Source organism: Megalobrama amblycephala, linkage group LG13, assembly GCF_018812025.1.
Source record: "Megalobrama amblycephala isolate DHTTF-2021 linkage group LG13, ASM1881202v1, whole genome shotgun sequence".
Classification (NCBI taxonomy): Eukaryota; Metazoa; Chordata; class Actinopteri; order Cypriniformes; family Xenocyprididae; genus Megalobrama; species Megalobrama amblycephala.
The window spans coordinates 5,163,177-5,235,265 of NC_063056.1; the positions used below are offsets into that span (position 1 = coordinate 5,163,177).

A 72,089-nucleotide genomic window follows, 5' to 3' on the forward strand; every position below is an offset into this window, starting at 1 on the left:
TTTAAGAAAAGAGGAAGTAGTATACTTAATGTATTTGTCTCTAAATACCCAGTGAGCAAAGGCGACTGTGGCATGAAATGAGGTCTCATAAGGTATGTATACCTGGCAGATGGCCGTGATGTGGGCACTTGACCCATCTTAGCAACCCGATAATTAAGTATTCACACCCTTGACTTCTGGGCATGGGAATGTGCTCCTAACCTCTAGTGGCAAAGGTCAATCATGTCGAGAGCTCTCTGGAGGAGCTGGATGAGTATAGAGCTCTCATGTGAAGAGTACTAAAACATACCTTCCTGTAGTAAAATTAGGATCCCAGTGGATTTTAGCAAATTTATGGGGCTAAACACTGCAACAGTTTACATAGAGATTTTGTATAGAGTAGCAGCTGCTCTTCATTAAATTACAGAGAGGCACATGGGGGTGATAAGGTCCATGGTGCCCCACACTCATGCTGGGATCCCCTTCTCACCCTCTGTGTTATATATCACTGAGAGCTTTACTGCGAGATGAAGTCACTCCACTGTGGCACAGCACTTTTATTGCTTGTGCTATACTAGACATTTTTCTAAGAGTCTCAGGGTCATGCTGGGTAAGAGATGAAGTGGCCGGGAGGTTCATAACTCTCAGGTCTCCAACTCAGCATGGAAACCACTTTCAACTTCACAGAGAGAAAGATGGAGATGAGGTAGACATGAAGAAAAGATAAAGATCCTGGATAGAAACTTGTGAACGGTGTATGTTTCTCATGTGGCGTTGTGTATTTGTTTAACTTTTCGGTGAAAAGGACATTTGGCAGGACAATTCTGATGTAGAGAACAGGGTTGGGCTCCATTGAGAGAACTGAGAATGTGACAGTTCATACCTGCTGTATGATATTTATGCATGAATATGTTATCGTGAACAAAAAAACATATTGCATTGTACAAAATTTGGTATTAGATAATGTCATGATATTAATTATCTTTAAATTTAAGCAAAGTAAGAAATTTGAATTTTTGTAAAATTTATATACGAGTCATTCCATTAAACCGGTACGATTTGAGTCCATCTGACCTTTTTCAGTGTATTTTATCTATTGGGTCACCAAAATATATTTTTAAAAGCTTTTGTATTAATTGAAATGTCTCCTTTAAATAATGTTTAAAAACATGACATATATTTTATCTTTATATTAGAAATTTAGTTTGTTTTTTTTGTTTTTTCAGTTGACGCCACCTATTTTGTCATGTCCCTCAAGGCCTTCTATGAAAGTGTACCTGGGATATGAATAATAAAATGAGAAAAAGTCCATACATTTTGCCATTCCCATAAATATCCATCTGTGCTTTTTTGCATTAATGTTTTTTTTTTTTTTTTTTTAATTCAAGATTATTCATTAAAATCACATTATTTAGTTCCGTACCTCAGTAACCCCTCAACCCCGTTATACAAACCATTCTCCCCCTATAAAAATAATGAACCGATACTTATATGACACCATTAATAGGAAGTGACATAATAGAAGTCTTCTGAACAACATTGTGAGCAGACACAGGCAAGTTACCACCTTCTTTAATAATTATAACGAAATTAAGTTGTGAAATTGTATTTGTCAAGCTTTACGACTGTTACTTCAGTTAAAGATAGAAAACTATTACTTGTGAAAATTATTTTTCTTATTTCAACATTATTCATGATTTCTTAATATCATGCATGCCATGTGCTCTCCATTTATTCACTAGATTTAGAGCAGTGGCCAATTTGGGCAACCCTGTCACACCTACATTTTTATTATTATTATTATTTTTAAAACAGTAATGACATCATCCAGCTCAGTTCAGTTTGCATACAAGGGTGTCGATGCAGGCAGATCGAAACGTTGAATATCAAATGTCAAGTGTCCCCAACTAAGCAAGCCAAAGGCAACGGCGGCAAGGAACCCAAACTCCAACAGGTGACATCAGGTGAAAAACAGGTGTTAAAATGGAGAGAAAAAAAAAAAAACCTGGCTCAGTCGGGGGGCCAGTTCTCCTCTGGCCAACAGTGAACAGTGCATGATTATGATTCAGGCAGCTTTCATAAGTCCGATTGGGATTGCAGCAGTCAAAGTATTTATTCCAGTTCCATCTAGTTGAGGATCATATTCATCACGCTGGTATGGGGCGGTTTGTTGAGGATGTGCGCCACTGGCTGTCGTGTCGATGAGGCCTTCACAGGGGATGATCTCATTTAAAGTAATGTAATCGTCTGGTTTTAGCCAGGTTTCTGTCAAACACAGCACATCTAGATTATTGTCTGTGATAATATCATTTACAATAAGTGCTTTTGAAGAAAGGCATCTACTATTCAACAACCCAAGCTTTATAATTTGTTCATCGGTTTTATATCTGTTTTTTATTTGTTGAACATCAATTACATTTTTACCCTTAAAGGTGCCAAAGAAATTGAAAATTGAATTTACCTTAGCATAGTTGAATAACAAGAGTTCAGTACATGGAAATGACATTCAGTGAGTCTCAAACACCATTGTTTCCTCCTTCTTATGTAAATCTCATTTGTTTATAAGACCTCAGAAGAACAGGCGAATCTCAACATAACACAGACTGTGACGCAACAGTCGAGATCATTAATATGTACGCCCCCAATATTTGCATATGCCAGCTCACCGATTCCCTAAAAAAAATTTAAAGCAACTCAAATATTTTAAGTAAAGAATGATTATAAATAACAATTAAGACAAACTGAATTTTTTAAATTTTAGTTTTATTTAATGTTTAAGTCCATTGTACTTAAAACTACTGTTTACCATACATAATGTTTCTTATTTTTCAATTATTTTGATGCAGTGGTTGTGAAACCCAATAAGTTCAGAATACTCAAAACATTTAAGTAAACAACTCAAAGATTATTTTAGTAGAACTTAAAAAAAAAAAAAATTATATATATATATATATATATATATATATATAAAAATATATACAAGATATACAAGACTATATATACAAGACTATATATATATATATATATATATATATATATATATATATATATATATATATATATATATATATAGTCTTGTATATATAGTCTTGTATATCTTGTATATATATATATATATATATATATATAGTCTTGAAATTTCGCAGCTCATTCTCAACATAACAACAGGCACTACTCTTCACCATGATGGTAAGCCTAAAAACTTCAGCATCACAGAAACACCTTTAAATACCAAAATAACAGAACATTAAACAATAACACATCTTTGCCTGTATTAATCTTGTGAAAAAACACACAAAATAACACTCAATTTCGACATTTACTCTCCCTTACAGAGTGTGACGCAAAGCATGCTGGGAACTTGAAATCTGCTGCAACACAGTTTAATGTTGAAAGGATTCTTCTGATAACGTCAGTTACGTCGCTAACATCGACAACAACGTGACATGAATGACGTCACTTTATATCGCTCAGTAAGCTTAAAAATAATAATTTAAGTATAAGGGTTTACTCAAAAATTTTGAGCTATGCAAAAATAAAACTAATTGTTTTAAGTTGCATCAATGACTTAACAGATTTTAATTGCAGCGTACTCATCCTTTTAAGTTAGTAGTTCTATCCAGGTTTACAGTGCAGGAGGGATGATCTCTTTTCAACAGGTCAGGTCTGCCCCATAAACTATATTATTCTGCGGACACCACTTAGACGGCCAGCCATTGAGTGATGATAGTCTGCTAAGTATCTCATCACTCCGACGATCAGGAAGAGGGCCAGAGCAAATTACAGTGTCTGACATTGTACTTGTGAGTTCACACACCTCTTTAATGTTCATTTTTGTGATCTCCGTCTGGTGGAGTCGAACATCATTAGTGCCGACATGAATGATAATCTTAGAGTATTTTTGATTAGCATTAGCCAGCACTTTTAAATTTGCTTTGATGTCAGGTGCTCTGGCTCCCGGCAAACATGTGACTAAGGTGGCTGGTGTTTCTATATCCACGTTCCGTGTAATAGAATCGCCAATAACTAGGGCACTTTCAACAGGATTCTCAGTGGGTGCAATCTGATTGATGTTCTAAACAGAACGGAAGAGCAGTGTCTTTCCCCACGACTAAGCCATCTCAGTCCCTGAGCAGCGAGGCAGACAGGAGCAGAAATATAGCCTATATGAATCATGAATTAACTTGTGAAATTATGGATTGGATTATGGAATTTTCTGATGTTTATTAACAGTCCTTATTTTATGATAATTAGAGTAAAATTTTGTCTGTTCTTATGAATTTATGTAAATATACATGTAATTGCCCAATCCTGCAAATATGATGGACAGGTTGAAAAAGAGCAAATCATAGAAAGAGAAAGAGGGGGTTGTCTTGAAAAGTGTTCCATACATCTGTCTTATCAGCAGAGAAACAGACAGGATCCTATTAACCACACTGCTCAACCCCCACATTAGTTCATTCATGTTGATTCCCTTGTCCTTAAAACCAGCATTTTTGGACACTACCATGACAATTCCACGGTATATAAATGGGTCTTTTCTTTCATTAAAGGGCCAGTGAATAAATGAGCTTTACTTTAAAAATATATTTACTAAACTCTAACCTCCTGAGGATGATCAATATTTTCTTAAACTATATTTTAAAATTCCATGATTTTATTTATTTTTTATTATAGTAAATATATAAATAAATATATACATTCATAAATAATAATAATAATAATAATAATAATTATTATTATTATTATTATAATAAAGATGTGGAGATTATAACACTTGCCAGATATGTAGAGGGAAGAGTTAAGTCACTGTTAAGCTTCAGTGTATTGTCAGCCGCTGATATATGATCTGGATTCAGTCCATCACCTCCAGTCAGTACTGGTCTGAACTGCCCTCCAGACAGGAAAATGTGACACCAGCATTGTTTGCTTAACCACTGACTATACGCTCCAATAATTACTCAAGCATTTACAGTATCACAAGTTACAGTTACTCAATCCATTCCAAAGTCTGGCAAAAGGTGAAGGAGGGAATAATACTTTGTATTATTATTACCACTCTGTGTTAGTTCTTTATTCACTGAATTAGCCGGTGAATATTTTTTTTTTCTTTCTTTTTTAATACTTTTTTTTTTTCACATGTATGTTTTACCTTACCTTTCTTAATCAAGGAAATTTAAACTCCTCCTAAACTTTGCCAGACTATGGAGTGTCCAGAGGAGACCTGGCCCCCAACTGAGTCTGGTTTTTCTCAAGGTTTTTTTCTCCATTCTGTCACCTGATGGAGTTTGGGATCCTTGCCACCGTCGGCTCTTGCTTGCTTAGTCTGGGACACTTAATATTCAACTACAGTATATTACTGATCTGCCTGCATTGACACCTTTTGTATGAGAACTGATCTGACCTGGACGACGACATCACTGTTTTCTCTAGAGCTGCTGTATTGATAAATGAATTAAAATAATAATTAATGATTCTAAAGAATTAATGAATTAACACTGGACTTACTTAAGCTGGACAATGACACTATCGCATCACAGGAATAAATTTCATTTTAAAATATATTACAATAGAAAACAGTTATTTTAAATTTTAACAATATTTTACATTATTACAGTTTTTACTGTATTTTGACCAAATTAATGTAGCCTTGGTGAGCATAAGAGATTTCTTTTAGAAATCTTTTTTTTTTTTTTTTTTTTTTTTTTTAAATCTTACTAAACGCATTTTTGGGACCAACTTTTTGTACACTTTCATAAATGTAACAGGGTTGACTGTTAAGTTAACGGGAAGCACGGGACACAGCGAGTAACATATCGTAACAAACTTTACTTCCTGTCTGTTCACTGTCCGGGTAACACCAGACCTTAAAGGTGCCATCGAACGTTTTATTACAAGATGTAATACAAGTCTAAGGTGTCCCCTGAATGTGTCTGTGAAGTTTCAGCTCAAAATACCTCATAGATGGTTTTTTTTAAATTCATTTTTTTTTTAATTCATTTTGGGGCATAATTAGAAATGCGCTGATTCATGTTGTGGCCCCTTTAAATGCTCTCGCTCCCCACCCACGGAGCTCGCGCTTGCCTTAAACAGTGCATAAACAAAGTTTACACTGCTAATATAACCCTCAAAATGGATCTTTACAAAGTGTTCGTCATGCATGCTGCATGAATGCATCGGATTATGTGAGTATTGTATTTATTTGGATGTTTACATTTGATTCTGAATGAATTTGAGACTGTGATCCGTGGCTAACGGCTAATGCTACACTGTTGGAGAGATTTATAAAGAATGAAGTTATGTTTATGAATTATACAGACTGCAAGTGTTTAATAATGAAAATAGCGACGGCTCTCTTGTCTACGTGAATACAGTAAGTAGCAATGGTAACTTTAACCACATTTAACAGTCCATTAGCAACATGCTAACAAAACATTTAGAAAGACAGTTTACAAATATCACTAAAAATATCATGTTATCATGGATCATGTCAGTTATTATCGCTCCATCTGCCATTTTTCGCTATTGTTCTTGCTTGCTTACCTAGTCTGATGATTCAGCTGTGCACATCCAGACGTCCTACCCTAATGCTTTGAACATGAGCTGGCATATGCAAATATTGGGGGCGTTTAAACAATTATTCCCTTTATAGAACACCTCCCCTGTTAAATAAAGAATCCCCCCTTTTCAACTCTATGCAAAAACAATATACTCCATTAACTCAACACCTTATCTTTCCCCTTATTTCAGAACTTTTTCTTTAACTTTTTTTCTTTAACTCTTTTTCCATTTCTCTCTTTTCTACAAGTCCATCCTCTTAGGTGGGTGTAATACTCTTCCTGAGCGGGTCACATACGAATGTCCTTCAGTTTGTTCTGCAACAGGCATGGGCTGCCTGTTACTCTCAGACTCATTATCCGATGACAGCATTTGTTCCGACTGATCGATTGGGTGGAGATGAGCCCAGTTTCTCTGAATCACTCCAACCTATGTACCAATCAGATAAGATCTTGGGGCTGACGACTGAGACACCACAGATCCCTGCATTTTCTCCAACGGCAACCACACATTTTGCCCTGGCTGCAAAACTTGGAGGGGCCGGGCCCTGTGACGTCTATTGTAATATTGCTGCTGTTTTCTCTTTCCTTTTGTTTCATTGCACCGGAACTCTTGCATTCCAGGCCAGCATGGAGACAACTTTTTCGGGAGCTGAGGTAAGGTAGTGCGAAGTTGCCTTCCCATAAGCAGCTGTGCTGGTGAATATCCATTCCCTATAGTGGTGTGGAACGATATGTGAGGAGTACTCTTTCCTTATCTCCTTCTCCTTTCCACAGGCCTTTAACCGTACCCACTGCACGCTCTGCTTCACCATTTGATTGTGGAAACAATGGGCTACTTGTCACATGATCGAATCCATAGTCAGCTGCAAAGTCCTTAAAGAGAACTGAACTGTACTGGGGCCCATTGTCCGACACCACTGTTTCTGGGATGCTGTGTCGACAGAACACCTATTTCAGAGCAGATATAACTGTGCTTGAGGTAGATACTTTAAGTCTTGCCACCTCGATGTACCGAGAAAAATAGTTAACGACAAGCAGATAGTTCTCTTTCTCCCAGAAGAACAGATCATTACCAATACATTGCCATGGTCTTTCTGGAATGGCCATTGGCAACAATGGCTCACTCCACGCATTCCTGTGTTGAGCACAGACACAACATCATTCCACCAGTTGGATAATGTGTACTAATGTGAAATCTTAGGACATGAGGAGGGAGTTGGTCCAATGCTCTGGTACTCAGCAAAGAGACTAGAGGCTTGTGATCAGTTTCAAGGGTGAACTTTAACCCAAGCAGATAGGAGGAAAGGTGTTCGCAAGTCCACGTCGCTGCTAAAGCTTCCTTTTCTATCTGCACGTAGTGCTTTTCTGCTTCTGACAACCCTTGGGAAATGTAGACCACCGGCTTCCATAGTCCATTTTCGGGTTGTTTTTGGGTCAGCACTCCTCCTAACCCAATCGACGAAGCATCCGCTGACAGTCTAGTCTCAAATGTTGGGGAGTACTGGGCCAACACTGGGGTTGAGCTGAGCTCTTTCTTTAATTTCTGAAAGGCCTCTTGCTGGGGTGTATTCCAACACCATTCATTCTTTTCCGAGAGCAAATCTTTAAATGGACATGTGAATGAAGCCAGGTGTGGCACAAATTTGCCCAGATAGTTTGCCATGCCCATGACCCTCCTAACATCAGCTACACAGCTGGGCTCAGGCATATCCATTATCGCTCTCACCTTGCTAGGATCGGGTGCAATTCCATCTGAAATAACACTGTGTCCAACAAACATGATCTTGTCCTTGGCAAAGGCACATTTTTCATTCAGTGTTAGTCCAGTGTTAGTCCTTAGTCTGCTCAGAACCTGATGCAATCTTTCGTTATGTTGCTGTAGGTTTTCCCCATACACCACAATATCATCAGCGTGACAAACTACTCCTGCGCAGCCCTCCAGCATCTGTGTCATGCGGCGCTGGAAGTGTTCCGGGGCCGAAGAAATCCCAAACGGTAACCGATTCAAAAATTACCGGCCAAATGGAGTGATGAAAGTGGTCAGGAGCAAACTTTCCTTTGTCAGGGGAATTTGCCAAAACCCTGACGTGGCATCAAGCTTCGTAAACACTTTAGCCCCGGCTAACATGGCTAATGTATGATCGACTGCTGGTAAGATGTGCCGCTCACGACACACCCACTAGTTCAGGTGAGTTAGATCTATGCACAATCTAATTTTCCCCTGAGCTTTAGGCACAACTACCAACCCTGCACACCATGAAGTCGGCTTGGTGACCTTGGATATCACTCCTATGGCTTCCATGCATTCCAGTTCAACCTTCACTTTGTCTCTCAGAGGGAGTGGAACTCTACGTGGGGATGACAGTGCATAAGGTATGGCTGCCTGCTCTAGTTCAATCTTGTACGGCTCTTTCAACTTTCCCAGCCCTTTGAAGACAGCTGGATAGTTAGCGACAAAATCTTCTGTTTTAGTCTGCACAGTGTGTAGGCGTGTAATCAAATGCAAAGCCTCTATAGCTGGGAGTCCCAACAGTGCTTTGGACAGTCCTTTCACTACGTAAATGTCCTGTTTAGTTCGTTTATTTTTGATGTTTAACACTCCATGAAAAAGACCCTGAACATCGAGGGCCTGACTCCCGGGCCCATACAGGACTTTGCAGGGTGGCTGGAGTTTGCGGTGAATGTCTGTCAAAAAACTGCTTTCTGGGATTGCAGTAACTGCTGTGCCAGTGTCCAGCTTGAACTCTGTGTTTTGACAATTCAACCTGACCAGTTCAATCCACTCACTTGTCTCTATTGAACTCACTTCTCCCAGGAAAGCAAAGTCTTTCATGCTCTGCTCTTCTCGCTCCTGCGTGATGTCATTAACCGTTCCAGCTGACCAACAATGCTTTGCAAAATGTCCCTTTTTATGGCATTTACAGCATTACGCTTCGCGTGCAGGGCACTCTCTCCAATTGTGTCTCTTTACATTTCCACATTTTCCACATCCAGTTGATTTACTATCTTTTTCCACTTTACTGGGTCCCCTTTGTTTTGGCCATTTCACTTTCTTTTGTGACTGTTTTGGTCTTGAACTTAAAGCATGAACGTGCCCTGCTATCTGCACCTCACATGAACTTTCACGCAGGATGGGCTGCTGTATCTTCACAGCCTCACTTTGCTTCACTTTAATCGTGGCTTTTTCCAATGTGAGTTCAGGATCAAGTTGCAAACTTTCAGACAGTCTTGCATCCTGTATGCCATCGACAATTCTGTCTCATATCAGTTCATCTCTTAACGCTCCAAACTCACAATGTTCTGCCAGTGCATGTACAGCAGTGATGAAAGCTTCTATACTCTCTCCAGCCTCTTGATTACGTCTGTTAAAACGTGCACGTTCAAAAATCACATTACGTTTGCTTACACAGTGCCGTGTGAACGCCATTTTCACTGTCTGATATGACTTTTTCTCCTCCTCAGATAGGGGAAGAACATTAAGGATATCTTCAGCTTCGTCACCGATGGTATACATGAATGTATTAACCTGATATTCTTGTGACTGCTTATAGGCCTGACGCAATTCTATAACGCTCAAAGCGTTGCATCCATTTGGACCATTCACTCATATCGCTGAAATCAAACTTGCCTGGAGGCATCAGTGACGGCATCAAATGTGGCACAATTGCTGCTTCCTCATCTATTGTCACCTCTTTTTATTTATTTATTTATTTTTTTCTGCTGTTTCTCACCAGCTCGTCTTTTCTCCATCTCGCTCATCCACGGCTTCTCTGATCTCCGCTTTTTTTTTTGCGGCTTCACCGATCGCTTTAATCTTTGCATCTGTCCGCTTAACAGAGACGTGATCGCACTCTCCTGAGTATTTAAAGTGACATCGTAACTAACTGGTTTTCTTAAACTTCTGACACCATGTTAAGTTAACGGGAAGCACGAGACAGGACACAGTGAGTAACGTATCGTAACAAACTTTACTTCCTGTCTGTTCAATATACTTATGTCCGGGTAACACCAGACCTTAAACAATTATTCCCTTTATAGAACATTGACAATTTTAGTTTTATTTTGACATTACAAGTTTTGTCATGAAAAATTCTCTATCTGAGAAGCAACTTTAGTAGTTGTACTACTGTATCCAAAATTAAGTTAACAGGGTTGATGTTTTAAAATCATCCCTATAGTGACAAAAATAAAACATTAAAGCAAAAAAAAAGGTGAAAGGTGACGCCAATGCCATTATGTACATTACGTTTTTTTTATGAAAGCAATATTTCATTTTACTGTAAAAACAAATATCAGGGCAACAGAGACATGACAGCAGTTTTGTAGAATGACTAATGTGAAGGATTATGGATGAATTATGAAGTACATTTTTCTCTCTAATGAAGAAAAAAAAACAGTGTGAATGAGAGTGATATACAGGGAGATACACCTCTCTCTTTCTGTGCCCGTGTTCTGCTCTAGATCAGATGACTTGTTATATTTCCTAGGCAGCTAAATATAGGTCAGTCCTTGTCTAACAGCATGAGAGAACAGTCTCTCTCTCTGTCTCTCTCTCTCTCTCTCTCTCTCTCTCTCTCACACACACACACACCCCCAAACCCACACACCCACACATACACACTCACAGTGACTCTAGAGGATTGCTGAGCTACACAGCAGTCAGTGGCAGAGCAGGTGACTGGATGACGTACACTGGATCCTTGTGAGGGCAGTTTCCACAGCAGAATACCTGATCGCAGGCACGTTGCTCTGGTGACAACATGCAGGCTGGGAAGTGCTCAGAGGGACTCTTAAAGCTACACCTTTTAACTCACTCGGTACACATTCAATGTCTAGTTGAAAAATAATTGGTTACAAAACCGATTTAATATTGCTGGCTTCTGTTTTAGACATTGCATTGGGTGTAAGGTTCATGATTACAACAGACGGTTTACACAAGGGCCGTTTAGGGAGCATTTAATCTCTTACCCGTCAGGAGCTCTCTTTCTCCAGAGACCTGACTGTTACAACTAAACATTGCAACTATGCAGTGCTTACTAAAGAGCAAACCTTTGTCTGTATGTACAAAGTACAGTGCGGTTCCACTGGGTTTCAGTGTGTTATTTGCTGAGTCAGTGGCAACACTTAATTAACCTGGGCAGAGATGTTTAAAGAAAGAAGCAACAGCAGAGATTCCTCTGGATCACAGGTCAACAGGCAAAGAAAATATTTCTAATTCATGTTGAATCGCAAAACCACAGTGGATTTTTTTTTCCAGTGGAATATAATGAGATGTTAACCAGAATTTCCAAACTTCTCTTATCATATATAATACAATAAAACATGACTATTATGATTATTAATATGATTATTATTTATAATGCCAAGCTACAAAAAGCACATAAAAAAGACCATAAGGCCCAGATATACTCAAAGAAGTAAATCAAAGAAATCAGATAAATCAAAGAATGAACTGGTGTGATGTTATTTTGAACAAAATCAGGAGCTTGTTTCAGGAGTTTGAAATAGCTTGCCAAAGTGGAAAAGTTTGCTTCGGCTGGTAAACACCTTTGAACTACCATTGGTCCGTGGCGATTACGTAAAAGGTAGGTGTGGCTTTGAGGCTTTGAGAAATAATCTCCGGTTCATTTCTTCTTTTCAGTTCATGAACACACTGGAGAGCTGCATTATAGTAGAAATTGAAGTTGTAATTAACCCTTCATAAAGATCCGCCCTATGTAGTTACTGTTGCTATGTCTGACTAGCCATGGCGCCCTCAAGCCACACATCATGTTCTCACACAGTGAAAAATACATTGCGGAGCAAAGAGGACACTGACAACGTGCCAACAGTCAAGCCAGAGTAGGTTACCTTTGATATGAAACAAAGTCTCAGCTTTCAAATTTTGTAATTTCTTTTTAATAAATTCAAATAAACACCATTTTATGGCTCTTTAATGTGACTTGACAGATCGCTGTAGCGCCTCAGTTCAAGCGGCATGCGAACCGATCATCTCTTCCTACTAGTTATAGCAAGAAAAGAAAACATGAATGATGGTATGTTGAAGATATGTTGTTTCAGCCACGGAAAGGCGTCAATAGACTCCATTTTTCAAGTTCAAGTCCACCTACATTATGCTACTAATTCTATGGTCTGGTTTGTTTTTCAAAAAAAAAAAAAAAAAAAATAGCAGGCGTTACGATTGGTCCGATTGTCTCTCAATCAAAATCCCAGTGAAGGGTGAATTCTAACTGAATATTTTTTAAAAAATTTTTTTTTCCATGTTTAACACTGTAAAGCCGCTGCTTTAAAGCAGTCTATTGTACAAAGTGGTATATAAATAAACGTTACATAACTTGAATAGAGTGGCGAATTGCAGAGCTGGTGCAAACATAGCCACACATTGCTAAGATCAGATGCTTTTTTTGAGATGAAAGAGTGCAGCACATATTTACATATTCATCTAAACACCACTGTGACGTCGGGATGTTCACTAACAGTATACCACTGAAAAGGTATTTCAAACTTATTTTTACCTCTAAGAGAAGAACTAAAAATAACTTCTCTGTGAGTATATCAGGGCCTTAAAAAGTCCATACAACTTTAACACTAGATTGATTTTATATAACTTCAGAGGACTTGCCACTGTAAAACATTTGCACCCATCTCAACTTAAAAACTTAAGTTCAGTTGCTGCCTGATCAAATTGGCTGGACAAGTCAACTCAACTGAAATTATTTTAAACTGACTTAAAAAGTTAAAGCTGCAATATGTAAAATTTTTGCAGTAAAATACCACCAAAAACCACTAGGCCAGTGTTATATATTTTGTTCAGTCGAGTACTTAAAATATCCCAAATGTTTCAAACTATTTGTAAATCGTGAGAAAATTGCAATTTTAACCAAGGCTCCGGGACATGTGAGGAGTCGCCTGTCAGTTGCATCATACCCGCGTTACCCTCAGTATCCATTTTATTTTGTAGAAACCATGGAAACAACAAAGACGCTTTAATATTTACATGTTTTAATAGACAAGGGAACAACTGTTTTGATATATTTATAGACAGAAAACTATTGTTATATAGCTCAACACCGTTTAGTCGTATTGTTTATATCTACTTTTTTTGCAAGTACCATGCTTTACCATGCCTCAGAGAGAAACACTATTTTGTCAAGTAGCTAACATAGTATAATCAGATGCAGCTTTATTTTTAGTAACAGTAATACAGCATTTTCTCTATCATTAATTGCATGCCATTTATCAACACAAGCCATCCAGCATTTAATATGATATTCTAAAATCGATCTATCTTACTGCAGTGTGTAACAGTGTCTCACAGCAGCCACCGAGTGAACACACAGAGTAACATTATAACATTTTCAACACACTCAAATGATCTAATATAATAAACAGAGCCGCATTACCTCATACTCATGACTGGAAAAGCGGAAGCGGCACCGGCAACAGTGGCATAATAAATGTTTAGCTGCTTGCGAGATGTGTTGCGTTCATCTCTCATCAACAATCGCTCCAGCGGCCTCATTCAGCTCCCACAACACTCGGTCCTGCTCTGCTTCACACTATAGTAACGTTAACAATTGCATCCATGAATATGATTTCTGCCCGAATCCTATCCCTATTTATTTCCACCAGCTGTGAGGTGAAGACCACATTTCCCAAGATTCCGCGCTCAAACTTGGCGTCATCAAACTACGCCTTTGTTTTGAATAGGCGCCCCCTAGCGGATGGAAAAACTACATAGTGCACCTTTAAATCTTGTATAACTACTGTAATAACAAAGTTGAAATTGCTTAAATTATTTGGATGAATCACTATAAATCACTGCATATACACTTTCCTTGTGTGGTAAACAGAAGATTTGACATTATTCCAAACATTTTATTTCAGTCAAATAAGTTCCCTTTCGAGGGAACTCAACACTGTGTCAGTTGCTGACACAATGGGGACGCATCCCCAGGGAACCCGGTATCTGATGCACGTTTAACTTCACGCCACTACCGTCGACCGACACAATGCGATATTGTCACATGGAGCGCCTGAGCGAATAAAAAAGGGTGCCTGCAAACACATCACGGCCTGTAAACCTGCAATGTGGCTTCTTCCATGTTAGACGAAAGCAAACTGCTAGCTTTTGGTTCTGATTCTGAGGAGCTAGATGTTGAGTCAGTTGCATCTGACACTAAGTCTGACACTCTCCCCTCCTAAGCCCTGCATACGATGAGCTTTTGGAGCTTATGACTCTTGCTACAGCCCAACTAAGTTTGAATTGGTACAGCCCGAAGTGCGAGATCATCTGTGGCCATTTAGATGAGAGATATCTGCCAGGTCATAAGTCTCCAGCTATGGTGAGCCTTCCTTTTCTTCCGGACCTGCACACCAAGGTGGCAGGTTCATGGAAGCATCCTTGATCTGCTCGCACAGTTCTTTTGAGTTTGAATTACACAAATATCAAGGGGATGTGTGAGCATTGTTATGGATAGAGGCCTTGGGTTGAAGAGAATTTAGCAAGCTATCTTTCCCTGGGGACATCTTCATCACTGAAAACTCCTGTTTTGCCATGCCATGCCAGATAACATCTAAGCTGGTTGGCAAATCGTATTCAGTGGCAGGTCAGACTGGCATGGCAGTGCTGCAGGCTTACCAGGTAGACCTACTCAAAGACCTAGACCATGGTGAGGGTTTATTCACTCAGGCAGTTGACGAATTATGCATAGCCGCAGGCCCTCTACACCACTAAACAGGAGGCCTGCTAAGACCTGAGGGTTGTGATTTCTGCTAGAAAGACGGGCAATTGAGCTAGATAAAATTCGGGCTCTAACCCCTCTCTTTCCCTTTCCTGGTTGTTTTAGTCTCCCTCACCTTTTAGGGTATAAGAGGTTGTTAATAAAACTGTTGGAAAGAAGATGTTTAGGGGATTAAGATCATGCTGCTTGTGAATGGACGGTTGAGTTGACAGATGAAACTAGGATAAAAAGAAAACTAATTTTAATTTGTCACCTTCCCCAGTTTTTCAACTGAAGCTTTTACGTAAGGCTGCACTCCCAAAGTTTGCTGCGGGGTGGAGCTAGGCCGATGGAATTGTTGCCCTTCCTAGCTTTATTAACTCTAGGATTTGAACTATGACTCTGCTCCCTGGTGGCCCAGTTTCTTCCCATTCTATTTGGTTAATACTGATCCTCCCCAAGTTGAGTTTCAGATGGATTCTGTTCATAAACTGGGTGCTGAAGTAAGGTGGAGCTCCCTGGTGGTCCAGTCTCTTATCTCACCTTCTCCATCCTTTCTGATGGGGTATTTAAACATGGCAAGATATACCCCTTCAAGTTGAGCTTGACAGATAAATTCTTTCACCCTCCCCAGTTCATCGACAGGTAGTTGAAGTAGGGTGTAGCTCCTTGGCAGGGACTGGCATGAGTAGAGTAGTAGTAGTTGAGATTGAGTGGTACCCTCACTCTCTCCCTTGCCATCCTACCCATTTGTCAATTTTGGGTAGTGAAAAAGGATTATGCTCCTTGTGTACATATTGGCCCTCATCCTAACAGACTACTTGACAGTTGGAGCAGGGCTTGACAGTTGGAAAGGTTTGTATCACGGTTGACAACCCATTCTCTGTTGCCTCCCCTGAAGAAATCATTAGTCTGTAAGTAGAGAATTCTTCCTTTGCATGCTCCCTTCGGTATGCTGCTCTCCAAGGCTTGTGCTCAGGTCTAGGCTCATATCTGCTGCAAGCAACTCGTATTTCATCTTCACCTGGTTGGCTGATGGATGTGGTGCTACGGACTTAGTTGAGGCTATGTATATAGTCTCCCCTGTAAGCTCTGCTCTTAGCGGCTTTGAGCTGTTCTGTAGCTGTGGCTCAGACTGGTCTAAAGCAGGAGTCCCCATTTCAGAAATGGTTGAGCATGGAGCTTGGGTATTTGTTCTAACACCATTAGTACTGAGCTAGTTGAGAAAATCAGAAAATGACAGCATCAAGTTCCCTCAAAAGGGAATGTATTAGGGTTACGTATGTAAACCTGGCTCCCTGAGAAGGGAACGAGATGCTGGATCACACTACCATGCTTCGGACATGCCTGAACGTCTTCCTTCAGACAATTTGAATCTGATGACGTATTTGCAGGCACCCTATTTATATGCTCAGGTGCTTTGTGTGACATTATCGCACTGCGCAGGACAATGGTTTGAACATGAAGTTACACCTGCCTCAGACACCGGGTTCCAAGAGAACGCATCCCCGTAGCATCCGAAATTGGCGCAGCATCTTGTTCCCTTCTCAGGGAACTGGGGTTACATACATAACCGTAAGATGTTTGGAACAACTCTGAGGAGATCAAATTAGTACCAAAAAAGTATTTTACGATAAACTGTTAATTTACAAGTCAAACAACAGAGGACCTGGAAGCTTTCTGAAGGTGAACTAAAGGCAGATAAAACAAAGCACTGCTTATAATCCCTATCAGGATTTTAGATTAGTCACATGGTCTACTGTAAAAAGTGCTGTAATCTATATCAGTAACCTTAATAAGGGTGTTTCATAAGTAAATTGTTCCTGTAACTCTTATTATATAATAAGGAAGTGTAACCCATGGGGTCAGTTTACTCTCAGTTTCATTTAAGGGCTGTTGTAAAACAATGTTTAAACCAGTAATTTGGTGCTCAATACAGGAAATGCAGACAAAACATGACCCTGTTTCTATAGATTTCATCTAATCAATAATCGCTTTTAAAGTTTATAATCGTGCTCTTGCAAATTCTTTTTATTATTGATTTTTTTTTTTTTTTTTTTTAATAAAGAAGAAAGAGTTGTCGGAAACCTAATGGTGCTGAGGTTGAAGTCATCTGACCGTTGTGTAGTTTAATTATAGCAAACCCTGGAGGACCACACAAGGAATTTTCTCAGTCTCACCGGCCTCAACGTGTGGTCCAAGGCATGCCTGCCCATGGATGGTCCTCACGGGAGCTTTGCAGAGTAACTTGAGTGAGCGGGTACTGTGTGGGTGCTGGTGATATGTGGATCTCCCTACACCATCTGCCCCATGGAGGAAGACATCACCAGCCCCATTCCAGACCCAGAACCCAGCCAGCTGCCTCTCACACCGCTAACGGACGATATGCCAGAGCCCACTGCACAGACAGTGCTCAAGCCTGCCAGTGCCAGAGACCACACCTGAGCCGTTCATCACCTCAGTGCATGAGCCCAACGCAGAGTCTGACCAGGTGCGCGAGCTGGCACCATCATCTGTGCCACTGGGTGTCCTCGTGGAGTACGAGGGGATGAAAGGTAGCCCTGCCTACACTCCTACCACTGAGGGTGAGCTATACCTGGCCTCTGGGAATTATTATTATGAGGAAGTGGAAGAGGATATGTCTCCCATCCCCGCTGGTCCCAACCAGCTTCAAGTCTCCTTCGTCTCTGCTGGTCCCACCCAGCTCAAAGCTTTTCCGTGTCTCCGCTTTTCCCATCCAGCTCCAAGTCTCCTGTGTCTCCGCTTGTCCAGTCCAGCTCCAAGTCTGCTGTGTCTAAGAAGACCCCACCCAGCCTCCCTCTTTCACCTCCTCTACTAAAGACAGACAGTCCTTTGGCCCCTCCTCTGCTGTTTCCGTTCAGTCCGTCGGCTCCCCCACTGTTGACTCCACTCTGCTGCATGGATCTGCCTCTGGTCTTCCAGACTTCAGCTCTACTTTGGCAAGGATATCCCGACTCGTCCCTCCTCCCCTTCAGCTCCGTCAGGCTCCGCCATCCCTCTGGCTTCGCCTTGGTCCTCAATCCTCAGATTTCTCCTGCTTGTCATTATGTTCGCCTGGTATTTATACTCCCTGTTATGTTCAGGTCACTTGTCAGTTCTCGTGTATGATTTAATGTGTGGTTTATTCTCCTGTGTACTCCTAACAATCACCTGCTTTTAAAATTAAAGTCTATGTCAAGTATTCCTCATTCATGCGTTTTTTTTAACACAGAACACGTGACCATTACCAGGTGAGGTAAGTTAATAAAATAATTTCAAAGAAAATCAATATTTCATGTCCAATTATTTATCTATTTAAGTAGATGTGTAATAAGCAGGGTGATCAAATACCCTGCAAAATGGAGCAAACATAATTACTTAAAGGTGCCATCGAATTGAAAATTGAATTTACCTCGGCATAGTTGAATAACAAGAGTTCAGTACATGGAAATGACATACAGTGAGTCTCAAACTCCATTGTTTCCTCCTTCTTATATAAATCTCATTTGTTTAAAACACCTCAGAAGAACAGGCGAATCTCAACATAACACCGACTGTTACGTAACAGTCGGGGTGTACGCCCCCAATATTTGCATATGCCAGCCCATGTTCCCAACATTATGAAAGGCATTAGACAAGGGCAGCCAGTATTAACGTCTGGATCTGTGCACAGCTGAATCATCAGACTAGGTAAGCAAGCAAGGACAACAGCGAAAAATGGCAGATGGAGCAATAATAACTGACATGTTTCATGATAACATGATATTTTTAGTGATATTTGTAAATTATCTTTCTAAATGTTTAGTTAGCATGTTGCTAATGTACTGTTAAATGTGGTTAAAGTTACCATCGTTTCTTACTGTATTCACAGAAACAAGAGCCGTCGCTATTTTCATTTTTAAATACTTGCAGACTGTATAATTCATAAACACAACTTCATTCTTTATAAATCTCTCCAACAGTGTGTAATGTTAGCTTTAGCCATGGAGCACCATCAAACTCATTCAGAATCAAATGTAAAAATCCATACTTAAGTGATTAGACATGTTGCATGACGAACTCTTTGTAAAGTTCCATTTTGAGGGTTATATTAGCTGTGTGAACTTTGTTTATGTTGTTTAAGGCAAGCGCGAGCTCCGGGGGCGGGGAGCGTGAGAAATTAAAAGGGTCGCAGCCTAAATCGGCTCATAGTTAATGATGCCCCAAAATAGGCAGTTAAAAAATTAATTTAAAAAAAATCTATGGGGTATTTTGAGCTGAAACTTCACAGACACATTCAGGGGACACCTTAGACTTATATTACATCTTGTAAAAAGACGTTCTACGGCATCTTTAAATTTTGACCTTTTCCTCACACAAAGATATATCCATATTATTTTTGGTGCTATTTTTGTCTTTTTTGGAGGTTGGCAGCATAAATAACCATCCACTATTGTTGAACGACAAAGAGAAGCTAGTTTTCAAAATAATAATAAATAATACAGGATCAAAATGAGATGAGGGTGTGTAAATGGTGGTAATTTTCCACAGAGCTTTGAGACAATAAATCAATTACGGTGGGAACATATTCATAATCTATATGCAGTTGCCATGTATTTTTCATTTCAATGTCCTAAGTGAAGGTAAAATTTTAGCTGTTGTTTTATAATTTTTTTGGAATATGTGATGTTGTCTTTATTGTTTTACAGTAACTTGTCTTAATGTGTCATTTGTGCATTTTTGTCCTACAGTTAGTGGATAATTCAGGAGGGTTTTTTTTTCCCCCTTTTGAAAAATTTACCAACATTTTGGACATAATGTCAGTGTGGAATTGTGGACTGACAAAAACAGACTCACCAAACCGAAATCCATTTTTGCTTTAATAAAAAACAATATCATTTGAAAATAAATATGTTTAATAGTTATACTAAAAACACAAAAGGATGTTAATATTTAACAGCACCAATAAATATATTACTGTGAAAATATACTGAAAATGTGGCTGTACATGGAAAACAAACAAAGAAAAAAAAAAAAATTCTGGCACTTTCACACAAAGAGAATGTTTTGTTTTCTCCTCCACAGATCTCGTATCTCCATCAAACTGATCACTGATATAAAAATGTTCAAATAAACAACGACAAAAAAGGCGCTTTCAGGAATGTTGAAGTGTTTGTATCTCTTTTCATTTGTATTTCGTTCTATAAAAGCCATCCACAGTTTTTCAGATTGATGACAATGTCGATGGGAAACAAAGCAAAACAATATCAACAATAACACTGCATATAAATAGATCAAATTAAATACACAGAATACTGAACATATTCTAACATTATAAATTAGATGAGGTGAACTACATAAAGGGATATTAGGTATGTATATACAGACACTGTGTGGTAATGAACAGTTCCTAAAGTTGTGTGCAATATTCTCTTTGGAAAATGTTACGAACCATAAATATCTGTTTTATCTTTTACTACTGCTGTGAACTGAATGATTCTATTCCTTGACAAAAGTCAGAATCTTTTTTTTTTGTTTGTTTTTCCAATTTGCATTTTGTCACATTTATCTTTTCTTCTTCTTTAATTCCATATATACATACATGTAATATCCCTTTAGTATTTTCACACCAAGTCCTATAGGATGTTAGTCAGTACAGGTGTCTTTTTGACTAAGACTTCACCCAAGTAAGAGTGACATCACAGAAATAGATAGTTCCGCATTCGTATCCCGTGCCTGGACCCACTGTTCCGAACAGTCCGAAAGAATCTGTCACTTCCTCTCCTTTGATTGACAGTCTGTAACTGTTCATATAAAGGGGTGGAGATTATCGTTTGCACCTCTTGGTGAAGTCTTGGACATTCAATCCGAGTCTTTAAATGTGAATCCACAGCCAGCTGATCCAGTGAAGCATTACCTCACCGTGTTCTGTCCAATCACAGACCCAGGTGCAGTGACACTGCAATATATCCCATTCACACGCCAAGCAGCGTCTTCGTTTAATTGTTTGTAGTAATTCGGATGATAGCAGCGACACACATTGTCATTGTCATTTAATATATATAATATATATTCTATATATTCATATATTAATATCTTAAAAATATACATTGGGATGATATTTGTTCAGGGTAGTGTTTGTAGTTCGTCCAGGGAATGCATCCTCAGGGTTAAAAAGTGCTGTGCTGTAAAAAAATTCCTTCATTCAGTGTTCTGCCCAGCGTTCCGCTCATCATCTTGGTTTTTCACATCTGAAAGAGAACAATGGATTGGTTAGAGATCTGCTTGATCTGCACAGGGGAAGCTATGCTAATATATGTCAAGGAAAGCCTATGCACTTATTGATCTGTGACTTCACCAACCCAACACCCCACAACCGGTCAGAGTTAAGCCTGCTCACCCACTATACTATGTTCACGACAGTGGAAAATACAGTGACTATACTGCATGGGCATGAGAAATGTCCTTATGAAATAATATACTTGTGTGAAATGTAATGTTTTCAGACACTTAATTGCATGTTAATTGAAATTAAATAAAAATGTATTATAGTTTAAATTTATATTAAATGCAATCAGCTGAACATTAGAGTGCTTTCGCGACTCACTTAAGTGGGACATAAGTACATTATATGGAATTTCATAATTCTATTGTCATTGAAATGTTTAAAGTGCACTGACAAATGCACATTTATGATAAACTAAATATGTGTAATTACGTTTGTAATGAGGCTGCTAATTAGTACATTTAAAATACATTTAAAACACATTTTTAACATACATTTTTAACTTTAAAAATGCACATATTTTTAACTTTAAATATATTGAATAACACACTACAGTTAAAATTATAATCAAGTATTTTATGTGTTTTAGCATTTTAGTCAACACATCAAAATAAATGTACTCATTTAAAGCACAACAAAAGAATATAAAAACAATGATCTTTAATACTTTTAATTTGACATTATTACAAAGTGCACTTATAAAAAGTGTAAAGACAATAGTGTACTATCTTTAAGTGGCCTTTAAATGCATTAATATTATATTATCTGCAAGTAAATATACTGTAAGATTCGTAGTCTGTCTTGTTGTTTTATTTAGAGAGTGTCATCTCGGAACTAGATACAGTTATTTTGCATCGCTGGTACTGATCTAAAACATTGCATTGTATTGTGGGACACTGTATTTCGTGCAGTGTTGTATACCGGGATAATGTAGTTATGTAAAAAATGTCCAGAGGTTAGACTTTTGGATGGGGTTAAAATTTGGTTTGGGTGGAACGACCACAGGATCAAAGTATGCTGTGATCTCCACTAAATATAACAATAAAATGTGGACAACATATACAGAATGCCAGCAAAGGCCACATAAGATCACACAGTTTAAATTAGTGGGACAGTTGATGAGAAGCAAACAGCATGGACACGCTTATATTCACATATACTGTATAATTCAACATGATCTCATATTATGCATCTGAAACTTGAAGAGCTAATGGCACGATTTTGCACATGATGGCAAAATCAATAATGCCAAATTAAGTTCTGACTCATTATGAACATAAAATGGCAATAACTGACATTGAAAAAAAAAAAAAAAAAAAAAAATGAATCAATGAGAGCAGATTGTGTGAGTTGCACTTTACAAACACACACACATATATATGCACCATCCCTGCCTGTTTACTCAAAAACACAAAATGATATTGCATGTTGACAGAATGTCTTGTTAATGTCAGTGAATTCAGTTCATTAATCATTTCTATGCTCAACGCCAAAGTGTTGACACCATAAAACATGATGTCGTTATTAGTGCGAGGCAGTAGCGCACTAGACTCTGACATCAAAGGTTGAATCTCACAGCAATAAACCACACACACACACACACACACACACACACACACACACACTACGTCACCCTTAACATGCACATCTGAGAGGGAAAATGCAACAAGCGCTAGAAGCATGCAAAGAGATAGAGCTTGGGATGAGAAGTTGCGTGTTGCACGTCGTGACAGTTCATAGACAAACCTGCAAGTTCTTTCGTTTAACTCAAGTTGTCTGGACTTGCATTGCAATTGTGTGAATTTGCAGGAGCATTTACAGGTGAGGGGGTCCTGCACATACAAGCGCTTTCTTCTCTCTGAGCAAGGCTCACAGTGGCTGCAAGGGAAGCAGAAGGGAGAGACAGAGAGACATCTAAGCACTAGTGATCTGGGCAGAGCTCTGGAGTGACGCACACACACAATCATGTACCTCGCCATCACACAACCTTCACCGGATCAGACTGAATGAACTGTGCTCTTTTTTGCTTAGTTTTGAAGATGGGTAGCATTAGTGGCAGAAGGAAAGCTGGCATTGTGTGATGGGAGTGAATTATGAGCTCATTCATTCATCACACATGAGGCACGGCGATTAGTGGCAACATTGATTCAGCGAGGGACAGTTATTGGACTGACACAGACAGCTGCATTCACATACACACTTTCCACGTATACACATTTGGAGGCAGAATGGCGCAAAAGCAATGTTTGCAAAAACGGCACAGTCAAATACAGAGACTTGCCACAGTATAGCAGCACAATTTTGAATCATTTCTAAAATGGTTTCATACACAAACACTTTATCTGATGTGAAATTTAACTTTCTTAATTGTGTAAGTGCACCTACACAGGAAAAAGAAAAGAAAAAAAAAAAATACTCCAGTTTTTCTCAAATTATATTTATGGTTTGGTCAAACCTTACATTTTGTTGTAATATTAATCAAAAAATTTCCCAAAAACAAAAACAGTAATAAAAAGATTTTTTCATTATAAAGACCATACCATACTTAAGCCAAAATGTTAATAAATGTAGGTCAATATAATATTTTTTAAGGCTTTTCACAACTTAATTTCACCATAAACGAAAGCCAAATTAGCTATATGACTGCAGAATTTTCACTTCAAATGATGAAACGCAACTGTTTATTGCGATGTATTTTCAAAATATGCATAATCTTTTCTGTTATAAAAAAAATAAATAACACCCACAATAATTTCTGCAGTCATTAAAGCTAGCACATCACTTTTTTTCTTTTATGAGGAGTGTTACTTGCTGAAACTGAACAAAACATGTTTTAGTTCACCCAAAAATGAAAATTCTGTCATTATTTACTCACCCTCATGCTGTTCCAAACCTATAAGACTTTCGTTCATCTTCAGAACACAAACGAAGATATTTTTAATGAAATCTGAGAGATTTCTGTCCCTCCATTGAGAGTTCATAAAGAGATCGTAAAACTGATCCATATGAATTGAATGGTTTAGTTCAAATTTTCTGAAAAGGCATGATGAACATATTTCATTTAGCCTTCTATTCTCATGTAAACAGAAGCAAGAAGCAATGAGGTTCATTCTCGTGTGTTTCGCAGCACGTTTGAGCTTCATAAGAAGTTTGTTCTCGTGCGTCAATCAGAATCAGTTGAGCTTCTGTTTATGTTCGCTGATCAATATGTGAATAAAAGTTGAAATTAAATCTGTTCATCATATAAAGCAATTGAGTCTCTTCAGAAAATTTGGACTAAACCGATAAATATGGATGAACTACTTTGAGCATCAAAGTGTCAGTTGTGTAGCTGTCAATGCAGGGATAGAAATCTCTCAGATTTCATGAAAAGTATCTTCACTTGTGTTTCGAAGATGAATGAAAGTCTTACAGGTTTGGAACAACATGAGGGTGAGTAAATGATGATGACAGAATTTACATTTTTGGGTGAACTAACCCTTTAACTTGTTTCAGTGCAGTACAGACAAGAGCCCAAGTGACAAGAGATTGTTGTCAGAAACATCAATGGGCCTGAATACAGGTGAGGGATCGCATGAACGTGGCATCATCCCAGCCGTGGTGGCACATTAGTATGATAATGACAGAGACAGCCATGCAACCACTGTTTATTTACCTTTGGTTGCTTTCGTCTTTGCGGGCTTTGGGCCAACAGTGTGAATATGAGTACAAATAAATGCAGACTGAGTGAGATTACAAAGAGCAAACAAACTGCCCTGAAATAAAGCCAATGACTGAGAGCAAAATACTGCTTGAGCGCAGGTGAGCCGAGGCGTTGAGATCGCCTGTATCTCCCTCTCTTGCTCTTTTTCGGCTTTTAACCCTCCCCACTCTGGGTTTTCTGCAAAAAAGGAAAATAACGCAAGAATAGGACATCTAAAAAAGTTGAAGTTTCTAACAGTCATGCTGAGAAAGATCTATCAGCACTAGTGATGTAAAAAATGTACAGGTACTCCGGTAACAAGGTGATACTAAAAAAAGTCTTGTTTTTGTTTTTTAATTTTTGTTTAATTGATTTTTGTTTACTTACACTACCATTCAAAAAAAAAAAAAAAAAATTAAAGAAATGAATCATTTTATTCAGTAAGGATGCATTCAATTGATCCAAAGTGACAATAAAGAGACATTTATAATGTTACAAAAGATTTCTATTCCAAATAAAAGCTGTTCTTTTAAACTTTCTATTCATCAAAGAATCCTGAAATACAAAATGTATCACGGTTTCCACAAAAATACTCTGATACTCTGATTTCTTGAGCAGCAAATCATCATATTAGAATGATTTCTGAAGGATCATGTGACACTGAAGACTGGAGTAATGATGCTGAAAATTCAGCTTTGATCTAATTACATTTTAAAATATATTACAATAGAAAACAGTTTATTATTATATTTTTTTTTTCTTCTGTACTTGTAATCAAATAAATGCAGCCTTGGTGAGCAGAAGAGACTTCTTTTTTTTTTAAAAAACATCTTTTGAACGGTAGTGTAAAGGATATATGCCACTGTTTTGAACCTAATTTGTATATTTATATTAATATTTAACATTTTAAATAAAGTAGTATACATATGCATTATTCATTTTTGCTGTGGTTTCTGAATTGATACTGATGTTAGTATCGACTACTGAAATTTCACTATTGTGACAACCCTAATCACCACTAATTAAAGCGAGGAGCGGCGCGTCACGGACAGCCCTCGTGAGGAACGAACGACAGACGCTATAGTCCAAATAAGCAGCTGAATGAGCTGTAGCATGTGTGTGTGTGTGTGTGTGTGTGTGTTTGAGGAGCTTAGAGGTAAGGATCGAAGTACAAGGAGCTGAACTTGAGCTTGTGAATCAGAGTCGCTGGACTCCCCGCCCCCCCCGTTTGCCTACGTGCTGAAAGACAGGAGGTAAAGACGACACGCAGAGAGTCGGCGCTTAGCCCCATGACGAACGGATTTCATTTAGCCCTCTCAGCTAACCTGATCCATCTCTGTACGCTCGCATTAACCTAGCAAGGTGCAGAAATGCACACAGCCGCCGCACATCCAATTAAACGGGGTCATTCCATTAGATTAGACACTTTTCTGAGCCATTTTTGTAATGACCTTTGACTGGTGTCATTTAGTGGAAGCATGAAATATGTAATAATATTTCTCACTTAATATCCAATAATATTACTAATTTAACTGCACTGACACTATCGGATGAGAACAAAACTTGCTGATTTGAAAACTTTGAACTGATTTGAAACAATTTCTATTGAATAAAGTGCTTAAAATAAAGGCTTAGTAAAGTGAATATTGGTGAATATTGCTTATGTTCCTCTTTTGTAAGTTGCTTCGGATAAAAGCAAAATGCAAATTTTTCCTTAAAATAACTGCCATTTGATTTAATATTTCTGTTATGCAACACAATGACTGGATTCTGTGTCTTTAGATAGTTTTGGGGTCTAACACAGGTTAAGACACAATGGCCCTAAGTGAGGTTTGTCAAACAGCTCACAATAACCAACAATAACCTCTGTCTCAGGATCACCTACTATTTAAAAGGCTAAAAATAAAAGTGGGTTAACGACAGACACTTGCTACTATGATTAGTATGGGGAAGCAGGCAAGGGTCAGCCTTGAGCAACTGTGGTGTGAGAGGCAGCGGGTGGTCTTCACAGCCACCATCTTACAGCTGCCACAGAGAGCAAAAGCCTCGCCTCAGAAGAAAAACTGAAACCGTCCTATAAAAGAGTCTGTTATCAGAGCTCAGGACAGAGGTCTTAAGAGATTTACAGAGAAATTCAGGCATTTACTGTGGGCTGTAAAACCCTGAGAGCGGACTGACGGACACATGATGAGCTGCACGTTCTACTCATGAAACGAATTGTTCTTGCTCTGAAATTAGATTGCACAAGTCACATTTGATGGCATATTACTGGGGAGATTAACTGTTTATTGTGGTCAGAACCTTTAAAAAAAAAGAAAAGCAATCAGATCACATTTTCAGAATGCCACTAGCGCACCGCAGGTCATGTGACAAGAACCAACCAATCAGCTTCACCAGCTTCAAGCTCAGCCAAGATGGAGGAACAGCTTATCATAGCTGTACTGGGATACCCAGAGCTGTACGATTTGTGAAGCGGCTATTATTTCCAGTGTTGGAAATCCATTTGTCTCGAGCGCTTAATATTCAGCAATATTACTGCACTGCACTTACCACAGGTGGGAAAAAAATGGAATTTTATGCAGTTCCGTTGCTTTCGTTTTGCTGCATTCTGATGAATTCTACTGGATTTAAATATGATAAAATGTGCTAAATTGAACTGAACTCTTATTTGTAACTGAATGCATACTACCAAAAAATATTTCAGAAACAAAGTTTTGTAGAAATTTGTGAATGGCAGGCATTGCAATTCCATGAGGATCTGCGAAGCTTTCTGAGGGCACGGATTCAGTGTGGGACTGCTAATGCATTTTATCCAAAATGACTTGCACAATTACTTTTTGTTTTCAGTTTTTCTTTGTGAGACAGGCTGCCATGTTCAGCAGATGGCAATCATTAAATAATGAATGGTTATCTGCCAGAAATAGAGATGTACTAGCTATAAAAAGACATCTAACGCAAATAAAAGTAAAAGCAGGTTGTGTCATGATTAAGTCCTGTTGAAAGCATCAAGTTTGTGCCTGAGGATTAGGAGGGATTCGGCTGTTGTGACATTTAGTGGAAGTTGATTTCACTGTTTGGGTGTGAGAAAAGTCAAGTGTTTCACTTTATAAGCTTTGTTGTGGGGAAACAGAATTGAGGGTTTGTCAAGGCGTGCTGTGGGAGTCAGGACGAGTTGTGGTCGTAGGGATTTTTACGCACCAGATTTAAGTCGATATATTGAATGCTCACAATATATGAAAATAAGCAAGCGATTAAGCATCATCATGAATAATGCCAAAGTCCCTTTCAAGGAAGGTCTGTTCACTCGGCAACACCACCGGGCAGCTATTTTGGCATCCGAGAACTTGTCTTGTCTATTTGAATGGGGTAATCCTGAAATCTCAAAAACAGTTTGCCGAACTCACAATTGAATAACATATTCTGTATTCATAAATGTTGTTTCTTATACTCAAATAACCCTGCAGTGACTTTTTCTTTTATCATTATTTTTATTTTTTTCAGTTAATGTTTAATTAAAAAAATTAGTTTGATGGTTTTAGGTTTAGTTTTAGTTAACAATAATGACTTTGCTTTAGATGTTTAATTTTAAGGATATTCTGGGTGAGCTGCAGAGGATTGATGGCACTGCAGAAGTGGCCACGTAAGAACTTTTGAATGTTTTGTTGTTAAAAAAACAGTGGCAAGATGACTTAGAAATGTTGTGAGCTGGAATTCCTGGAACTTTATGTTAGGAATTACATATAAGTGAAAATAAAGTAAACTCCGAGTGCTGTGTGTTTACAAAGTGAGCTGCACTGGCGCTGTGGATATCTGAGTTCATTTAGTGTTCACATACAAGGCAAACTTCCTTTGAACCACTCTAAAATATAGATGATAGAACAATAAGCAAATGGGATGCAGCATTTATGACAATGCAAGCAGCATGAATCTGGCAACGATGGAGATATTCACACGCACATCATCTCAGCTGTCCGGGACAGTCTCTCTCCACTCACATACAGACAGCAAAGACTGCTACATAATATAAAGTACACCGACCCACTGACTAGTCAAGTATATTTCTGAACAACTAGCTCCTACTGGAATACATTGCTAAAAGTACCATATGCTTTCAATTTTATTGGTCAAACCAGGCGAACAGCTAAAAAAACTTGAGCTTTACTGCTAATAGCCTGGCTGCTAAGTGTTCAGTGTCCAGCTGGCTGCTTCTCATCGCCGGTCAATCAACCCAGTCATTGCAGTTTATGTCTGTGTATTTAGAAACGCCCTGTGCCATCTACATGTAGAACTGTCCATACTGTCAACAAATGAATCTTAACCAAATCCCATAATCTCCCCAATGAAAAAGGAAGAATCGATGTTGACCGTTTCATCTTGAAATCACCCATAAGCTTGACATAAGAAATAATAATAATAAACAAACTTACTTTTCTTTCTTTGCTTTGACTTCTGCCTTTGGCCTGAAAAAGACAGATGCAAAATCACATTTTATGAATTAAAGGAATCATTTGCTAAAAATGAATATTCCATTACTATTTACTCATCCTTGATGTATGCTGTTATATTTTCTGTGGAACACAAATTTTACATATTTCCAAATAAATACAGAGCCATTATATATGTGTCGCAACAGGTTTGATTCCAATGACAAGACAGAGCAGGTTACTTTTGGTATGAAACAGTCTCAGCTTTCAAATTTGGTCATTTTCTAAGAAATTCAAACAATAAATACCATTTTGGGGCTCTTTAATGCGTCATAACAGATCGCTGTAGTGCCTCAGTTCATGCGACACGTGAACCGTTCATCTCTACCTACTAGCTCCTAAATAAACACGAATGAACATCAGAAGGTATGTTGTTTCAACCGCAAAAAGACATCAATACACACCATTTTTCAAGTTCAAGTCCACAACATTAATCTACTAACTCTCCTGTCTGGTTTGTTTGTTGGACAAAATGGCGGCTTCGGCGCTACGATTGGTCAGATCGCCTGTCAATCAATCTCAAAGTGAAGGGTGAATGACGGCAAATATGCGGCATACGGTTTTTCTCTCCGACAGAGGGAAGATTTTCCATAAATAACGACTTTAACAAAAGCTATCATATGACTTCAGAAGACTTAGAATATAATGCACCAGTCTTACAGACTACTTTTATGGAGCTTTTAGGGTGTTTTTGGTCACTATGAATTGTTGAAGATTTCATGTTTCCACAGAAAAAATAACAGCACGGTGAACAATAAGTTCAAACTTTGAACAAACTTTCATAATAATGGCACAATTTCCATTTTGGAAAGAACTGTTCCTTTTTAAACATACCTGCATTCACACTTGGTGTGTTCTGTGAAACTCATTTGAAAATTATGCTGCGATACATGTTGTTTGACTCGCAGTACCTAGACGAATACACAAAAATAAGCACATTAAGTGTGTGAGCATTCGTGCACTACATGCAATGTGTCTGTAATGTATTATGTTTCAATGAGAAAGCCCAGGGCTCATGATGTAGAATCACAGCTTAAAATATTCAAGTTAACAGCCAATTTTTATTGACTTTTTCTTACACACTGTTGAATAAATGGCAAGGCCAGGCCTCGACTGTGGCCAAGAGCAACATCAACCACATAAACGGGGCGTAAACACAGTGTGCAGCGGTAAACAACATAGCTGACATGCCAGTTAACACAGCCTCACTGTCCCATGTTGGGCAAGCATGATTTCATAGGAAGCAGGGTGAAGGACTGCACACACTGGATTGAACCAGTCTCACCTCCATGGTGACGTTGCGCGTCTCTGTAGGGACACACTCGAGCGCTTCGTCGTTGCAGCAGCCTGCACAGCGCATGAGAACCACACAGGACGGGATGTATGTGTGCTCGATCTCGTCGGGATACTCCTGAATGATGTCTACCAGCAGCTCTCGTGTCTTACACGCACTCTTTTTATACACATCCAAGAAGGGAATCACTAAAGAGCAAGAAAAGTGAGAATGTTCAGTCACTATTATACCATATTCACAAAGACCCACATGTTTTGTTCAGTTCACACATAAAAAGGAATGTTCTCTCATTATTTACTTACCTTTATATCATTCCGAAACCTGTATGCTGTTATGTATATGTACGTCTGTGAAACACAAAAAGAGAATTTTTGAAGAATCTTCATGCGGCTCTTTTCCATTTAATGACGTTATTTTAAGTCCATAATAACCATGACTGAGTCTGTTCCTCACACAAAGCTATTGTGCAACTTCAGAAGTGAGCTTAATTGTACTGAATGTGCATTTGTGGCGTACTCCAAATCTTAAAAGTATAATAATAATAATAATAATAAAATAAAAGGATACTTAAGTGTACTTAAAGAGAGTACACTTTCATGACTGTTTACTTAAGTATACTTTTAAAAGGGATTAATTTATAATTAATTATGTTTCAATAACCTTTTGTTGTGCTTTGAATAAGTACATTTAATTTGATGTGTTGACTAACATACTAAAGCACAAGAAAAGTTTCTGGATAATAATTTTAGAGTTATCCGTTATTACATTTAAAGTTAATATATTTTAAATGTACTAAATTTACAAATGTGCAATTACAAGAGATGACATTAAGTATATTTTAGTTTACCATAAATGCTTGCCAGTACTTTTGGCAGTAGACTTTTACCATATTTCAAAGACAAGAGTTATGATTAGTTATAATTATGAAATTACATATAAAGATGTATCATTTATGTGGGTCAAAAAAGCACTCTAAAGTTCAGCTAATTGCATTTAAAATAAATTTCAACTATAATACATTTATGTAATTGTAAATAACATGCAATTAAGTGTCCAAAAACACTGCATTCAGTTTGCGTAAGTATATTCTTTTATAAGTGTATTATATCCATAATAAGTCCCCTTTTTAAAAGCATGCTAAAGTGTACTTCTTTTCCACAAGGGGAAATACAGCACATAAGTCTTTTTGTGTGTTTTTCTGTCCTTTTTATAGCCAAAAATCATGGTAAATATGAAAAGAGCAGCCTGAAGATTCTTCCCCTTTTGTGTTCCACCCTCAAAATAACAGAATACAGGTTTGGAACGACATATTAAACCACAGCAGTCAGTTTTATTTAAACCATTAAAGTCAGATGCATGGCCTCACACCTTCACACAGGCCTGTTCTGTTCATTGGGGACTTTAAAAAAAAAAAAAACATGTCACACATGTTGAGGCACACACACCAGCACATGTGCCCCACTTGCACGTCCACCCAACTCCACCCTAATCTGTGCACCTCCCTGAGCTGGCTTCCCATCATTCATTCTGACCCCAGTGCCTCATGACCTGCAGACTGCCAGGGAAAACCATGACCTCAGGCAGTGTGGCGCCAGGCTTTACTGCAGACACCTGACCTCTAAAAGAAGCCCACCCTGCGTGAGCGCTCCCTGCCACCCATGAATGCAAGAAACCAAACACAACTGTATTTATGATGCTGATGAAGTCAATAATTGCTAGAAACCTTTTGGTGGTACTGTACCAGCCACATTTCACCCAATGCCCCTATCATGACACGTCTTCATTTATGGCTATGATGTTTGTATCTCATATGTTTATTTAGCAAAGTGCAAAGCCGCACGTGCTGTTTTGATTTAGTATCTCTTAACCAGTTAGCCTGAGGTACTGTCTCTGTTATTACGCAAAATATAAACTGACTACTACTAAGGGTGATTCATTCTTTTAATTTAATGCTAAGCGAAATCTTCTAGTATAGGAGATCTAAGCTGTGGGAAAGTGATTATGAATGGAAGCAGATGGGGAATGATGTAAAAAATAACAATACACGTTCCCTCAGAAACATAATAGGGACTCTATACAAACAACCAGGTTCACAGCTAACAAATAATTGTGACCTTGAGGACAAATCAGGGATAAATCTTGGAGTGTTTTTTGTTAATAAACAAACATGGCCATGGTCAATGACTCCACACAAGGTTGCTTGCGGGTAGAATAATTATTCACTTTGACGAACCTCAGCACAACCTAATGAGGGTGGGAAATATGTCCTAGAGTTGAGTGTCCAAGCAAATATTTACGTAAGGTCGTAACAAAGGAGAATCGCAAACATACAGTATTAGATGGACTGCGTACCTGCATCTCAAGCCTCAGAACTGGGATAAAACCATTTTCAGTTTGAATTTTGCCTTGGAAATGTCATTAAATATGCGTCCTCAAGGTGGCGCTAGACTCTTAGCCCAATCACACATACTTCACATCAACATGTATGTACACTGCACATATAAAGAGACTTACCTTCATTTTTGCTCTTTCCCCCTTCTTTGGGTATGTGGGCAGCCTATCAGGAGAGAGAAGTGACAGTGATAAGTGACAGAACAAGTTATAATCTGAATCGCCACTAAAAATGAATAATGCTTGGGAAACTCTCAAAAAGGATTGTTTTCTTGAGTTATGCACAACCAAAAGCACTTTAATTATGCAATACATGGTCAGACCAATTAGATGCTTAGCCTATTATATTAGTAAGGAGTCTGCAGTGGTTCTCAACCTTTTTGACTCCAAGGCCTCCAATTGGCCAAGAAAATAATCAAAGGCACCGCCATTTAGACTAAGATATTTCCTCAAGAAGTGCTGTAATGATGACAAAGCTGCTTTTTCTAGCTTTTAATTAACATAAACTTGCAGTCTCAGTAAATAATAAACAGCAGTTCATTTCACATTTCCATGTATGTTGTACAATAACATCAACAGTTGCTGAGGGGACACAATAAAAGCAAGACATGTGTTTCCAGTTTATGTGCAATGTCAGGAAAAAATGTGTTAAAATCAAACTTTTAGCTGGTCAGTGGGTATATATACTGATATGTGTGCATTATCTAGTCCTAAAGAGTGCATATTAGTGCCTTGAGTGTAACTCTGACCTAGTGAGTGTACATCCAAATGCAAATGCAAATCACAAACATACCCACAGTGTACCGTTTTCAGAATTTTAATTAAGTTAGACTCATTTAAAATAATTTTAAGTCATTGAGACCCCCTGGAAGTTTTCTGAGCCCCCCTTGTGGGCCCCGGTTTATTGAGAACCACTGAGGCTTTCGGAATCTAGTAAGGAAGTTTGAATGCTTTCAAAAAGTAGTTTTAGAATTTTTAGATTTTTTTATAGAACCTTTTAGAATCTTTTTTAAAGTGAACATCATCTTCTTTCATCTTACTGAGCGAGTCAATTTGTCATTCAGTAAGAGGCTGCGGAGAGCCAATGATTCTCCTACTACAAATCAGACGGTCCTATTTTCCCGCCTACAGATTAGTCTCGCTAGCGAGTGAGAGCGTGTGATCGGTTGCTGGTTGGTCGCGTTACTGCAGGTGGTGGACTGGCGCAACAGCTCTCGGTGTTGCGTGAGAAACTCGCCGGTTTGCCTCACAGACCATCTGCTTCATATCTAAGCAGACATTTTTCATATTCTGCACCCAACATTTGGACAATTACGACTAACCGACAAACAAACAAACGGCGGAAATTAACCTCATACAAATGTTTCACGACATCAAACTACGTGCACTGCCAAATCACTATTCAAGTAGGCTAAATGAATTAATAAGGCGGGAGACAAAGAAACGAAGGAGCTCAGGTAATATCTTGTCATTGTTCTCGACAAGAGAGTAGTTAGTTACATTAATTAAAGTCTTAAGATATCGCAAGCACTAATGAAGTCCATATTGTGACTGAATTCATAGTAGCTATTACCATTTAAAAAATCTGGTTCAGATTGAGAGACGCGTTACAGCAACACATAATATATATATATATATATATATATATATATATATATATATATATATATATATATATATATATATATATATTAGTAATGTCTTACTTAACTGCTTCAACTGCAATTTGCATTTATTAACCAAAATCTTTGCCTAACTGAGATTAAATCGTTGTAGCCTACTTATATATGAACGAGACTTTAGCTATACCACAGTATTGATAAATATTCCTGACATGACAGATATTCGTTTGGAGAAACTATAAGTTTTAAGCTGATAATTCCACGTGAAACTTCGGGTAACCTTGTGTATAAAGGGTGTAATGGCACTGGGCAGATGCATTCCGTCCTCGTGCGTGTAATCTGACCTCCGTATAGGCTACACATTAATAAAAAACGAATGGTTTGATCCCTCTATCTCTCATTTCAAACCCACCAAAAATACATTGCCCTTACCTTTACAGCAGACAGATGAAGGAGAGCCGCAAAAAATAACTGTATCGAATAAACGACAAAGTTCATGATTGTAATTCCAGTGGTGTGTTGCGGTGAGCGTCACTGAACAGTCTTTGGCTCTCAAAACAATTAAAAAGCGAAGCTGAGGAATATGAATGGAACCGTGTGATATCGTGGGTCAAAATAACAATTCCATTCTGCCCTTCAGGACCGAAGCACCTGCGTCGAATCCACTAAAATTAACTTCTTGAACGTCTCCGCTCCTCCAGAAAATATAATAACATAAATAATGATAATACTAATACTAATAATAATAATAGTAAAATAAGACAAAGAAAAGAAATTGGGTGAAATCCACACTATCTTGGTCCTCCGCGTATTTCGCTTATAAAATCCACAGTATAATGGAAGGTCGACTTTTAATAAATCTAAATCCAAAACGTCAGAGGCAAAACAAAACAAAAAAAAAGTTTCGTACACTTCCAAGCGCAACCTCCACTCTGCACGCGCGACTAGGGCCAGAGAACGGCTTCTGCGCGTATGATTATCATCAAGAGCAAGACATTACATGTGCCGGTATAAAGTGATCCAATGGCAATCCCTGGTTTAACTGCAGCTGGCGTTTCCTTCTTTTCCTCGTCTTATTTCCGCAATTGTTTTGGTTTTTCTTGTTTCATATAGGTGTGGATGTTATCGCGCAGTATGAGGAGGTCTTGTCACTTTGCGCTCGCTCTGTCTTTCAGCGCTTCTGCTGCACAGTGCTGCATATCTAGAGAGAATCGGCAACAGCGAGAGCGCTGATTGGTCAGGCGGAGGTTACGTAGATTATGATGCGAGGGCTTGACTCACTTTTCATGAAGGTGGGAAAATTTACGCATTGTGTCCATTGCGTGTGGGCTATCGCCTTCATAGGTAGTATAAAAATAGGTTTTACATTTACGAAAGCAGTTGTGTTAAATCCTCAGTATATCTGTCATACATCTTCCAATTAATTTCGTTTTGTACAGGTTTGACCAGTTCGCACTAAAATGGGGGTGGTAGTTGATGCATGTTAACCATCTAGTCTTTCTTTAGGTAGCAACTTCAGGCATTGTGGAAATCAAGTGGTAACACTTTACAATAAGGTCACATTAGTTAATGCATTAACAATGAACAATTGTTACGTATTAATCTTTGTTAATCTTAGTTCATTGTTCCTGTGAGCTCAGGTCCATTAAATAATATTAACTGACACAACTTTTGATTTTAATAATGTATTAGTAAATGCTGAAATGAACATTAAGAATGATAAATGCTTTGGAAATGTTTTAATTGTTAGTTAATGTTTTCTGGAGTACATTATTTTTGGGTTTTGATAGGCTATTTGTTGCAATTAACTTGTTGCAGTCATATACATTTATGAGGGGTTTTTTTTTTCTCATTAATTTCACAATTAGTTATTTTTGTTGTTTATGGGGAGGCTTTAAATAAGCCCTTTTGGGTTTTCTGCCTCTCCCTGTACAATATATGGATTGTACATTCTGTTTATTATTGTATATATTTTATATTTGTGCAAATAAACTAAACCAAACCAGACTAACTAATGTAGTTAACAAATGGACCCTAACTGTAAAATGTCTTATGTGGGCAATTAACTCTTTCAGTGAGATCAGGTTTTCAACCAGGCGTTCATGAAAGTCCTGCAGGGGTGAACAAATCCTATATATGTTTCTTTAATGATCTTTATATTTCTATTATTGAGAAAATCTAGCCTTTTACAGCATATTGAAGGTCCCTAGATTGGCCGAGAGTCTGGTAAGGGAGTCCCGCACCAACTTCTTTCATGCTTTTCAAGAGTTCAAATCAACTGACGGCATATTTGTCTATGGAAAGCCACACAATAATGCTGCGTTCCAGGCAGGTTTTTGAGCCCGTAAGTCACGACTTCAAATCACGACTCACGACTTGGTAGCGTTCCAGGAAAATCGCGCCAAACTGCGTAAAAGTGTAAACAAACCAACATGGCGGACCGTAAGGGGCTTATGCTCATTAACAATTATTTCTATCGCCAAAGGTGCTTACGCCTTGCTTATTTGAGGAAAACGGCGCATAAGGCAAGAGAAGCTGTTATACCTTTTATTTTACTGCGCACTTGCATAAACACCGCATCCGTAGGGGCTGCCATTGTTGTTTCGCGGGCTATGTGACGTCAGAACCCGTAACTGGGAGCACATCGATCTAGAGTTCACGGGTAGGAAGTCACGGCTTTGACTGCTGTTCCAGTGCGCTTTCACGGGTAGAAGGTTGGAAAAACACAGGTTACGGGCTGCCTGGAACACAGCATAAGTGCTGGGAAGAGGTCACAGAGTTATCTTTGTTTTACCAAAGAACAAGAAAAAAAAAACTTTACAACTAAATAAAACAGAATAAGTATAAAATAGGTGCACAATGTCTAAAATAAACATAAAAGGAACTCAAGAACATTAGTTTCAAAATCTAACTTGTTTTAAAGGAATATTCTGGTCATGTAGAATCTAACAATGGTTAATGAATGTAATGCAGAGGTTAATCCAAAAACTGGAATCGCTGTGATAAACATTTAAACTACCACAATAATATTTACAGACTTCTAGTATTACAGGTTCACATGCATTATGAATGATGAGTACTTTATGTTTGAGCTTATACATATGTGTGTAAACATGAAATGTTTTTCGTTTTCACAAATGTTCCTGCCACTCATGTCTTCAGTGGTCACGGATACCTGTCCTTGGCAGTCCTGTCATATTTTGAAACCTGCAGGAAGAAAAAAAAATCTATCCTGGAGAACGTGGATGAATGAAAATTTGAGCTGATGTTTACTCCCTTGCGGGCAGTAGGAAGTGGCAGGGGGTAATACCAGGGCTTCCAAGTTCCCATGAGTACAAGCTGCTGAGAAAATCTAATTCAGCCAACTGGAAGACTCAAGGATGGCGCCCCAGTACAAAGATGGGAGATTTAGACGTAGTTTCATTTCCCTTCAAAATCACCATGACCTCTTTCTCACACACACAAAAAATACTCATTCCCCATGTTCCCTGACACAGAGGTGGGTCACGGCCTTCTCTCCCACAGCGCTCCGAGTCAGGCACTTTACCCTGTTACTATGGTTGCCAACCACTTAAAGACTCCTTCTCTTTATGTTCTGTCCTTATCCTCGCTAACTTGATCCTCAAGTGATAAGTGTAATAAGGTGGGTAAAATGTTTCTCACTGTGAATCTTTTTGGGGGCTGTAGAATCTGTTAAACCAGTAAACCATGCGCTCGTGCTTTGGCGCAATAACAGTACTAGGTATTCATTGATAAATGTCATCCTGGAGAAAAACAGATTTCATATAATAAATTAGCTTTTAGTAAAACTTTAATAAGCATGTTTGGGGACATCAGTTAAGTATCTAAAGAGTGATCCAACATCCAATACAGCTGCTGAACTCCAGTGAAAAATGATCTTATGCTAGTAGAGAAGAAAAAGAGCTTGTGTTGATATAAAGGAATTAAATGAATTCATTTGTTTGAGCAGAACAGGTACTTGCTCTGGTTTGTCCCACATTATCCCTTTATTCTTTTTCTCCCATAGAGGGCACTGTGTAGACACTATTAGCATGCTGATAATATAAAGAAATAAAGTTTACAAGTGTTTGCATATTAAGAGCAACTATGAAATGTTCTAAATATTCATATGGCTCTGCTACACTAACTGTGTAAGTGACATGAGTAGAATCCATGCCCATATGATTCAGCAAATCACATGCCACAATCGACACAAATGCCAAAATGTGGTCTATAAAAGAGTATCAGTGACATTGTGTATGTGTTCAGATGAATGATATAAAAACCACTAGACTACAAGTATAACCCAAAAGACTCTGGTTTAGATTTTAATTGTAATATAAGTGGGTTGAATAGGAGAACATACCCATGGTCAACACAAATGGTAGCATCTTTAGCTTGAATTAATATCATTTGGCTGCATCTTTATTAACTTTAGGGCTAGACATATTTCATAGTTATTTAACCCAGTCAGAATGAGAATGAAAGTGTACAGAATCCTTTTAAAGTCACTCCAGATAAGTTTGGATTAAGGTTGCGACTTAGACTGGATCATTCAAGGACAATAATCTCCCTGTCCTTAAAACACAGTTTACTTCAGTGGTGTGATTTTGAAAGTTGTCATCTTGAAGCTAAAATTTTGATGTCATGTTTCATATTGATGTCACATACACAATGACCAGTTTTTTTTTTTTTTTTTTTGCCTTAAAAGCCTTCTTAATCATTTATCTTTGATCAGTTTCCTACTTTCATTTTGGGAAAGGTAAAATCCATATCTTCTGTAAACTTAACTGTTCAATATTATGTCACTGGGATGTTTTATACTCATACACCCGATTTATACATTTCCACCAGTTGTTTAGAAAGCATGGTTTCTCCAAAATGCGTATTCTTGCTTTTCTACTGCCAAATACTTGAACACTCAGAAATATTTCTTCAAATCATCACAGCTGTTCACAGTTAAGTGTCAATTACTTTGTTGCGTCAAATGTAAAGTGACTTATACTTGCTTAGACTTTATGTGCTTATACTTGCTATCCATGGTGTGTGTGAAAACTATCTGACAGAAAATAATCTTACCATAACCAGAGCACTTTTACACAAAACAGTTACTGTTTTGGAGGGATGATTTTGTTGATCCTTTGAAATCAGCCAATACTGTCCCCAGAATATACAAGAAATTAATTCAGTTTTTAATGTTCTTATATACAGATACACACTTTGAATAGATTTAATTTTTATAATATATTTGATTAATTTGTTTTTTTTAGATTTGAAGGGTGCACTCTAAAAAACTCGAGTTGGGTTGAAAACGGACAACCCAAGTTGGGTTGTTTTAACCCAGCGGTTGGGTTAAATATTTGCCCAACGTGCTGGGCAGTTTTATTTAACCCAACTATTGTTAAAAATTACTGTATTGCTTGTTTAAAATGAACCCAAAATAGGTTGGAAATTAAAAATCAGACATATAATTACTAAAGGCAACAATAATAATCAAAAGGTGAACATTTATTAATAGGCAATTTAATGTTTAAATGTTTATTGTTTTATTATCCATTAAACTTAATAATTTACAACATACTTTGTGTTCATTTTAAGCAAACAATACAGTAATTTTCAAACAATAGTTGAGTTAAATAAAACTACCCAGCAGGTTGTGCAAACATTAAACCCAACCGCTGGGTTAAAACAACACATTTGCTGGGTTTGTCCATTTTCAACCCAACTTGGGTTGTTTTTAACCCAGCATTTTTTATAGTGTGTGGGTCTGTATCTGTGCCACAGACATAGCTTTTACGCTTCAGTCTCCTGCTCTATTTTTTTAATGAGTGATCTTTGCATTGAGAGCCTCACTCAAGGTCTGTCCTCAGGTTTATCTGTCACCTTGTCCAATAGTCTAAGTCTGAGCGTATTATGTCTGTGCATTGGGCCTGATAGTTTCTGACACAGAGCGGAGGACACACTTAGATAATTCACACCATAAGTATCCGCAAATATACTGCTTACAGCTGCACTCCAAATAAAAAGCAAAGCTGCAAAAGATTGCTAAGTGAAATTAAAGCAGATGTCCAAATGCGTTTGAGACAGGATGCGCCTTACTCTGCTGTCTCTTGATCTCACAGGACTGACCCTACCCAATGTTTTAACTACCGACCCACCCTCACAAACTCTGCTCCTTAATCCTAAAGGCCAGTTGGAGTTCTTTAAGACGTCTCACATGCTTTCTGTGAAAATATTTTGTCTGGGCCCCATTTCCAAGGGAGTCACAACGATAACATGAGCTGCTGCAGATCAAGACAGAGCTTGCAAACACATTGCATAATAATGGACAGAGTTACACTGAGGAAGACAGGGTCAGCGAGGACCTGAACAGAGCAAAAGAAAGAGATGCTAGATTGGGGAAGTTCCTTCAGCGGTGAAGTGACGTGAGCGGGGAGACAAGGCGAACTCCTGGTACGGCATTCCTTACCGGGATTTAATTGAAGAACAACACGCAGGTTCATCTACAGCGTAAAAGCCTCCCTAGCTTTTGCTGATGTCAGGAACATGTTAAAGCACTGGCAGAGAAACTTAATGAGCCCTGTCAGCATCAACACCCACACTAAACACACACAGGCCTGCTTGAGTATATTGTTGAACTGCAGCTGCTGCAGAAATACACAAGCTTGACTCTTTCACCAATGATAATTAGGTCAGTCTCTTGAACTTTTTTCTCTGTCTTATTGAAAAAAGATTCATGCATTCACATGTGTATAATCAGTAAGAGAGATGAACTAGTGTCTTCAGAAAGAAGCTCTAAAAATTTAGCATACAACAAAGAGCCTTTGTTGGTTGTAGCTAAAGTAGCTAACATGCCTCTAATAAGTTTACTCAAAAATGAAAACATTTATATCGTAATACACTCATCCTCTTTCTTCTGTGGAATACAAAATAAGATATGTACTGTTTTTCTCCATGAAATGGAAGTCACTGGGGTCCAAAACAACACTCTATGGACTGAAAGATTTGAAAGAAAGAACTAGTTAATTCAAACACTTATAATACCTTAATTTTAGGTTATTTGCACTTTAAAGGATTAGTTCACCTTAAAATGAAAATTACCATCCTAGGTGTATATGACTTTCATCTTTCTGATGAACACAATCTGAGTTATATTAATAAATATACTGATGCATCCGAGCTTTATAATGGCAGTGAACGGGTCCAACTTCATTTCAGAAGGCCGAGCCGTGAGGAGTACATTTAATGATGGATGGATGTGGATGGATGAACTTTCTTCAGCTTCATACTCGTTGGTCTCGTTCACTGTCATTATAAAGCTCAGATGCGTCAGGATATTTATTAATATAACTCAGATTGTGTTCATCAGAAAGAAGAAAGTCATATACACCTAGGATGGCTTGAGGGTGAGTAAAGCTTGTGGTCATTTTTATTTTAAAGTGACCTAATCATTTAAATTCAAATAGTGGCATATACTATATGTACGGAAGAGGATTAGGGCCAAGCAATAATAAAAAAAGAAAACCATCTCGAGATTAAAGTTGTTAAATTTCGAGAAAAAAGTTGAAATAAAATGTTGAGAATAAACTCATTAAATTACGAGAAAAACTCGTTAAATTTCAAGAAAAAAAGTCGAAATAAAATGTTGAGAATAAACTTGTTAAATTTCGAGAAAAAAGTCGAAATAAGTTGAGAATAAACTCATTAAATTACGAGAAAAAACTCATTAAATTTCAAGAAAAAGTCTAGATAAAATGTTGAGAATAAACTTGTTAAATTATGAGAAAAAAAGTCGTTAAATTTCGAGAAAAAGTTGAGATAAAATGTTGAGAATGAAGTAATTAAATTATGAGAAAAAGTTGAGATAAAATGTTGAGAATAAACTCATTAAATTACGAGAAAAAACTCGTTAAATTTCGAGAAAAAGTCGAGATAAAATTTTGAGAATAAACTTGTTAAATTATGAGAAAAAAAGTCGTTAAATTTTGAGAAAAAAGTCGAGATAAAATGTTGAGAATAAAGTAATTAAATTACGAGAAAAAAGTCATTAAATTACGAGAACAAATTCATTAAATTATGAGAAAAAATTTTGTTACATTTCGAGAAAAAAAGTTGAGATAAAATGTTGAGAATAAAGTAATTAAATTACGAGAACAAATTCATTAAATTATGAGAAAAAATTTTGTTAAATTTCGAGAAAAAAAGTTGAGATAAAATGTTGAGAATAAAGTAATTAAATTACGAGAAAAAAGTCGTTAAATTACGAGAACAAATTCATTAAATTATGAGAAAATTTTTTGTTAAATTTCGAGAAAAAAGTCGAGATAAAATGTTGAGAATAAAGTAACTAAATTACGAGAAAAAAGTCGTTAAATTACGAGAACAAATTCATTAAATTACGAGGAAAATGCCGTTAAATTTCGAGAAAAAAAGTTGAGATTAAAATGTTGAGAATAAAGTCATTAAATTATGAGAAAAAACTCGAAATAAAATGTTGAGAATAAACTCATTAAATTACGAGAAAAAAGTCGTTAAATTTCGAGAAAAAGTCGAGATAAAATGTTGAGAATAAACTTGTTAAATTATGAGAAAAAAAAAAGTTAAATTTTGAGAAAAAAGTCGAGATAAAATGTTGAGAATAAAGTAATTAAATTACGAGAAAAAAGTCGTTAAAGTACGAGAACAAATTCATTAAATTACGAGGAAAATGCCGTTAAATTTCGAGAAAAAAAGTTGAGATAAAATATTGAGAATAAAGTCATTAAATTATGAGAAAAAACTCATTAAATTTCAAGAAAAAGTCGAGATAAAATTTTGAGAATAAACTTGTTAAATTATGAGAAAAAAAGTCGTTAAATTTTGAGAAAAAAGTCGAGATAAAATGTTGAGCATAAAGTAATTAAATTATGAGAAAAAGTTGAGATAAAATGTTGAGAATAAACTCATTAAATTACGAGAAAAAAGTCGTTAAATTACGAGAACAAATTCATTAAATTATGAGAAAATTTTTTGTTAAATTTCGAGAAAAAAAGTTGAGATAAAATGTTGAGAATAAAGTAACTAAATTACGAGAAAAAAGTCGTTAAATTACGAGAACAAATTCATTAAATTACGAGGAAAATGCCATTAAATTTCGAGAAAAAAAGTTGAGATTAAAATGTTGAGAATAAAGTCATTAAATTATGAGAAAAAACTCGAAATAAAATGTTGAGAATAAACTCATTAAATTACGAGAAAAAAGTCGTTAAATTTCGAGAAAAAGTCGAGATAAAATGTTGAGAATAAACTTGTTAAATTATGAGAAAAAAAAAGTTAAATTTTGAGAAAAAAGTCGAGATAAAATGTTGAGAATAAAGTAATTAAATTACGAGAAAAAAGTCGTTAAAGTACGAGAACAAATTCATTAAATTATGAGAAAAAAAGTTGAGATAAAATATTGAGAATAAAGTCATTAAATTATGAGAAAAAACTCATTAAATTTCAAGAAAAAGTCAAGATAAAATGTTGAGAATAAACTTGTTAAATTATGAGAAAAAAAGTCGTTAAATTTCGAGAAAAAAGTTGAGATAAAATGTTGAGAATAAAGTAATTAAATTACGAGAAAAAAGTCGTTAAATTACGAGAACAAATTCATTAAATTATGAGAAAAAATTTCGTTAAATTTCTAGAAAAAAAGTTGTGATAAAATGTTGAGAATAAAGTAATTAAATTACGAGAAAAAACTTGTTAAATTACGAGAACAAATTCATTAAATTACGAGGAAAATGCCATTAAATTTCGAGAAAAAAAGTTGAGATTAAAATGTTGAGAATAAAGTCATTAAATTATGAGAAAAAACTCGAAATAAAATGTTGAGAATAAAGTCATTAAATTACGAGAAAAAACTCGTTAAATTTTGAGAAAAAAGTCGAGATAAAATGTTGAGAATAAAGTAATTAAATTACGAGAAAAAAGTCGTTAAATTACGAGAACAAATTCATTAAATTACGAGGAAAATGCCGTTAAATTTCGAGAAAAAAAGTTGAGATAAAATGTTGAGAATAAAGTCATTAAATTATGAGAAAAAACTCGAAATAAAATGTTGAAAATAAACTCATTAAATTATGAGAAAAAACTCGTTAAATTTCGAGAAAAAAGTCGAAACAATATGTTGAGAATAAACTCATTAAATTACGAGAAAAAACTCATTAAATTTCAAGAAAAAGTCGAGATAAAATGTTGAGAATAAACTTGTTAAATTATGAGAAAAAAAGTCGTTAAATTTTGAGAAAAAAGTCGAGATAAAATGTTGAGAATAAAGTAATTAAATTACGAGAAAAAAGTCGTTAAATTACGAGAACAAATTCATTAAATTACGAGGAAAATGCCATTAAATTTCGAGAAAAAAAGTTGAGATGAGAAATAAAGTTGAGAAAAAACTTGTTAAATTTTGAGAAAAAAGTCGAGATTAAATTATGAGAAAAAAGTCTTAAATTACGAAATAAAATGAGGAAAATTGAGAATAAACTTAAATTATGAGAAAAAACTCGAAATAAAATGTTGAGAATAAACTCATTAAATTATGAGAAAAAACTCGTTAAATTTCAAAAAAGTCGAAATAATATGTTGAGAATAAACTCATTAAATTACGAGAAAAAACTCATTAAATTTCAAGAAAAAGTCGAGATAAAATGTTGAGAATAAACTTGTTAAATTATGAGAAAAAAAGTCGTTAAATTTCGAGAAAAAAGTCGAGATAAAATGTTGAGAATAAAGTAATTAAATTATGAGAAAAAGTCGAAATAAAATGTTGAGAATAAACTCATTAAATTACGAGAAAAAAGTCGTTAAATTTCGAGAAAAAGTCTAGATGAAATGTTGAGAATAAACTTGTTAAATTATGAGAAAAAAAGTCGTTACATTTTGAGAAAAAAGTCGAGAAAATGTTGAGAATAAAGTCATTAAATTACGAGAAAAAAGTCGTTAAATTACGAGAACAAATTCATTAAATTATGAGGAAAAATGACGTTAAATTTCGAGAAAAAAAGACGAGATAAAATGTTGAGAATAAAGTCATTAAATTACGAGAATTTAACAACATTTTTCTCATAATTTATTGAATTTGTTCTCGTAATTTAACGACTTTTTTCTCGTAATTTAATGAGTTTATTCTCAACATATTATTTTGACTTTTTTCTCGAAATGTAACAAGTTTTTTCTCGAAATTTAATCTTTAACTTTTATCTTTAATCTTTAACTTTAATCTCGAGATGGTTTTATTTTTTTATTATTGCTTGGCCCTAATCCTCTTCCGTATATATGCACATCAGTGTACCTTATTTCCAGTTATCAAATATTGTCTTCATTTTTTATTTAAAATGAACTCATCTCCAAGCTGATGTGGGATGGGAAAAGGGAGAAGAATTGAATAAGAAAAAGATGGATTTTAACTCTGTTTTTTGCTTGCTTCAAAAGTTAAATCCTCACTAAACTGTAAACTTGTCCCTCAAATCTGATTGGTTGATTGGAATGCTGTTCAATAAAGATGTTTTGCACTTGGTGAAATCAGGTTCTGCTGTACTGAGGGAGTTGCAGACTTGCAGAGAGCCTTTATTTTTCCCCGAGTTAACTGAAGCTGCATTGAGAAGGTATTAAACTTGTGCAAATTGGCTAGTGTGTGAATTGTTTATGTGTAGGATTTGGGAAAACTGCTTAGAAATGCTATTAAACAAATATTTGATTCTTGGATACTGTGGCCAGTTGAGAGATTTGTAGAGTGTTAAGGATTTGACGCAAGTTCATGCTGTAGAGAACTCTTCATAGCTCAAGTTGAGTAGCTTTGGAATATAGCCTAGTTAGAAGAAGAGGCGAGTAATGGACAGTAATAAAACCAGGTCTGGATTAGCGAAATGATGGGATTGTTATTATTTCAGATTCTGTTGCAAGTAGACTGAAAAAAAGGTAACCTAAAATGGTAAGATTTAAATGAACTGCTTTTATTTTTGACTGGTTAGGTTCAAAATACTATTTGCTGAATCAGCCCAAATACATAAATTTACAACAACAAAGCTCATTTTTATTAGTTAAATCTGGAAATGAAATGACTTTGTCTTAGATTTGGTCCAAAAATAATGAAGTCTGGTTGCATAATCTTTCAAAGGTTAAATTAAAAGTGCATATTTTATTTTTGGAGTGAAAGAGAGAAGTAGCCAAACCTTTTGGCAGTTGTTGAGGAGACAAACTGAAAAGAGGCTGATTTAGTAGAAGTCAAAGAGGCCATGTTGGAATTATACTGAAACAAAAGAAATACTAAATTGTTTGCGAAGGAAGCCATGTCTTGCCATGGCAAACTGGTGCATAAAAAAGGTTCACAGCAAATCAGCATTTATGCAGAACCAGAGTGAGGTAATATATCTTTCCATTGTAATTTGGAGATTATAATCATGCACCTCCCAAACTGTAGTTTAGGACTCCGTTTAAATGTTGAATTTATCATCACTGAGTTCACCATGCACCCTCTAAGATTTTAAACTAACACCAAGTTATATGTATACAAACACAGTGTCTGTATATACTATAAATTGGAAATCTAAACATACCAAATGTAATGAAGACACCAAACAGCTGCACCATTACTTATGTGTGTTACTTATTAGTGTTACATTCACATATCACATGTTCCCTGGTGTACAGTTCTGCAATATGTTTCCTTAATGGCTACATAAAACCACACACAATAATTGAGAGCAAATGTTCGCTCTTCGTTTGGCCTGAAACGTTTAGCAGTGACTGCAGACAATTATGAAAATAAAAGATACATATATTGCGAGATTGCTCTCACAGTGTAGATATTTAATAAATGGTGGTTTGATTAAGCCATAAGAAAGAGCTAACATGCTGTTAGATTCATAGATTTAGGTTCATAGCGAACATATGGCATAGAATCCACAGGAATTTGTTTCATAAAACTAAAAAGTCCTGTTGACCCCCTATATAAGGTCTAATAGCCATCATAAATTCAATATTGTAAGCCAGATCAGGCCAAGTTCCCAGCGCTCTGAGCCAAGGCCACAGATGGCTTCACAGTATACCAAGTGCACAACATACCCAGACATGCCCTTTTGATTTATGTCTTCACAAAAATCATGTCTAGAAGTCAGTACATTTTTGTAAATGAAGGAAATCTGACCTGGAAGCTTCATATCAAGCGCTAATCTTTCATTTTAGTGTGTTTTGGCTTCATTGAGGATGAGTTTGTCTGAGTTTTTTTTTTTTATTTTATTAAAAGTCAGTGGTTAATATTATTTTTGTTTACAAAATGTAATATATGCTCTGTTCCAATTCGCCTACTTTTACTATGCCTTAAAAGTATGTCATGTTTTTGTGAAGAAAAAGTACATACTTTTGAGTGTGCAGCAGAATAGTAGGCAAGTTTTGGGACATACTACTTCATCATAATTGCGTCTTAAACATATCACTTTTTTTCATCCTGTCACCATTTAAACTACCCTTTGTCACAGTTAAAATCCTCCATATTCATTTTAATTTCCTACCACACTGTAAAAAAAATCCCGTTGTTTCTACGGAAAAATACCGGCAGCTGTGGTTACCAGAACAATACTGTAAAAATGACATCAAACCGTAAACATACTTACAGAGTTACATGTGAATTTTACATTTTAAATCTGTTAAATTTACGGTAAAATAACGTATTTCATTAACTGATATAATGTTAATTTACCAACCTAATGAAGTACTAATATCTGTTTTGTACCTTTATAATACACTGACAGTCACCAAACACAGTGGTGATGAAAGTCACATGATGAATCAAAGTTCATTACAAGCAGCTTTTCCACAAGCTGAGAAGCACAATACTAATATATAGAAGGTGCACACAGTGTCATTCACACACACACTAAACACCATCATGGTAACATGCATGAAATTTTAAAAATGCAATAAACATTAATTTAACAACATTAGATGTAACATAAAACCCTAATGTACATAACTGATTAGAAAAAAATGAGAAAAACTAAGAAGAAACAGAGTTATTTCAACGAAAATATATCAAATGTGAAGTATCACGCAGGGAATTGTGGGAATGTCAATATACGGTTTTTCACTGTAAATTTTACAATGAATTGTTATTTTTCACTTCCAAAAACTGTGAATTTAACGGTATTTTACCGTAAAATTACATTAAATGTACCATTAGATCTATTACAGTTATTCACCGTATATAGTACGGAAACTTTCTGTAAACCAATCAACAGTTTTTCACCGCAGCATTTTTACAGTCTTTTACTGTTAAAATCACGGTCATTTTTTACAGTGCATATTGGAGATAAATGTAGTAACGCGTTGATCTGCCGCTGTCTTTCATGTGGAGCACTTCCCTCATGCGTTTGCATGATGATGCATTTAAAGTTAATGACCAAACATATCTTTATAAAAGTTCACAAAGCTGTTGCAGATTAAATATAATGTGGATAACACTAAATATATTTTTTCTTCAGGTAAGATACTGATTATTAATCACTCAAACCCTTTTATCTAAATCTCTCTACTTAAATGTGGTCTCACACATCTGCCATGTTTGTAGTTTTTTTAACACTTGCACTTATACACTATGTAGCCTAGTGTAGTGTGTGAATTGTTTTGACATTCAACGACAATGGAACCCTAAGCCCACGAGATCTACCTCTGAGTCCACACTTTTGTGACGTAATGTCGCTTTGACTGTCGGGTAGGAGTCTGCTGCGGAGTTCATGGGCGCAACAAAAGTGTGCATCAAGGGCGCATATTGACCACAAAAGGGATGTTCAAGAGCACCCTTTTGAAACCTAAAATGACAAATGGGACACCAAATGGACATGCGCACACGGCGGCCATTGTAAGTCCACAAGACCGCAAGTGCACATGAAGTGTGCCATTTGGGACAGAGAAAGCCCCTCCTCCTCTGCTAATGACAGCACCGACAGCTGAGTGCGTGAAGCATCCAACATTCCACATGTTTTTTTTTTGTTTTTGTTTTTTTCTCGGTTAATTAAAGGATTAGTTCACTTCAGAATTAAAGGTGCCCAAGAACGTTCTTTCACAAGATGTAGTATAAGTCTAAGGTGTCTCCTGAATGTGTCTGTGAAGTTTCAGCTCAAAATACCCCATAGATTTTTTTTAATTAATTTTTTTAACTGCCTATTTTGGGGCATCATTAACAATGCACTGATTTACACTCGGCGCCGCCCCCTTAAATCGCGTGCTCCCTGCCACACCAGCTGTCGACTATATTACAGCGCATTTACAAAGTTCACACAGCTAATATAACCCTCAAATGGATCTTTACAAGATGTTCGTCATGCATACTGCATGCATGCTTCGAATTATGTGAGTAAAGTATTTATTTGGATGTTAACGTTTTATTCTGAGTGAATTTGAGGCTGTCCTCCGTGGCTAACGGCTAATGCTACACTGTTGGAGAGATTTATAAAGAATGAAGTTGTGTTTATGCATTATACAGACTGCAAGTGTTTAAAAAATGAAAATAGCGACGGCTCTTGTCTCTGTGAATACAGTAAGAAACGATGGTAACTTTAACCACATTTAACAGTACATTAGCAACATGCTAACGAAACTTTTAGAAAGACAATTTACAAATATCAGTAAAAATATCATGCTATCATGGATCATGTCAGTTATTATTGCTCCATCTGCCATTTTTCGCTGTTGTTCTTGCTTACCTAGTCTGATGATTCGGCTGTGTGCAGCTCCAGACGTTAACTGGCTGCCCTTATCTAATGCCTTTTATAATGTTGGGAACATCATGGGCTGGCATTATGCAAATATTGGGGCGTACACCCCGACTGTTACGTAATAATCGGTGTTATGTTGAGATTCGCCTGTTCTTCGGAGGTCGTTTAAACAAATGAGATTTATATAAGAAGGAGGAAACAATGGAGTTTGTGACTCACTGTATGTCTTTTCCATGTACTGAACTCTTGTTATTCAACTATGCCGAGGTAGATTCAATTTTTGAATCAAGGGCACCTTTAAAATTTCCTGATGATTTACCCTCATGTCATCCAAGATGTTTATGTCTTTCTTTCAGGTGTCAAAATGAAAATTTTTGAGGAAAACATTCCAGGATTTTTCTCCATATAGTGGACTTCACTGGGGTTCAACGGGTTGAAGGTTTCAGTGCAGCTTCAAAGGGCTCTACATGATCCCAGCCGAGGAATACAGGTCTTTTCTAGTGAATTAATTGGTCATTTTCTAAAAAATAATAACAAATTATTTACTTTTTAACCACAAATGTTCGTCTTGCACTGCTCTGTGATGCTCCACGCATTACATAATCACATTAGAAAGGTCACGTGTGACGTAAGGCGAAAATCTCATTTTCTCCTCCAACTTCAAAATCGTTCAACACATCGTTGTTTTAGCTTCTTTTCTTTCTTTTTTTTTTTTTTGTGGTAAAGCCATTTTGACTTAGTCTTTGAACAGTTGCTTAGGAAACACTTGCTCGGTACTTCTGCCTACGCCACACGTGACCTTTCTGACCTGATTACGGAATGCGTGGAGCATCGCAGAGCAGTGCAAGATGAGCATTTGTGGTTAAAAAGTATATAATTTTTATTTTTTTTAGAAAATGGCGATGGTTTCTCTAGATAAGACCCTTATTCCTCGTCTGGGATCATGTAGAGCTCTTTGAAGCTGCACTGAAACTGACATTTGGACCTTCAACCCGCTGAACCCCAGTGAAGTCCACTATATGGAGAAAAATCCTGGAATGGTTTCCTCAAAATCCTTAATTTCTTTTCAACTGAAGAAAGAAAGACATAAACATCTTGTGGGTGAATAAATTATCAGGAAATTTTAATTCTGAAGTGAACTAATCCTTTAAGTGCATCGTACGGGTATTTAAAGTTTACTTTTTATTTTTGGAATTTTCAGTGTGAAGTTGAACACACTACTCACTCTTTATACTACAAAATGACATAGAATAGTGCATATGTATGTGAATTGGTACGTACCTTAATTCTAAATTTAAAAACTATTTAGGTTGGATAGTATGCAAATTGGGACGCAGCAATAGATTGCAGCACACATCAAAACTGATTTGTAGTATTTGATGATCATGTAAAGCCATAAGCTCTTTAAAAAACAAACGTGGAAAATCTCATTAGCGCGAGTTCAGCAAGGTCCTGATGATATACTGTCATAGAACTTCTACCTGATAAGAATAGACCACACAATTGTGGAACACATAGTACTGTAACAATATGAGTTCATCAGTCAATTCAGACCATGGATACTATCTCAAATTTGATGATTTATTTAACCACAATACAGCAAACAGAAGACAAAACAGCACATCAGATAGAGCAGCACAGACACAACTGGATAACAAATTCAGAAGACTATTTCCTCATTGTACAGTATAGCCTGATCTGGCAAGCAACAAATCGCAACTTATGCTTCAGGACTTGATATTGATACTGATACAGTATTTAAATTGACATGGTAAAAATTGTACATAAAATGTATTGCAAGTGATCCTGTATTAAATATAGTCTGGGTTGCATATTCTTTTATCTGATGTAATGTTGTTCATGGTTTTTGAGAATGAGGGCATGTCATACAACTTGTCCATTCTGGCATCAATCTAATTTGGGGGTAGCATCTACCAAGTGACAAAAATGCATCCCAAAAAATGTAAAAAAAAAATGGACATCAGCAACAAATAAGAGAAGTGTTTTCTCCTCCATTTTAATAGTTTATAAGCCTTATTTATTTTAGTTATTTTCCTATAATACTGTATGTGTGAATCATGATTACTGTTTTATTATTTGTATTTGTATCCCTGCTGTCTACACAGACCTGCAATCCAATTTTGGTTTGCAACTTAACAGTTGAGAACCACTACTGTAAATAAATGGTACAGAAATACAATCAGTAATTTACTGTCTCTAGTGCTATAAATTATGGCTTGGCAGTTCCCAGGATGAGAGTCTCGGGAGCTTTAAAGGGATAATTCACCCAAAAATGAAAATTTTGTCATCATTTACTCTCATTTACCCTCTTGTCATTCCAAACCTTTAAGTCTTTTTTTCATGTTTGAACCATAAATGAAAATATTTTTATTATTTTGTCCATCCATTAAAAGCCCATGCAACCAAAACTTTCATGCATCAAAAAGTACAAAAAAGACATTGTAAAAGTATTCCAAATTATATTTTGAACATATTCAGTTTAGGCTTTGATTCACATTTAAACACTGACTGATGCACATACATAACATAGACCTTATCATTTTTTTTTTCTTCATTTTTTTTTTTTTTTTTGTAATATAATGCATTTGTACTATTTTCAAATACTATTTTTATTTTTAAATATGCACACATTCACTTAATCATTTGTGTAATATGCCAGCTCCTTTAATGTAAAAAATGTTGGTAACACTTTACAATAAGGTTCTACGGAAGAGGATTAGGGCCAAGCAATAATAAAAAAATAAAACCATCTCGAGATTAAAGTTGTTCAATTTCGAGAAAAAAACTCGTTAAATTTCAAGAAAAAAGTCGAAATAAAATGTTGAGAATAAACTCGTTAAATTACGAGAAAAAAGTTGTTAAATTTCAAGAAAAAAGAGATAAAATGTTGAGAATAAAGTCATTAAATTCTGAGAAAAAAGTCGTTAAATTACGAGAACAAATTTGTTAAATTATGAGAAAAATGTCGTTAAATTTTGAGAAAAAAGTTGAGATCATTTTTTTTTTTTATTATTATTGCATGGCTCTAATCCTCTTCCGTAAGGTTCATTAGTTAAACGTTAGTTAATGTATTAACTAACATGAACTAACCATGAGCAATACATTTGTTACTGTATTTACTAATCTTCATTACCTTTAGTTAATGAAAATAGTTGTTCATTGTTTGTTCATGTTGTTCAAAGTGCATTAATTAATGTTAACAAGATTTTAATGATGTATTAGTAAATGTTGAAATTAACATTAAAAAAGATTAATAAATGCTGTACAAGTGCAGTTCATTATTAGTTCATGTCAACTAATGTAGTTAACTAATGTTAACTAATGAATCTTATTGTAAAGTGATACCATAATGTCTATCATAAAACAGTTGTCAAATATTAAAGGGATAGTTCACCCAAAAATGAAAATTTGATGTTTATCTGCTTACCCCCAGCGCATCCAAGATGTAGGTGTCTTTGTTTCTTCAGTAGAACACAAATGATGATTTTTAACTCCAACCATTGCGGTCTGTCAGTCAAATAATGCGAGTGGATGGGAACTTCTACTATAAGAGTAAATAAAACTTGCTTAGACAAGTCCAAATTAAACCCTGCAGCTCATGACTACACATTGATGTCCTAAGACACAAAACGATCGGTTTGTGCAAGAAACCGAACATTATTTATATCTTTTTTTACCTCTAATACACCACTATGTCCAACTGCATTCATCACTCGATTCGTTTGGTCTGATCGTGTTCTGACAGCGGCAGTGATGTCTCGCGCATATACTTCAATGAGAGCGAGACATCACTGCCGTTGTCAGAGAGCGATCAGACCTCACTAAACGAGTGCAGAGCACAGTTGGACATAGTGGTGTATTAGAGGTAAAAAAAGATATAAATAATGTTCGGTTTCTTGCACAAACCGATCGTTTTGTGTCTTAGGACATCAATGTGTAGTCATGAGCTGCAGGGTTTAATTTGGACTTGTCTAAGCAAGTTTTATTTACTCTTATTGTAGAAGTTCCCATCCACTCGCATTATTTGACTGACAGACAGCAGCGGTTGGAGTTAAAAATCATCATTTGTGTTCAACTGAAGAAAAAAAGACACCTACATCTTGGATGCGCTGGGGGTAAGCAGATAAACATCAAATTTTCATTTTTGGGTGAACTATCCCTTTAAGTGTTTAGCTACTTCTTACATCAGACTCTTCAATTGTTAAAACTGAAGCTCCACATTGGAATTTGTGTTTGGTTTCTGTGAACCATAAACCCCGCCTACTATGATTTGATTGGTCATCTTATAAGTATGACAAAAGGTTTAAAAAGTCAAATTTTTTGGCTGGTCTAGTGGTCTAACACATAATGAATGACTAACAGAAGGATGCATAATCAAGAATATCAAATATCAGCCATATCTGATTATTGGCAGGGTTTTGTTTGCCTCTATGTCTATGGTTGTTACGGCCTTGACCCTGATAAGGCAGTTCATCTGGTAATGTCCGGTTAGTGTCAGCTGAATAGTTGTGCATCCTTTCATGGAATTGTTTATATGATGTAAGCAAGTACTTGACTTGACCGCAGTCCTTTGCATGAACTGCATGGAAAGGGTTTGAGTTTGACTCCGTAAAGGTTGGAGTGTGTTTTCATGCTTCAGTTTGGATCCAGCCTTCAGATGACCAACACCTGTACAGAGACGGTGCCAACTCCTGCAAGGACTTCAGATGAAGCAAACTCTGGATTAACATGCACATTGCAAATATTGCTATATGTCCTAATTATTGTTAACATGTATTCATTACTTCCATTAGCTCATTGTTTCTACCTTAAATTAATTTGCTAACAGTGACTGTAAATTAAATTGTGTAAATTATTACATTTTTAGCAAACTGCGTGATTATATATGTAGATATTTGGAATTACATAATTTGAACACAGTCAACTCTGATAAAAGATTACTCTAAATTGTAATGTTGACATGCACTCCCTATAAAGCTGCTTTGAAATGATATGTATTGTGAAAAGCACTATGCAAATGAATGTGAATTGAATTGAATTGAATTGAATTGAATTGAATTGAATTGAATTGAATTGAATTGAATTGAATTGAATTGAATTGAAAAGTGGCAGACATTCTTAAAGGGATAGTTCAGCCAAAAATAAAAATTCTCTCACATTTACTCACCCTCATGTCATTCCAAACCTATACGTCTTTCGTTCATCTTCAAAACACAAATTTGCACTGGAATGACAGGTTCAACACAATAACAATAGAGACAGGAATCACTTTTTGTGTTCTGTTTAAGTGTTTTTCCACCTAACCCTAATGGTCCGTAAAATGAAAATGATGAACAAATATCAGCCTGGTCTCATTGTAAATACATAGGTATCAATAGGTCACAATTTCTGGTGCAAAACGTACATTTTTGTATGTCTGGATAGATGCAGAAACATTCAGTATGGATGTATTGGCAACTTTTAAACGTAATTATTATTCATTTACAGCTAAAGAAACATATTTATAAATATTTACGAATCTTTTATATCATAGAGATATTTGTATAATTGCCCTTTTACCATTTTATAGATACATTTTAGATCCCTTAACCCTTCCCCCAAAACCAAACATCTATAGAGAATATAAAAATATATCAAATGTACTAGACAGAAATGTGTAGGAAAATGGCACGGCATGTCGCAATCTGTGAACAAGCAGGTGAGAGCCAATGAACGTTTGATATCTCTGCTGTAAAACATGTTGTAAAGCTTCCTGAGGTGGCAATTTTTGAATTTGTAATGAGCATGGGATTTGATGTTTACAGTCGCTGAGAATGAAGATGAAGATCGGCAAATAAAGTCCTGAATTTGGGTCTGTTCCTCACAAATGTATGGATTCTAAAGATTTGTATTACAGGGCACAAATTAAAAATTACTTTTGTGAATTGATGTGTTTTTGGCATATTTTATGGTTCAATTCTCAGTCACAGCATAGGACTATACTGTGTCCCATGGCAAACAAAATATTACATGAATGTTACACTTTCAAATGAAAATTAGCCCAAGCTTTACTCACCCTCAAGACATCCTAGGTGTATATGACTTTCTTCTTTCTGATGAACACAATCGGATGTATATTAATAAACATCCTGACGCATCTGAGCTTTATAATGGCAGTGAACGGAAAATGACGAGCATGAAACTGAAGAAAGTGCGTCCATCCACATACATCCATCATAAACTTACTCCACATGGCTCCGGGGTTAATAAAAGCCTTCTGAAGTGAAGTGATGTGTTTGTGTAAAAAAAAAACGTAAGTTGAATAGGGAAGGCGTAGGCCATAGCGTAAGCTTTTTGAACTGCAGTTGAAATCGGAATATGAGTCTGGCAGAAGCTAGATATTTTATTTCATAACTTGTTAAATATGGATGCTTACTGCCATTATAAAGCTCAGATGCATCAGTATATTTATTAATATTTCTGTGATAGTGTTCATCAGAAAGAAGAAAGTAATATACACCAAGGATGGCTTGAGGGTGAGTAAAGCTTGGGCTAATTTTCATTTGAAAGTGAACTAATCCTTTAATAAATATCCTGATCCATCTGAGTTTTATAATGGCAGTGAACAAAACCAATGAGTATGAGCTGAAGAAAGTGCTTCCATCCACATCCATCCATCATAAATATGTGCTCCTCACAGCTCCAGGGGTTTAATAAAGGCCTTCTGAACCGAAACAATGTGTTTGTGTAAAAAAAAAAATAAATAAATAAAATCCATATTTAACCAGTTATGAAGTAAAATATCTAGCTTCAGCCAGACCGCCTTCCCTGACTTACGGAAAGTTCAATTTTCTTCGAAAGTTGAATACGGAAGGCGGTCTGGCTGAAGCTAGATATTTACACTCATTGAAGTATATGCGCGAGACATCACTGTCGCTGTCAGAGCGCGATCAGACCTCACTAAGCGAGTGCAGAACGCAGTTGGACATAGTGGTGTATTAGAGGTAAAAAATGATATAAATAATGTTCGGTTTCTTGCACAAACTGATCATTTCGTGTCTTAGGACATCAATGCACCGCCATGAGCCGCAGGGTTTAATTTGGATTTGTCTATTAATATTTTTTGACTCTTATAAATTGTGTTACCATTCACTCGCATTATAAGACTGACAGACGGCAACGGTTGGAGTTAAAAATCATCATTTGTGTTCGACTGAAGAAACAAAGTCACCTACATCTTGGATGCGCTGGGGGTAAGCAGATAAACATCAAATTTTCATTTTTGGGTGAACTATCCCTTTAACGGCACAATTTTAATATTGAAAAATAAGGATTTGTACACATTTGTACATTTAAAGTTGTTCATACTTAAAGAATTTACATTTTAGTGCCGTTATGTCAGTATTGTACGTTTCCATGTGTATGAAAAAGTAAGTAAATGTACGTGTTGTAAAACCACACTTAATGTAAAAATCAAGCGGCAACCTCCCCCTTTCTCTCGTGAAGCCAATACGGAAGTAACTTAAACTGTGATTCATCGACTGGCCGCTAGGGACAGGCTCCAAAAGAGAGCAGAATCTCATAGAGTCCCATGTTAAATTGGCCAAGTTTATAGCAGAAAAAAACATGTTTACAAGTTGGTTCAAATTGTGGTTTTGGTCTATACTGCTATTTTTGCCCTTCATGACAACTCTGAGGGGGGTGAATTTTTTTATAACTTATCCTTTTAAATTATATTAAGCCTTAAAGTTCTGCATAATTAAGGGCGTGGTCACTTGAGTGACAGGTATATTGCGCTGCTGTCTGTGAGCCGTCATGTTACCTCAGCTGCTGCTGAATTTGGCATCTCAGCCGTATTTGTGCTCGATTATTTTATACAATTATAAAATATGGCTTGCTGCATAATATTCGAGACTGATGTGTGTCTGTGTAGATGTGCATGCATGGGGAAGAGACACAGAACACACGTTGTTGGATCGTGGCATTGGCTGAAAGTTTTGGTTGTGAGATTTACTGCAATGACAATGGTGGGAGGATATACAACTCTGACAGCACTGCTTGGATATTATAACTAAAACTGCTGCACTATTTTGAAAAAAATATACTTTGGACACAGGCTCATTTGTTTGTTAGATACGATCGCTGCTCAGATTGCATCCTTTCTTGAAGAACGATGACAGAGAGCAGATCATTCAGAAGAAATGTGACATGTTTTTTTGTTTTGCAATGGACATTCATATTTTACCCAAGTGCCACGGATTGGATTCATCTCGCGATCTCTATTTCATTATAAAGGTATGAAGTCCCATTTGATTTTCCATGTTGTTATTTGCACAACCAACACTACTGGTGTTGGAGCATCTATATCTTAAAAAACACCGTAGATTGACAGTAAACCTTTAGAACGTTCTGATGATAAAACTTATCTTCATTAATATTTTAGATCGTATCTTAGATAGATAGATAGCTCCTTTGCTGCTAACATGGTCGCGTCGAGCTAGGCAGGCGTGGTTTCAGCAACCAGTCACATCAGCTCAAACCACCTCCCCGCCTCTTTGCCCATTTTCAGTTATCCGGGAGTGACGTGCGGTGACGCGCAGCTAAGATGGCCGCGGCCTCATTTAGGCGTCAAAACTGCTGTTCAGAACTCTATGGGTGACGTCACGGACGCTACGTCCATATTTTTTTACAGTCTATGGTAAAAATACACATGAATACTCATGAGATCTCATTGAAAGCATACATGAACGTTTATTCAATATAATATATTTCATTCTATTTCAATCCTATTTACTTTCATTCATATTATAGTTCTGCATCTTGTTTGCTTAAATTCAAATTAAGGAAATGAACTGGAATTTAAAAGGTTTTCTCAATTCAAATCTGGATGGTGTGCATCCCTGGCCTGTACTCTGTACACCAACTTCAGAGGTGCTTCTCAATACTCTAAAGCAGGGGTGGGGAACATTGATCCTGGAGGGCCATTGTCCTGCAGAGTTTAGCTCCAACCCTAATTAAACACACCTGAAGTTGATCAAGGTCTTCAGGATTACTAAAGTTACAGGCAGGTGAGTGTTTTTTTCAGGGTTGGAGCGAAACTCTGCAGGACAATGGCCTTCCAAGATCAACGTTCCCCACCCCTGCTCTAAAGCCTGTGGCCCAGAAACCAATCCAAGTCAGCCATCTTGAAGGACTCAGAGGAGCTATGAGTGAGGATGCACGGGTGTCTTTCTTGTCGAAAAACCTGACGCATGTATAAATGCACCTCTACCTTCACATCTGTCATTAATAATTTTAACCAGTGTTGGGGGTAACGCATTACAAGTAACTTGAGTTACGTAATCAGATTACTTTTTCAAGTAACTAGTAAAGTAACGCATTACTTTTTCAATTTACAACAAAATATCTAAGTTACTTTTTCAAATAAGTAATGCAAGTTACTTTTTCACATTTATTGACTGACATGTTGTCCCCATGTTGAGAGGAATACAGTGCAGAGATATTGTGTGCGCTGTGTAAGCAATGATGGTTATTGTAGTTCTAGACTAAATGTGAACATGCATTTACTCATCTCACTTGCACGAAATCATTCAGTATTCCTCAAAATGAATAAAAACAGTGAAATGCAATCTCAGAATTTTTGCAAACCTGTAATAATTAACTATATTAAATTACACAAATATACTTTATGTATTTAATCTCAATTATTAACCAATGTCTTTGCTGCTGACCTTCAATTCAACCATACTAATAAGCAAAAAATACTTTAGATTAGATTTAGAAATAAGAACTAGAACTTCCTTCTACTGTATCTTATTCTTCTTAAATCCAGAACGGCAGCACATCTGAAAGATTTGTTTGAGCTGCGCCCTCTACTGTACAGGTGTAAATATGCTTTTCCTTCAGCCTAAGGCTTATTGATTTCACTTTTGGTGTGAAAGGGCCTTTTTGCCAAAATTAGAATGTTTTTGTTGTTATTAAAAAACAAACAAACAAGCAAGCCCAGCCCTGGTGAGAAAAAGTAACGCAAAAGTAAAGTAACGCATTACTTTTCATAAAAAGTAACGAAGTAACGCAATTAGTTACTTTTTTAGGGAGTAACGCAATATTGTAATGCATTACTTTTAAAAGTAACTTTCCCCAACACTGATTTTAACTTATGTTTTACCTCTGCAGTTTAAATAAACTGTACATCTCAAATATTTCAACAGGGCATCTTGCTTTATTAATATGAATTATGAATTTCTTGAATAAAACTTTAACAACATAAGGGCAGATCCATTGAGCACAGCTGATGGCACTTTGAAATGACGCTCGAGTGACCAAGAATATTCCAATGTACAAATAAGCATTCCTTCAATTCCTCTGTCCTCGTTTTCTTTCCTTGAATCCTTTCCTCGAATCCTAAGGAGGGTGGAGCTAAGGAAACACGGATGCACAAATAAGAAATGAGAAGCACCCCAGCAATACCTCAACCATTCATTGGGCTGAGACTATGTTTGGGTGGTCCGTGTTGCAGACCACACCGTTCTTTTCCTGGTTGGACATGGTTGGATTCACTCAACCCACTGAGAAACCGCTTTATCTCAGTTAGATTGTGTCTCTCGTCACTAGCCTTGAGTGTAGCATGCTCGTCATACTGTAGCTTTGAGGCCAAGATATCATTTTCATGGTCCCTTAGTAAACCCTTTACCCTTGATCCTGATGAACCTGGTCTACTGATGACCATCCCATCCACTCATCTCGCAAGACTTGGCAGAGCCGGTCACGCTATCGAACGCCACAGCAAATCATAATGCTGCAAATGACAAAACCTGCTGACAGACTCAAAGCATTCCTCCCTCCATGACCCAGAAGAGCATTGACTTGAAAGGAAGGTTAATGTTTGCACGCCACACTTAGCATGATGATTTTGGCTTAGCACGTGACATCATCTAGGAAAACACAGGTGGGACAACAAAGCCACAAAATGTAGCATTGTCTCATTCATTCAAACAGATAATGCAAACAAGAATGCAAGTCACTTGTCACCTGGATTTTCTGCTTTCTTTCAGGAAGATAAGCTGAGATTTTCTTGAATAAATAAGTGTCTTTGCAGGTATTGTGTGATGTTAGCGGATCACTTGTCAGCTTGCATTTAACTTAACAGCAGGAAGGGGGATGTTAGGATAGGATTTAGGGAATAGGAGAAAATAAGGGGAGATAAGGAAGTTTTTACCAACCACTCAATCACTCTCTTCATGTTTCATTTGTCCTCACAGAACAGGTCTTCTTCTATTCAACTCCCAGGAAAACAATCAGAGATTGTTGAGTACTGCTAATGAATTCAGGAACGTGGGAGTATATATATATAATGTTTGGTTGTATTATCATATATACTTACGGCTTTTACTTCTGGTGGACAATAACATTAAAAGATTTTGAGGGGAGATTCTCTGATTTTGTGACTGATTTTGGGCTGTCTCCTTTAACTCACTGATTACTTGAAAGATGTACACTTGCACGTACTTTTCAAAGAGACATAATATACTTTTAAATAATATACTAACTGAATGTAATATTTTCTGTCACTTAAAAGTGCTAAAGAGGATGTTTTGTTTTATACATTTTTGCAATATTACTTGAAACTGTCTTTACTAACTGATAAAAGACTATTTATTAGGTGCACTGAAAGGAATAATATTAATACACATCATCTGTGCACGAGGTAGGGCCTTAAAAACATCAGCCAATCGTTTACGCGATCATCGCGTAAACGATTGGCCCTCTGGCTTGTCAATCACTGCCATGACGTTCCTTGTGAGAGACGAGCGGCTGCGCGCTCCAGTAACTTTCCACACTCCACAGGCGCCGCATGCAATGTTTTTGTCAGGAGTAACAACTGCAGATTATGAGTTACCTGCGGTGAGTCCGACATAATGAATCCACTAACACGACACAGCGAATGCCGGTGGTAAACACTCGTGTTCCAATACTCATGCACGAGTTTTGGGAGGCGTTCCCTCGAAATGAGCTGTGAAGGAGGGGGGTTGTTCTTACGCATGCGCTCATTTCATTTTGGTTTCTCAGTCGACGAAAAGATCCTCTTTAGCACCTTTAATTGCATGTTATTTATTAAAAGAAATAGTTTAAATTTATATTAAATGCAAACAGAACTTAAGAGTACTTTTCCTACCCAGTGATAGCAGTATGTAATTTCAAAATTACTTCTAATGTCTTTGAAATATGGTTAAAGTGTACTGTTGAATGTACTGACAAACATTTATGGTAAACTATGGCCCAATTCCACAGACAGGGCTTAGATTAAGCCAGTATTAGGCCTTAGTTCAATTAGGACATTTAAGTAGTTAAAAAAAAAAAAAAAAAAAAACAGCATTACTGGTGTGCATCTTGTGTGCAGACAAAACAATGGCACTGACATATTTTAAGATTAAGATTTGCCAGTGCAAGTTGTTTTCAGTTAGAACAGCTCAAACATGCATTTGAGACTGTGAAACTGGGGGTAAAATATACTTCAGCATAATTTCTATTTAATCTTTTCTTTTTTTTTTTTTAACTATATTTAAATGTATTTGTAATTACACGTTTGTAATGATGAAGTTACAATTTAGTACATTTAAAATATATTAACTCTCAATCTAATATCAAATAGCACGCTACAAAATTATAATCAATAACTTTACATGTGCCCTAGTATGTTAGTGTTACACATCAAAATAAGTGTACATTAAAGCATAACAAAATATTGAGCATAATGATTTAAAATGTACTTTAATGTACATCTTTTCATTTCATTTTGATGAATTTAAAAAGTGAAATGAATTTAAAAGTACTTGGGTGTGTACTTTTTGTACCAAAGTCATGGAAGTGTGCTCTCTCTAAGTACACTTAACTGAAATTTTATTTTATTAATATTATATTTTTGCTTATTAGTATGGTTAAATTGAATCATCGGAGGTCAGCAGCAAACATATTGGTTGATTAAATACATCAAGCATATTTGTGTAGTTTAACATATTTATTTGTTGCAGATACTGTGAGTTTTCGAATTTCACTGTTTTTATTCATTTAGATTTTTTTGCAAGTGAGATGAGTAAATGCATGTTCACATTTAGTCTAGAACTACAATAACCATCATGTTCACACAGCGCACACAACACCTCTGCACTTTATTTCTCTCAACATGGGGACAGGAGAGCTACAAGTCAATACATGGGAAAATAAAGTAACTTATGTTACTTATTTGAAAAAGTAACAGATATTTTGTTGTCAATTTAAAAGTAATTATACTTTACAAGTGAGTTACATAATCAGATTACTTTTTTCAAAAACTAGTAATGTGTTACCCCCAACACTGGTTATGATATGTGATTTAAAAACAGTTGCTGTTTGACCCATTTAGAGTTTTTAGAAGAGCATATCTGAATTATCTGGTCTTGTCTTGGCCTTCCATGTCCAGTGTGATGAATAAACTGAAAAATGATATCAACAGCATTTCTCCTTCTTGAATTATTTGACCGGGCTGCCAAGTTTTAAACAAAATTTGGTGCATAAATTGATATTATTTCTAAGATGACGACTAGTGTACCTTGTTCAATACATAAAATTTACATACTTTGCACAGTATAATGAAAGTACTGCAGAGATGGTATAAAAGTAGTGTTAATATGCTATTCCAAACATTCATTGTTTGGTTTTCAACTGTAAAGAAGCTCTAAAAAGAAAATACTGTCAATATTCAGCTGAAGTCTGTTCAGTGTTTATTCAGTTCCGTTGTAAAGATCATCAATTATTAAATTAGTTCAATTCGCCTCTAAAGCAGCTCTGCAGGAAGCTCATTTCAGATATCTCATCAAATATCGTCTGTGCAGACAAATCAAAAAATCAGATAAAAATATTTCACATAATCTTCACAAAAGTAGTATATAGTATGCTGAAAGGAGTTCGCTAGTTCTCCATCATGAGCAAAACTATGCAATGCTGTTCAAGGACTTGCCTCAAAATAATAAATGCATGCATGATTAAAATTCCAGCCATTCTCTCCTGCAATATTCCAGAAATTAATCCTTGGAACTTCCCTTATCCACAGACAAGCCATGATAGCATCAACAAACAAACAGCGAGAGAAAGAGCAGGTTCCCAATTGTTTAACACACTGTGACATGGTTCATTGCTCCACCCCTGCCTTACATGACCTCTGACCTCTCTCATCCCATTTCTCTGCTGCCTGTCACCACCGTGCTACCTCTCTCATCCTTCTAAAGAGATGAAGGAAAAGGGAACTAAAACAAAAGGACACATTCCAGATTAACAGTCCGCAGTCTTTCCATCAAGCTCATATAAGAAGGTTCTGACAGCATTGTTTCTGACCATATTTGCAGATATAATATAATACTATTATAATCATGGAAAGTGGCAATAAAAAGAATCGCTGTCTGAAACAGTAGAGAGGAGCAAAATATCTCAGTGGATAAGCTGTGTCACCATTAATCTAGGAAACTGTGTTTTTTGTCAGTTTGTGACCATATTTTTAAAACCATCCCATCATATACAGCTCTGGGGGTAAAGCAAAACAACGCCATGCTTTTTATTTACAGCAATAATCTGACATTAATTCGGTATAGAACGGATTAATTAGTTGACGTTATTACTCCACCACCTGTGTGTCATCATTAACTGTATTGTTGAACCAACCTGGGGTGCGTTTCCCATACAATTACGTAACTCACTGCTTCACTACAAATTCTTGAACAAATCAACTAGCTAGTCACGACTGTTTCCCGAAACCGTATTGTCGCAAACCTTTTTTTTAATTTTTTAATTTTTTTTATTGCATTGCATTGCTAAGAACATACACAATCAATGCCAGGGGTAAATACAATTGAGAGTACAATTGCAGATTACAAAATCAGGAAAATGTCATACAAATGGCACAATGAGACACTTTTAAGGGCTTTGGAGTTGCTGGATGTAAAGAGAGTGTCCACGTAGGATTTAAGTTCCTTATAAAAAATAAAAAAGTAAGGCTTAGCACCCTGAAACTTACACTGCGTTCCAAATTATTATGCAAGTGACATATCAGTAAGATTTCAGTACAATAAACATTCAGATTTTAGTTTTTCTAAGAAAATGTATGTTTGTTTATTTATCCATGTCTTTTTAGATAACTGGTATCAATCTCAGACAAAATAATTTGCCAGGTCTACTTAAGTCTATGGAAACCCTACTTAGAGGTTGTTCCACATTATTAAGCAAGTCACAGTTCTCATGCAATATGGGGAGGAAGAAAGATCTTTCTGAAGATGAAAAGCATGAAATGGTCCAATGTTGTGCAAAAGGCATGAAAACAACTAATATTGTGTGAAACTGAATGGAGATTATCAAATTATCATAAAATTTCTGAGTGATTTAGAGCACAGCAGAACTCGGTCAGATAAAGGCTTATTAATGAAAGTTCCTGTCAAAAAAATTAATTGTACTAAAAGGGCAGCTATAAAAAGCCAGTGTTGAGCAGTTTGGAGTGGCTGAAATGCATCTTTACGTGCAACTGCCAGCCTGAACGGAGAGCTTCTTGAGACTCCAGAGACACCAGCAGCTTCAAATACCTGTTTGCTGCTCAACACTGGCTTTTTTATAGCTGCCCTTTTAATACAATTAATTTTTTTGACAGGAACTTTCCTTAATAAGCCTTTATCTGACCGAGTTCTGCTGTGCTCTAATCACTCACAAATCTTATGATAATTTGATAATTTCCATTCAGTTTCACACAATATTAGTTGTTTTCATGCCTTTTGCACAACATTGCACCATTTCATGCTTTTCATCTTCAGAAAGATCTTTCTTCCTCCCCATATTGCATGAGAACTGTGACTTGCTTAATAATGTGGAACAACCTCTAAGTAGGGTTTCCATAGACCTGGCAAATTATTTTGTCTGAGATTGATACCAGTTATCTAAAAAGACATGGATAAATAAACAAACAAACATTTTCTTAGAAAAACTAAAATCTAAATGTTTATTCTACTGAAATCTTACTGATATGTCACTTGTATAATAATTTGGAACGCAGTGTAAGAAAAATTGCGATAAAAAATTAAACAAATTTTTCAAAAAATATTGGTCCTTTTTATCTTTATCAAAGTTGTGCAGACCAAATAAAACATCTTTGTGTAATAAAGAAAAAAATTGTGATAAAAATGTGCATACAAAAATACAGAAATCCTTCCAGAACAGATTTGTATATGAGCATTCCCAGAAGAGATGAGAAACAGATTTGTCTTCAGCACCACAAAAAGAACAGAAAGAATCAATATCAGGAAACATTTTTTTAAGTAAAGCTTTACAGGATAAAAAAGATGAAGTAATTTGTAGGACACGTCCTTGACCTTATTGGTTATTAAATATTTAGAAGACAAAGTCCACACTTTCTTCCATGGAATATTGACAAATTGGCCATTCCAGTAGGACACAATGTAAGGGAGAGAAGCAATCTCATTCTGAAATTACTATCTATTTCTCCTGTTCCGATCAGAAGAGTTAGATTAAAAAAAACAAAACAAAAAAAAAACAGATATTTCCAATCGTTATATCAAAAGGATGAGCAACTGACAAAGAAATCTGGGATCTAGCTCAGTCTCTGAGAAGAGTTATTGCCCCATAAGGAATGGCATCCATTACTATAGCAAAATATCGTGGAGTGACAGGTATGTTATACTTGTTCAAAAGCTCTGAATATGAATACAAGTGTCCATCAGCACTGATTAATTGAGAGTCCAAAATAAAATTATTATTCACCCAATCTGGGAAAAACGATGACTTATTTTTATAAAGAATATCACAATTATTCCAAATAAAGTACCGGTGAGGACTAAAATTGTGTTTATAAATTAGGTGCCAGGCCAAAAGTGCTTGTTTATTAAAATTAGATAATTTAAGGGGCAATTAAATGATGTTGTAGTTACACAACAATAAGAAAGGGAGACCCTCTTAGAGAAAACAAGATTAGGAAGAATATTCCAGAATGAAACAGGGTTTGTTAAGTACTGTTTTAACCAATTTATCTTGTAAGTATTATTTAAGGCATTAAAATCTAGAAAGTTTAGACCACCACATTCATAATTATTAATAACCACAGACTTTTTAACATAATGCCTCTTATGCTTGCACAGAAAATCAAATATTCTGTCAATATCTGTACATGTAGATTTATCCATGTATAAGGAGAGAGCAGGGTAAGTCATTCTTGAGATACCCTCAGCTTTAGCAATAAGGCTTCGTCCTCTAAGAGATAAATCTTTATGTAACCACGAATTGAATTTCCTTATAGCTTTCCCAATAACTGGTCAAAGTTCAGTTTGCATCTGACTTTGTCATCCTTACATATGCGCACTCAAAAAAATGATACTTTAAACTAACTCAAGTCAATTATGGACAGTGGTTCCACACAACCAACTTAGTTTTTATTAACATTAAAGGTTTATTTTTAATCTATGCAAAATCCTTGAGTTGTGACAACACAACTGACTGAGGGAGAATCTATGTAAAATAGTTATGTCCAACTTACTCAATTCAATCATGGACAGTGGTTCCACATGATTGAGACAAGTAAAATCCAATAGAATCAACCATGTTAAACTATCTAGAATCAATTGTGTTCATTTAACTTGAATGGTTTTAGTTTATATAAAATAAATTGTTTTCATATACATTGATTTTTACAATTAATGTTTCTTGTTTAGTCTTATGATTTATATAACTTTTGTGATGTGATGTTCTGTGTTTGCAATCTAAAAGTGATTCTGGTTTCATCCAAGGTTGCATTTCCCAAAATCATCGTAAAGCCTAAATTGATCATAAGTCCATTGGTGGTAATGGTTTTACGGTCATCATAAGCTTACAATGCTTTTGGAAAATGCAACCCAGAGCACTACCATAGTGAATACTTTAATATTAAAGTAATATGAAATTTTGTTAGCAGGTCCTCAACCCAAGCACAAGTGCAACAATTCACCACAATGGTAACCCTAAAACTATTAACTAACAGAAACTTTTAAATACCAACATAATAGAACAATAAACATTTAAAATGTCTCTCCATTTTCTCATCTCGCTAAAAACTGCTTAAAATAACACTTTATTTCAACATTTACTCTCCCAGTTCAGCCCCTTTGCAAAGCATGATGGGAAGTGAAAGTCCTGTTTGATTGAGTCCTGGTTGGGTTTACTTGATTGAAACATGTTATTTTAATATGAAAACATCGAGTTAAGTCAAAAAGAAATTGTTTTAAGTCAATTTAACATGAAGCAATTAAATTTGAACCAGAAACCTAATACAATGGTGTTGAATCAAAATAAGTTGTTTAAATAAAGTGAACAGCATGGAATACCATAAAGGGAGGAAGAAGAAAAGGCTTTAATAGCTAAAAGCTCACATTTATTAAGATTTAAATTTAAACCGGAAGCTTTAGAGAAAAAAATGCAAGTATTGTTTGTATATGTTTGTTGTCAATAGTAATACCTTGCAGCTGACTACTCAAAAGAGAGGAGGAAAGAAGTTGTGCAGCCACAAGAAATAAAATAAGGGGATACAGGGCAACCCTGATGAACTCCTCTTGACAACTGAAATCTAGGCAAAGTACCCGACTTAAGGTTGATGGAACAGTTGGCATAATTATAAAGAGTTCTTATAAATTTGCAGAATGGATCACCAAACCCAAGTTTTTGAAGAGATAAAAAATAAACTTGTGTTCAAGAGATTCAAAAGCTTTGTAAAAATCTACAAAAAGAATAAAGCTGTCATCATGAACTAATTCGCTATAGTCTAATAAATGTAGAACAAGTCGGATATTGTTTGATATATGTCTTTTTGGCATAAATCCTGATTGAGTCTCCTCGATAACTGAACTTAGAAAACACTTGAGTCTAAGCTAAAATTTTCATTAAAATAATCATTATTAAGGAGGCAAATAGGTCGCCAATTATCAATCAAAGTAACATATTTTTTAGGTATCAGAGTTAAAAGCCCTTGTGTTAAACTAGAAGGCAAAGTTTCTGACTGAATACTCTCTAAAAACATCTCTAGCTGGAATGGTGCCAATTCTTCAGCAAAGCTTTTGTAGAACTCGGCCGTTGGGCCATCGGTTCCAGGAGATTTGTTCTTTTTAAGGCCCTCAATTACTTAAAGTTTTATCGTATGCAAGCTGCTCATCTTTAGATATTGATTTAACTTCCTTTAATGACTGAAAGAAAAGAAGGGCTGAATCCTTACACTAATTAGATTTATAAAGTTCTGAATAGAAACTACTACAAAAACAGGCTATTTCCTCAGAATTATCTGTCAAAATGCCTTTAATTTGCAGCAAACTAATGGTAAGATTCCTAGAGTTGTGTTTTTCCATACGAAAAAAATAAGCAGAGCTCTGTTCTCCTTGTTCTAGCCATTTCCTCCTTGAGCGGACATAGGAACCTTCAGCCTTGTATTTATAAATACTGTATAATTTAGATTGGAGCTCTGCAAGTTCTTGCAGGTCAGTTTCTGATAAGCCATCCTGAGTTTTGCTCTGAAGTGTTAAGATCTTTGATATAACCTTCTCCTCTTCATACCTTCTCTGTTTTGCTACAAAAATGCCTAATGCACATTTCTACTTCATATTTTAGCAACTCCCAAATTAGGCCAATTTTTTTTGTCAGAAGAAGCTTTCACCCAGTAGTATCAAATCAGAAAGGAAATTCTTTTTTTTTTTTTAATTCGTCATGTTTAAGTAGAGAGGAATTCATTTTCCAATAAGAGGCTCTAGGACCTATATTTGAGTGTCCTGCGGATAGAGGAGTAGAAAGGAGAATAGTGTGGTGATCCGTTAAGGGAGAGGGAAGAATACTAACTAACAAGCCAATAATCTAGACGAGAAAGTCTTGAGCAAATCTTGTTACCCCATGTGTAAGATTTAGCGTTTGGGAACTTCTCCCTCCAAATTAAATCAAACTTCTCCATGAACATTTTCAGTTTTGAATTAGTAGAAGTAGAATGCCTAGGAGGAAATCTATCAAGACTGTTATCAGGAGTGATACTAAAATCTCCACCAATAGAAATTACAGCATCAGGAAATGTATTAAGCCATAACAAAATTTTGTCTCCTATCTCTTCAAATAACAGGTCATTTTCCCGAGAGGTATTATACCCATAAATGTTTATCAATAACACAAAGATATTATTAATACAAATTACCAATAACAGATAATGCCCCTTAGGATCTATATAACTCTGTAACACTGAACCTGCAAAACGGTTTTTCATTATCATAACACCAGCAGAATGCTCAGAATCCTCAGGGAACGTGGCTTCGCAGATACGGATGGACTCTTCTCTTACATCCTCTCTTTCCTTCTCAGTTACACCATGTAAACTTAAATTCCAACGACAGGAATATCTTTCCAAGTCAGTGAGACGTTGTTCACAGAATATCATCTTCTTCTCTTCAGTGTTCAATCTTGTCTCAACGTGGCTGACTTTGCCTTTAATGTCGTTTAATTCAGCACATACAAAGTCCACTGTTTTTTTTTTTTATCCTTTGATTTTTAAGGCATTTTCACTCACCATTTTCTCTATGGTGTTAATCAGATTGGAGAGCGTTGAGACAACAGAAGAGTTATCATCATCTGCCTTGCCCTTTTTGGATGGAGGTTTAGCTGAGGTATCTGGAAGCAGGTTTTGGCCCCATGCAGCCAGAGTTTATTCCACTGATCCATAGTTGTGAAAGTCCATCTTGTCAGATTGCTGTGAAACAAGTGACATCTCTTTCCTTTTGTCAGCAGTCAACTTCATATTTTGAATCTCAACGAAGGCAGAAAGATAGATGTCTGTGATTTTGCACAAAAGTAATTTTAAGGAATAATATTTATGCCGTTATAAAAGATTGTCAGCAGAGCTCAGCGAAAGTTAAGTTAGCAGGACGCCATCTTGGTCTTCCCCCCTATTGTCGCAAACCTGTCGTTCAGCCACGTTGGTGAATGATGTCAAGAAGGTGGGAGAGTAATAACTTCTTTAAACTAATCTGTTTGAGATTGAATTAATGCTAGATTTGTTGCTATAAATCATGGACATGGCATCTGAGGACTAATTCTCACTTTTCTGTTATTTTGCTATATGTCCAGAATCAATCATAGGCTCATTCTTACGTAGTAGAGCACGTATGCACATGCACACTTTTCAAAAGCGGTGCTTGACAAACTAAAATAGGTAAATGACATTTGTATATATTCGAAATAAAAGTTATACATGTACTTATGTCAGCTTATTTATTCTGCTCAAGATAATGATTTATTAAAGGAGTACTTCACCCCTGGAAAGATGAATGTG

The 72,089-nt window shown here is 36.3% G+C and overlaps 1 protein-coding gene across 4 annotated transcripts; it reads right to left on the reverse strand.

Moving 5' to 3' along the window:
* Positions 1-20,108: 20,108 nt before the first annotated feature.
* On the reverse strand, positions 20,109-36,195 carry vegfaa (vascular endothelial growth factor Aa). Of its 4 annotated transcripts, none has more exons than XR_007178995.1 (7): positions 35,433-36,195; positions 33,502-33,544; positions 30,979-31,175; positions 30,528-30,604; positions 29,637-29,669; positions 25,183-25,407; positions 20,109-21,492 (listed from the first exon to the last, which is right to left on the reverse strand). XR_007178995.1 is itself a non-coding variant. In XM_048152634.1 (7 exons), the coding sequence occupies exons 1-7, from the start codon at positions 35,496-35,498 to the stop codon at positions 21,474-21,476; spliced, it is 567 nt and encodes a 188-aa protein (XP_048008591.1). In that variant the 5' UTR covers positions 35,499-36,195; the 3' UTR covers positions 20,109-21,473. The 4 variants fall into 4 exon arrangements, 2 of the variants coding, with proteins under 2 accessions (XP_048008591.1, XP_048008592.1); XM_048152634.1 differs by lacking the exon at positions 25,183-25,407 and adding an exon at positions 23,274-23,405; XR_007178994.1 differs by lacking the exon at positions 20,109-21,492 and adding an exon at positions 23,269-23,405.
* Between the last annotated feature and the right edge of the window lie 35,894 nt (positions 36,196-72,089).

Bases quoted from the DNA above. Each gene is read 5' to 3' on its own strand.
- vegfaa (XM_048152634.1), bottom strand. From the start codon at position 35,498: ATGAACTTTGTCGTTTATTCGATACAGTTATTTTTTGCGGCTCTCCTT. The intron at 29,670-30,527 runs GTATGTTTAAAA...TGTCTTTTTCAG, and splicing joins CACACCAAGTGTGAATGCAG to GCCAAAGGCAGAAGTCAAAG. The intron at 23,406-29,636 runs GTAAGTTTGTTT...CTTCCCTTGCAG, and splicing joins GTCAAAGCAAAGAAAGAAAA to CCACTGTGAGCCTTGCTCAG.